At 45.1% G+C, this 50886-nt stretch overlaps 1 protein-coding gene across 1 annotated transcript; it reads right to left on the reverse strand.

The window, feature by feature from the left end:
- Positions 1–3806: 3806 nt before the first annotated feature.
- Scgb1d2 (secretoglobin family 1D member 2) lies at positions 3807–6799 on the reverse strand. Its single transcript, XM_026407583.2, has 3 exons — positions 6745–6799; positions 4748–4935; positions 3807–3839 (listed from the first exon to the last, which is right to left on the reverse strand). Exons 1-3 carry the CDS (start codon positions 6797–6799, stop codon positions 3807–3809), a joined length of 276 nt encoding a protein of 91 aa, XP_026263368.1.
- Between the last annotated feature and the right edge of the window lie 44087 nt (positions 6800–50886).

A 50886-nucleotide genomic window follows, 5' to 3' on the forward strand; every position in this document is an offset into this window, starting at 1 on the left:
CCGGGTGATCCCTCTCAGGGGACTGATGCACTGATTAGATGAAGGTTCTCATACCCCATCATTGCACCTCTAAATCCTCTTGTTTTTTCTCACACACGAGCTTTGAGGAGACACCCCACATCCAACGCTAGCATTTTGCCCCTGAACCCAAAAGCTCATGCCCATCTCACAATGAAAAACACATGCAGCCTGTTTCCAAGAGTCCCCACGGTATTAACCCTTCCAGCAATGTCTAAAAGTCCAAGTCCAAGTCTCCTCTGAGACTCAAGACAAACTCAGCATGATTCCCTGTAAAAAATCAAAAGCAGTTACATGTGCCCAGTATGTAAAGGCACGTGGTGAACATCTCCATCCCACAAGGAGAAGCCAGGCTTGCAAAGAAGGGCTGGAATCCAGCACGGCCAGCAACTCCTGCCCTCCATGCAGAGCCCAGGCCCATGGCACATGCTGTTCTTTCCAGGGGGCTGCTGTGGCTCTGAGCCTGACTTTCCTGCTCAGCCCACGTGGCCAGCTCTCGGCCCGTCCCTGCTCGGTTCCTGCAGCTCTCCTCAGCTAGGCTCCGAGGCGCTGGCAGCTCTTCATCTTGGGGTCTCCACTGCGGCTCTGGCTTCCTGCTCACACCTCCAGGCATCACCCTATGGGCAGCCCCACGAGGACTCTGATCCTGCTGCGCTTTGCCCAGCCTTCAGGCCTCCCTTTGAAATTTTGCTGGAAGCCTCCATGAGCACCTAACTCCCCACCTGCTCTCCTGCAGAACCAGCCCCACCTGTTGCCTCCAACGTCTGCCACCTCTCAAGCAGCAGCCAAGCCCACGGGGACCCTGGCTGCAGCAGCCTCTGAGTGGCTGAGTGGATGAGCCTGGTGACCCCACTTCCTAGGACCCCCTGTGCAAGTGTTACCGCTGTTGACTGGTGACGAGTCCTTGCTTCCCCGATGTTGAAGAATAACACCAGAGAAGCACGCCGAGGCCAGGTCAGAGTGGAAAGTAGAGGCTTTATTAAAGGACAGCAGAAAAGACTTCTCCCGGAGGAAGAAGGGGACCCAAGAGGTGGAATCCATTGAAGGGCGAATGTGTTCCCTTTTTATAGTTCTTTCAGTGATGGGATGTAGGTGGGAAGGCCCAAAGGGTGGGACACAGGTGGGCCAAAGAAGTTACCTGGGCAGGAAGGACTTTTGAGTCAGCATCTTCAAGTTTGCTGGGAGCTGTTTCATTTACACTTCTTTGGGATGGGCTCTGGGCCTTGGGGACATTAACCTTCCATGAGTTGTCCTGCGTTTCCCAACTTCATTAACATTCCAAGAGTTGTCCTGCGTTCCCCGGAATTCATTCTCCACATGGCCTCCATTTTGGATCTTACTCCATATTAGACCTGATTTACCTAACTACACTGAATACCTAACTTTAAATCTGGCTTCACAAGTAGGTGACCCCTGAGATGGGTGTGATCTGCCAATTCCTGAGATGCCCTTGAAATGTCTGTCCTCTTGTCTCTGGGTAAAGTCTTTAGCATTCCTTTAGTGATCAGATGTCTTCAACGACCACACATTTCTCACATCCTGTTTTACTCACAGTTTTCTGGCCAACTGCCAATTTTTTTTTTCTTTATCTTTCTGCTCTGCTTTCTTCTCTTGATGATCACAATAAACTTGACTAAAGGCTGCAAACGGACCCATGCCACTGCCTGCCTACGTGCTCCCTAGAATTTTTTTCTGCCAGATTAAAAGTCCATCACCTTTAAATTCAGCCCCCACAGAAAGTCTCAAGACACAGGCAAAATGCAGGAAGCCACTTAGCTAGAGAACAACATGAATGGATTCTGGTCCGATGCCCATAGAGTCCTTCTCCTCCTCTGAAACCTCAGGAGCCTGCCTTTTATTTTACTTTATTTTCCCCAGCACTCTAGTCTTCTGAGCTCCCTCCAGAGTTTCCCATTTAGGTCCACTTATAACATTTCTCAATTTGCAATTCTGTTCACTCAACATCAAGGGCTCACCTTCTCTCATACCTCTGTTCACTTATGTGTTTTTTCCCCCTCCCGTTTGTCACTGCAGATAAACTTTATCAGTTGCTCTATTTTAATTTTCTTCCACCTCTTTTAATATTGTGGCCAGCTATCAAATTTTGCTTTCCCTAATGCTCTTTGTTTTTCTTTGATAAATGGCGAACCACAAAAAGAATTCAACATCTCAGGTGAACTTTCTGGAGAATTCTCTAAAGGGTCCCATGAGGCTGAGGCACCCACAGACCCAGAGGACCTGGGTCAGTGAAAAGCAGGAAGAGTCATTGAAGACCTTTCTCTTCTCTTTTTTCTCTTTCCTCTTTTTTCCTAGTCCCTAACTCAGTAGGACATCATGTCGATTAGCTAGAAAAGATGGAGAGAAAGAAAGGTGGGGGGCTGGGATTGTGGCTCAGCGGTAGAGCCTCGCCTAGCATGGGCGGACCCTAGTTAGGTTCGATCCTCGGCACCACATACAAATAAAGGCATTGTGTTGTGTCCATCTATATCTAAAAAAAAAATAAATAAATAAAAAGAAAGAAAGGGGGGAAAAGCCAGAAATCATATGATTTCTTAATGTTAAAAATTGAGCTCTATGTCCTGAAAACTGGGAGCCATTGAGGGTTTCCCATTATGAAGCTCATGAAACACTGGAGTTTTGCTTCCAAATGTTGTCCTTGAGAAACTAATGTGACTCCATTTTTGAGAAACCAGCTTCTACCTTAAGGCCTGTCCCAAGGAAGGGGGCGTGACCCTTGTCCTTGGAAAAACCCACAGAGCACTCCTAAGCACATACCCACCCTGCTGAGTTGTTTGTCTGTAAATAACAGGAGAGATCTGCCACGCCAGGTGTCCCTGACTCATTTAGGCTAGGTGAGGACCCATAGCAACCCCCCTAGCAACCACCAATCAGCATGAGACAGGGAAAATACCTGCGATGCCAGATGACCCCCCAGTAGTTTATGGTGGTTGCTAACGTGATGGGAAACCCTGTAGTTCAGCACGTACTCCCCTCGTGGCTTAAACCAATCAATTCAAAGGAACCCCCTCTTGTACTAACCAATCACCCCTACCCAACTTGTTCCCACCAGTGAGTGTGCTCATCAATGTTAAGAGTTGTTGTTTGATTTTCCCACGGTGTGGAATGATTTGCTGTGTGATGTTGTGACGCATAAAGTACCCCCAAAACCTATAACAAAGGACCAGGACTCACTCCCTGGGACTGCTGCGTCGGGAACGGTTGTGAGTCCAGGCTTAAGCTTTGCAATAAAGACTCTTGTGTGATGGCATCGGATTTGGCTCCTGGAGGTCTATTGGGGCCCCACGAATCTGGCATTACATCCTCATCACAGGTTTTATGATGGATTGGGTGTGGTGGTATTGGAGGACAGGAGCCTCCTCAGAGGTTGATGACATGTGACAGGTGAAAGTCATGAGCCTCTACTGAGCACAGTGGTCCCAGGAGAGTCATTCTTTGTGACCCTTCATTTAACTCATGGCCAAAGGAATAGGCAACGTGCACGGTAATACAGGATGTTTCCAGAACAAACATCTTCTTTAGTGATGCCCGATGCTCAGGCAGATGTTGGCCACAGGGATTGCATGTGAATGGATTATTACCAAAAGTAACACACAAGTTCTTTATTAAGACCCTCTCATACAAGACCCAAGGTTGAAGGGTAATAAAAAGACAAGTCGAGAAGTGCAGAGCTGGTGATTTATTGAAGCAAGACGTTGAAACCTCTACATTTTACAGCAAAGATCAGGGTATCCTTGAAAGACAGTGGAACCAGGAATATATTTTATGCTTCACAGAGTACACTTCTTGAGGAGAATTTCTCCCTGCAATTGAACCAAAGAGAGAAAAGGGAAAGGTGAGATCGTCTGTACTGCTCCTGAGGTGACATGTTAGCACACCAAGGGGAACCTGGAGGTTACCAGCCAAAACACTTTTCAAGGGCAGAAGGCAACCAGAGAGAGAGGGTTGGGGAGAACGAGGCCCACAGTTGTGGTGGACTTTCAACAACCTGTGCACAGTAGTCGATAACCTCTCAGAGTCAGACACATATACCCAGAGGTGACCCAAGAGTGTGGCTCAAGTCTCTGTGGAAGGTGGAAGGGAAGGGTGGGATTCTACTTTCCCTCCAACTTGGCTCCCATAACTGAGACCCAGAAAAGGGCTGGGTGGGCACGCAGGTCCACACTGCTGTCAGGTGACGCCAGGCCTGGCCCCAGGAGATCTGGCCAAGCGGACAAAGAAACCCAGTGGTCACTTCTAGCTTTGTCCCCGGCTCCTGTATATACCCAAACTCTCCATAGCACAGTCCATGTGACTGTGACCCAGGGGGTGATTAGAACTCTCCCTCAGAGGAGAGAAGCACCGAGACTTGACCCTGAAACTTCCTGCCTGGGAACCAGATGGTCCTAGATGGTCTTTCTCCTCAGGACACCCTGTGCCAGGTGAAAGTCATGAGCCTCTACTGGGCACAGTGGTCACAGGAGAGTCATTCTTTGTGACCCTTTGTGACAGGTATCCAGGAAGGAGGGAACTTCCCACAGTGCTGGGTGCAGGGGATCGTCATTCAGCAAGTGATCTGCTGGCATCTTTCCTGTGGCCCAGGAAACTTTCTCAACAAAAAGGCCGGCAAGGCGCGTGTACCCCCCAACTCCAGTGTCTCCTCCACGGAGGAGGGAATCATTCCTGGAAGCGTGAGGATGAAAAGCCTCTAGGCGTAAAAGAATGACCTTACCAGTACTATTTTAATTTGGTTTCTGTCCGAAGCGGACATCTGGTCGGTGCATTCCTTCACCTTCAACTTTGCATCCACGTTTTCGGAAGGTGGATTGAACTTCTGGAGCGAGAGCCTGAACAAAGCTGGTGCCAAATCCAAGAACTGTAAAGTTTCAGTAACAAGGCTGGGACATGCCAGTCCATTGGCTGGGGCACAAAAGAAAAAAAAAAAATTATGAAAGCACAATCAGGACTTTTCCCAGAACTCCCTGATGTTCATCAAGACATGATCCCTAGGGTTTGGAGTTTCCATCCCATAAATGTGTTGTTGACAGTGTTAAGACTTCCAAAATGATTTCCCCAAGATCACAGAGCAATAGCAGGGCCAAGACTAGACACCCAGCTGCCTGTCCACTCAATTTTATAGGTTTTTCTTAAGGCATACCCAGTCAACATAGTGTCTCTGCTTTGCTGAAATACCCTTTCTGGATGAAATGATTGAATGTCGTTGACCAGGTCAAGTGTCACATTATGACCCTTGGATATTGCACAAGGAGAGTTTTTGAATCATACAATTTGAGGTGCATGGGGAAGTCAGAATCTTATCAAAGATCAGAAAACTGGAGAAGAGTAATTAAAATTGTTAAAATGTGGGGCTGGGGATGTGGCTCAAGTGGTAGCGTGCTCGCCTGGCATGTGTGCGGCCCGGGTTCGATCCTCAGCACCACATACAAACAAAGATGTTGTGTCCGCCGAAAACTAAAAAATAAATATTAAAAAATTTAAAAAAAATAAAATTGTTAAAATGTGAAAGGTGATATTTGGAGATTGTGTTGGATGAATTTAATTGTGCTATTGGGCACGATTAATGTTAAAAAGCTGAAATCATAAGAGAGATCATCCATTTCATCTTAAAAAGCAAAAAACTAGTGATTGTCCCCAGTTCTGCAGTGATGTCCGGAATGCAGAGGGTGTGGGGGACTCTTGGAAGTCTGGAGGAACCTGTTTTTCTGGTCTGAGTTCCACATACCCCCAAGGATTTTTGCAACCACCTTGTACTCAGGAGGTGCTCTGCCAGGCTTCTTGTGACCCCCTATCAGACAGCACAATATGGGGAGAATTTGGCGAGGGTAGGATCTGAGACAAGGCAAAGAAACAAGAGGAGGATCAGCAGGTGACAGAAAAGAGAAGGATGGAGAGAGCCTGCCTCAGCACTCCGGGGAGGAGTCGATGGGAAGTGCCACTGGCAGAATGGCTACAGGTACCTCTGCATCCCAGGAACCATAGCTGAGTGACGGCTCCAGTGCTGCCACACTGCGGGCTGGACCCCGAGAAAGCTAGAGGTGCTCCTGGTCACGTTAAGCACCGTTTGATCTCAGAGCCCATTTTTAGGCTTATTATTCAGAGGTTGAGAGAGCAGTGGCTCTTTCTTCTTGGACTGGGATTCCTCCACACATCTGTCTACCAGGGACATTTCATGCATCTGCATTCAGGGGCTAAGCTGTGGGCTCAAGTGGCACCTAAAAGCCTCTGAGGAGCAGACCTAATGATTACAGACTTGGCTATATAGGGGCACTATAGGGGCACTCTTGACGTGGAGTATCTCAGCCCATCTTCCTAGCTATTCAGGTTGGTTTCTATAAACACACCTACATTTTGGAGAGGGTGGGCACTGGCCGGGGGTCGAAGGCTGGTAAGTGACAGGGCCTAAATTCCCACTCAGATCTCTCATGATATTCTGCAGTGTTCCGAGTACAGATCACAGGGAAAGGGGGAGTGTCTGCCTCTAATTCCTAACATTTGCCTGGAGTAACTTTCTCTAGAAGTTTCTAGGTGTTGAGGAGTTAATGAAAGGAGCCCTGAGTTTTGAACGGTCAATTCACAAACAGAAGAACTCTGCACATTGCTGTGGTTCAGATCTCCTCCTTACCCCACCTACTCCAATAGCTGTATCTAGTGTTCAGAGACAGGTGCTCACCAGGGGCTGGTGCTAGCCTGACCACCATGGAGACTCACCTTGTTTGCAGCAAAGGGCCAGAGTGACCAGCAGGACACACACAGACAGTCTCATGGTGCTTTCTTTGCTTTGAGCTTTAACAAAGGATGAGAGATTTGTATTCACCCCAGGAGCCTGTGCAGCCTGTGGAGTCCGGGGCTATTTATACCTAGTCAATCACACAGGTCCTGCCCACAGAAGCATGTGGCAGGTCACAAAGCCTGGCTTGCAGCCCTCCTTCCTGTTGAGGGTTGATACCATCCATCAGTGTCAATCCCAACGCCTGCCTCCATTCCAACTGGGATAGAGCCCAAGACAACAACCCTCGGCAACTCTGCCCTGCCTTCCATATGGACCATAAGGTGTCTCTGCAAATGAGTCACAGTTTGGCTCTGTGCTTCTCTATGTTTATGTCTTTGTCCTTTGTCTTGGTTCAGAGGCCCAGGTGTGTTCTGACATTGGGAGGATAGACTAGGGTACCTGGGATGCAAAGTATCGGGCTTTGACCACGGGGGAGCAGGTGCACAAGAAGACTCCTCTTCAATCCCCTCTGCATGTGTGTACCCACCTCTTTCCATTGCTCCTTCTGAACAAGACATTTCCTCTCTCTCTCAACCTCTTTTATCCCACCTTCTTCACCACATAAAGAACTTAAAACATAGTTTAATAAATACCTCCATGGTTGGAGAATTTTCTTGGGGGAAACAACTGCTCCACCACTTCTTTAGCTGGTCTTACTGTGAACAGTCTTTCTTTGGAGGTGCAATTTACCACAGAGAAAAGTTTCCAACATTCTTGCAGTAAGTGGAAGCCTTGCAGTAAGTATCAGCTGGGGGCTTTATACCACAATGAGGCCAAGAAGATGATGAAAGGACCCCAGCTAGATCCTGGAAGTCAGGAGGCAGTGAGCGTCAGAGATGTTGACAGCTCCTGTGACTGTTCTGCTCATGGCCCCTCCTGGAGAAGACAATGGGAATGAGCTGACAGGTGGACAGAGAAGACACCCACTGCCTGCCTGCCTCCTGGGTTGGCCAATCCCCACCCCTCCACCCAAGCTTGTCTCACTTGGGCCGATCGCAATGGAAGGTAAGGACAACTGCTAGCCACAGGATCACACTCCTTACCTGCTGTGCAATACTGGTCCACCATGCTCCATGTGAGTAGAAGAATTTTCTGTCTTAGCTCTACAATCCAATCCCCTGGGAGTCCTTGAAAGACATTTGGCTCTGTGGGCGATGATATTAGCATGGGTGGTGAGGTGATGCTTTGAGAGACTTTTCTCAGAGTTTTCTTGCTGCATTTTATATACCAACTCACAGAGGCCTTTCACACTTATCAGCATGGCTACTACCAAAACAACAGAATTACACATTTTGGCTACAAAATATGGAGAAAGAGGAAAACTGTGCATTGTTGATGTGAATTTAAAATGTCGTAGTTAAAGAAGAGAGTGAGGAAGTTCCTCCAAAGTTGATTATAGAATTTTAATATGATCCAGCAGTTCAATTTCCTGGTATATTTCCCAAAGAATTGAATAAAATACTTGAAAAGCCCCAGGCATAGAGGAACAATTCACAATAGACAGGAAGCAGAAACCACCTAAATGTCCACTAACAGAGAATCACAAAATAAAACGGGGTCTGTCCATATGATGTATTATTATTGGGCCTTAGAAGCAAAGAAATCCTGTCTAAGGCTACAGTGTGGATGAATCTGGAGGTCATCTTTCAAAGTGCAATAAGCTAGTTACAATGAGGAAAATACAGTTTGATTTCACAGAGAAAATGTATCTATAATAATCAAATTGATAGGAACAGAAAGCAAAAAGCAATTTCCAGGAAGAAGGAAAAGCATGAGATACACAATAAAAAATCAAGTCCTCCAAATAACGGAGTGTGCTGCTGAGAGAGGCCACATGGGCTGACTCCCACCGACTTTGGGACAGGTAAGGACACCTCTTGGGGAACTGGAACCCAGAAGTGGAATCGTGGATCTTAAAAGTAGAAGAATAGACGACATGGTTCTAATTTTTACTCTTGAAAATAAACCCAGGTGACATTGAAAAACTTCTCATTGAAAAAATAAAAAGCTGGTTATATCTGGAAACATACAGCTATCAAAATGCCGCAATCTGGCTGGGCACAATTCAGGAGCCACTTGTCAAAAGAAACTAACTTTATTTTTAGAACTACACACGCCAAACAAAACAGCTCCTCAGGAAAAACCCTCAGAGCCCAACTGCCACCACCGGCTTCCCACAAGCCTCTCCCCCCAACACAAGCCTCATCACCTCCCAATATCCTCCTGCTCTTGAGGCCGATTGGCTGGGTTGTGTGGGCGGAGCCAAAGAAGTCCCCCAATGAGCAGCTCCGTGGTCTGAAAGGGCAGGGAAACAGCCCAATGAGCATCACCGCAGAGGAGCCAATCAGCTAGATGTTGCTGGGGCCACTGTGAGCCAATCATCAGCTGGCAGCTGGAAGTTTGCTGGGGCCCCTTTGGCTGTGGCTCTCAACAATACTTATATAGTTTCAGTGGGATGCAAAACTTTCTTTTAGCTAATGATAGTGGCATCATAAAGAGTAAAAACTCAACCCCCCAGAAAACAAACAACCCAATCAATAGATGGGCCAAGGAACTGAACAGACACTTCGCAGAAGAAATACAATCATCAACAGATATGTGAAAAAATGTTCAACATCTCTAGCAATTAGAGAAATGCCAATCAAAACTACTCTAAGATTTCATCTTACTCCAGTCAGAATGGCAATTATCAAGAATACAAGAAACAATAAATGTTGTCAAGGATTTTGGGGAAAAGGCACTCATACATTGCTGGTGAGAATGAGAATTGGTGCAACCGTTACGGAAAGCAGTGTGGAGATTCCTAAGAAAACTTGGAATGGAACTACCATTTGACCCAGCTATCCCACTCCTCATTATATACCCAAAGGACTTCAAATCAGCATGTCGATGTCTTGGGGGGCACCAGGATCAGGAGGCACCACCGCTTTGTAGGTTCAAACAGCAATTCTTTATTCCGGATCTCACACCAGCCTCCACACGCGTTCAGGGGCAATTCCCAATATGTCCGTTCCCAAATCCTACTCCACGAGGCTTTTTCCAAATCCCGTTTTAATCTCACGAGAACTCAACGGGAACAAACAGCAGGAACACCCTAATCCCAGCAGCCATAATCTTCAACCTCAACTTCCCTAAAACCCATATTCTTAAACCGGGAAACGCCTTAAACGGGGAACACCCTAAACCAAGGACTGGGATACTTCCTCAAACCTGCAGGATACTTCCTCAAACCTGGATCCACCCTCGATCACCTTGAGCAGGGTCATCTTACTAAAGCATACATGCAATGTCCCATCGAATGTCCTAAGCAGCATGGGGTACGCTGGCAAGGAGATTTTGATGCGTCATACCTACTTGGTAATGGCCCTCAGCATCAGCATACTATAGTGACACAGCCACATCAATGTTTATAGCAGCTCAATTCATAATGGCTAAACTATGGAACCAATCCCCCCCAAAACAAAGACCAAATGTTTTCTCTGATATGCAGATGCTAATTCACAACAAGGTGGGGGCTAGGGAAAAATAGAGGGACTTTGGATTAGGTAGTGGGGAGTGAAGGAAGGAGAGGGACATGGAGGTAGGAAGGGTAGTAGAATGATGCAGACATTATTACCCTGGAACCTATATGAGTACACCACCAGTGTGATTCTTCTACATCATGTACAACCAGATGAATGAGAAGTTACACTCCATTGATGTATGACATGTCAAAATGCATTCTACTGTCTTGTATAACTAATTAGAACAAACAAAAATGATAACATATGAACAGATCAGTCACTATTTATAACTATTTAATTATCAGAGAATTCTGTAACAATTTATTGAGAAAATTATTAAGACAGATAGGAGTCCATCAGGTTAGCTGAATACAAGATCTCCATATGAAAATAAACTTCTTAGTGGGTGACAAATTGCTAAGAAGGACTTTGAGTCATAGATCACTATGTCATTATTGGCCTGTAGCTCAGAGGAGTTCAAAGTACAAAAAGACATTGCTCCCTCAAGAGTCATTCTTTACTATCTTTCCCTTCACATGACATTTTCATGATTTAAAAATTTTTTTAAACAATTTTTTTGTAGTTGTAGATGGACAGAATGCTTTTATTTTATTTGTTTATTTTTATGCTGTGCTGAAGATCAAACCTAGGGCCTCATGCATGCTAGGCAACTGCTCTACAACTTAGCTACAGCCTCAACCCTCATTATTTAATCTAGAAAGATAAAAGGGGAATAAAATTCCCTTGTTTTAGCAATAATGATAATAATGATATTATGTCACCACTCATGGATATAAAAATACTTGGCTAAGTTCCTGAAAACACGCATTAGCTTTTTGTTGTATACATTAAATATTTTAAAATAAATTTTTAAAATGTATTTATTTTTTAGTTGTAGATGGACACAATATCTTTATTTTATTTATTTATTTTTATGTGGTACTGAGGATAAAACCCAGGGCCTCACATGTGCAAGGTAAGTGCTTTACCCCTGAGCTACAACTTCAGCCCACATTTAATATTTTTTTGAATATTAAAATATGTAGATCGGGTAGTGTAGATCCATGGTAAAGAGTTGACCTAGCATGAGCAAAGTCCTGGGGTCCAATTCCCAGAAGCAGGAAAAAAGAAAAAAAAACCACAATGATATCAGGTTTTTAGTCAAAGCTCTAAGAACTTCTGCTAGTCCCCAAATCACCAACATACCCTAGGTTAGAGACTCCATGGAGACACTCTCTTATCCTTCCCTTGATCCTGCTTATCTGGTGCCATTCTTGCCCTTAGGGGTCTTCAGGGTAGTGAGCAAGCTGGTGCAGCCACCACTCACATGCCACAGACCCCTGCCATAGACCTAGCGCACCCAAAGCCCACTCAGACTCTGGCTGCAAGCCCTCATGTACCCAGGGAGGCCCACTGTACAGGTCATTGGACATCTGAACTTGTTTCCTTCCCTTTATGCACCTAATCATGCCATCCAGATGGACCTCTTTGTCCAAATCCATCTTCTCTTTCACACCCAGGAACAAGAAGGAAGGGGAAAGCGGGAAGGCTTTCTTACCAACAGTTTCCAAAGCTAACAGGTTCTCATGTTGTGTGCTGCCCTATTTGTGCTGTTCCTAAAAGTGGAGAGAGCACCGACATAATCCCGGACACAGTTGACCATGGAGACCTTTCATTCACCTGCAAGTTGACTCATACGTCACCTCCCACCAGCGGGATCATCACACGATCCACCGACTACACGCACGCTCCGCACTCTCTGCTTGGACAAAGGACTTCTTTCCAGGGAAGGCAGAAGTTTCTTCACATGATACGTTCTTAGCTCTATTTGAAATTCACTTCAAAATCACAGAAACAGACCAAGGACATGTAGGGTCCGGGGACACCTGTACACCCTACCCAGCTCTACTCACTGTTGATCTTCCACTCCTCCGGCTTCAGTTATAAACCTCCGTGGTTCACTTCTACTAAAAAATGACAGATATTTCAATATGTATTCATGATTTGACGGCCAGATTGCATCCATATATCCCACACCAGACCCAGGCATTGACAAGATCAATACATAGATGTAGTGCCAAAGCAAGAATGGACCCACCAAGGACCAGCAGAGTCTAAGTGCTGGAAACCCTCATGGTCCCATGCCACACACAGGCCACATTCCAGTGAGCGGTGGGACTCTGCTCCTATGCACTTCCACAGGGAAATGAGAGATCCAGTGTGGGAGACCAACCTTACATGTGACTGGGTCACACTCCCCGGCTGGGTGCTGGGGCGCTCAGTCACAGAAATGTGCAGAGCTTTCCCCACCCTTCTTGGGTGCCAGGGTCGATGTCTCGTGCATGGGTGTGTCTTGCTACAGCCCCGTGGGTGAAGCTACGCTCACCTGTTCCTTTGTGATATTACCCCTTGCCCTGTTCAGGATAGAATCTTCCATGGAAGTGCCTTGTGTATGTCCCCTCCTCTTACTGTGCCCTTGGGTGTGGCCTACCCAGGTGTCAGTCAACCTGCTGACAGTGGACATCATGAAGACAGACTCAGCCCCTGAAACCTGACCCCTTGCCTTATTTGAATAGCTTCTCCTCAATAAAAGGGGTCAGCGCGTGCTCTCCCTCTCTCTCTTTCTGCAGACCCTTAAGGTCAGAGGAGCTGTCACAGTGACCCCAAAGAAAAAGGTATTTGTGTCTCTTGTGTGGTTATTTGCACAGCCCAGTTAGCCCCGTTCAACTGGAGTGACCCCTGAGCCTTTTAGTCGCTAACCGACACCCGGCAGTCCAGACTGTTCCCCAGCAGTTTCCCTGAACATCGAGGGTTCCCGTTCCCTCGGCTCAGGACTGCTGGCCTCCTGTGAGGCTCTGTTCTGATACATCTGGTCTACCCAGGGTACCATACGACATAAAGGAACCCACAAGGAGAATGGCCACGAGGGAGGTGGCCCAGGCCTGTCATGTCTCCTTGACCGTCCGCCCACTCAGTAGGGTGCTGGACCTCGCTGGAAGAACATGAAGGTGATTCTAAATCTGCCCCGTGCTGGGAAGGAGAGCACGGAGGACAGGAAGCCACAAACATCCCGGGGAACAAGAGCGCTCTGCCCAATCGGGCCACTTAGGAAGGGGAACGTACACAGATAATTATGTCCAGCAAGTGAAAGGAGGGGCACTGTGGCTCCCAGGAGGAGTTGAATGAAGCTTTAAATATTTGTTGTTGTTGTTGTTCTTCTTCTTCTTCCAGGAGAAGTAGGCCAAATAATCTCAGGATTCATAAAATGGAGCAAGAAATCCATCAACAGAGACACTTCGGGTTACTGACGCCATTTTTTCTGCTTTGCTTCACAGTTTTCTGTCATTGACCAGAGAGACATGGCACCCCAGCATCCCTCCCTTGCACTGAGGAGGACAGTGAAAGTGTGTGCGGAGAACACTTATGGAGGAAGGGCAGAGGAGACAGGAAGCTGCCCGTGTCTGGTTGGGTTTCTATCTCATCCTTCCCAGTTTGCAATCCCCCAAATTATCCAGGTGCTCCCCCAGCCCTCGTGTCTTCTTCTCCCCTCTGGCTCTTGGCTCTGACCTTTCTCCAGGACGTGCCGTCACCCTGTCCTCTGCTCTTGATTCTCCACGGATTTCCTTCTCTCTGCTCTCCCTCCGTCAGGACCCCCATCAACATCTGTAACCAAATGTTGGCAGTTTCTTTTTCCACCACACTGTTCGGTTGATGACTTTGTTCCTTTTTTTTTTTTTTTTTTGGTTAAATTTCATGTTTGTTATTTTTGGAGTAGTCATAAGAAGGATGGAAAGAGATTAACCTCGGCTCAACATGTGCTCCTGATGCAATCTCAGGTGATGTGTACCATGTGCTGATTGTCACTGTGGTCAGGTGTGTTGACAGAGAGAAATGTGATGAGAATAGCCCTGTCGTGGTAAAGGGCAGGAGTTTTTTTTTTTTCCTTTTAAAACAAATATTACTCTCTCTAAATCTCCTTTTGACATTTCCTTCTGTTAGATAGAAACGCTAATCTTCCTAGATTTTTCTGAAGACAGGGAACATAAATCCAAAGCAGTTATTGCAACAGCAAGGAAAGATGTTTCAGCTGTGTTCACAGAAAAAAAGATTAGCTAAGGCTTACATAATCCATTGTAGAATTTATCTGTCTGAAGGACACTGCTAGTTGGACGTCCCAATGTCCTCCCAAGTCAATAGGGAAGAGGCAGAAAGGCCAAAGAGGACAATTAAGTATTTGACGTTCCCTCTCTGGGTTCTAAGGACTGTATGCCCTTGGAAAAGCCATCAGTACATCTGTAGCTCAGTAAATGTCGACAACACTTTCTTCATATGAAAGGCCCAGGATCACAGAATGACTCATGTCAGTACACTCAGACCTGTGCAGGGTTCAGATGGACCACTCAGGCAGCCTCGTTCCTCTCCAAACAAGGCAGCCCCCTCTCCAATTCCACCCTCCCTTCTTCCTTTACCTTCCCTAAACACGGATACGACCACATCTTTCCCCTTCTGCCCCCCACCCACAATATCCCACCCTAAAGTAGTTTCCTCAGATTCTGTCTCACAGTTTCACCAGCTCCGTGGCCCTGGGTCTCTTCTCTCCTACTTTATGTGCATGAAACTGGAAAAGACAGCCCTTGTGTTTACAGGCCATGAGGACGCAGAGCCCTCTTTTGTCAAAAAAAAAAGAAAGGCCCCGTTGCTTGTTTTCAACTAACGTGGACATGAGAGAAACTCGTTACAGTTTGGTCGCTTTGAGTATTCATCCAGGAGTGAAACCTAAGCCCTTCACTCCGGCAGTGACTGAAGTTCCATGGCAACGGCCATCAAGACTCTGGATGCTACATGAAATGGCACTACCATGAGCTCGAGCCTTATACTTACATTCAAGTTAAGAAGTAAATAAGAAGAATGAACTGGTACCGTTTTCTGGTAAATGGATGGAACTGGAGAATTTCAGGCTAAGAGATACGAAACAGACTCAGAGAGTCCCAGGTCAAATGTTTCTGCTAACATGCAGGAGCAAGAATCCAACAAGGAATGTAAAAGTCGTATCTCACAAACATAGAATGGAGACCAGTAGAATAGAAAATGGGGGCCCAGGGAGAGAAAAGAGGAGAGAAAGAGGAATGACTAGGGAATCAAATGGAGCAAATTATATCATGTGCACTTATGAATATGTCTCAGTGGAACCCCTCTTTAATGGAAAAGTATGATTCACTAACAAAAAGACACATTTAGTTTAGTTTCAAATATTTAAAAAAAAACATTAAGAGGATTGTAAAACATGATCAAGTTTGTTTAATTCCAGAGACACAGGATTGGTTCAATATATACAAACCCATAAGTGTAATTGACCACACGAATACGATGAAGTACAATGACATGAACGCATCAGTAGGTGGCAGAATTTGACAAAATTCAACACTACCTCATGATAAAGGGGCTGAGGCTGTAGCTCAGTGGTAGAGAGCTTGCCTAGCATGTATGAGGCACTGGGTTCGATCCTCAGCACCACATAAAAATATATACAGGTAGTGTGTCCATGTATAACTAAAAATAAAAAAATAAAAAACACAAAGAGCTGGGCGTGGTGGCGCACACCTGTAATCCCAGGGGCACGGGAGGTTGAGGCAGGAGGGTTGTGAATCGGAAGCCAGCCTCAGCAATGGCGAGGCGCTAAGCAGCTCAGTGAGACCCTGTCTCTAAATAAAATAGAAAATAAGTCTGGGGATGTGGCTCAGTGGTCGAGTGCCCCTGAGTTCAATCCCTGGTACTAAAAACAAAACTACAAAGAAATATTTGGAGAGCAATTGCAAGATTGGGGCAGATTAGTCCAAGCACTACCCTAGGAGCTCAATCTTTCTATCTGCCCTGATGGGTTTGAGGGGGTCCTGTGGCCACAGCAGAGCAATAAGTGAGTTCCTTTAGGATCCTTGTCACAGCTGTGGAAGGGGACAAGGACATGGAAAGACACTGGAAACAACTGCCGCATTAGGAAGTGAGTATGCATCATGTGGCAGCACGCAGCCTTGCTCTTCTGCCAGGTGACCAGGAAGCAGGTGACCCAAGTGAAGGTAGATGGCTGGAAGAGGAGCTGTCTAACGCGTGACTCGGCTGCACAGAAGGCAGGTCACAGGGGAGAAAATCTCCGTGGCCAACGGCAAACTATGGGAGCTCCCACCAAGTCATCATTGTCTGTGGCTCTTACCCTGTCTGTCCCATAGAGCAGCAGTGGCCAGAGCCTCGGGTGATGGAGCAGGTAGCTCTGGGGAGGCTACCTGCACAGCCGTGGCAGGGAACCTCACAGGATCCTCGCTCCCATCAGAAGACTGCAAGGCGGCTCTAACATGAACAGGCACACTCATGCACGGGGCTATTACAGGCTTATGCTTGCACTAGCGCCACACAGAAGGCAGCCAGCCATGGCTTTCAAATGCCTGACGCCACCCCCACAGACATGGACCGTGACAAGGAAGCATCCTGCTGCCCGCAGTAGTAAGCTGACGTGGGCTGAGCATTTGAATACACCTTGGCATTTCCATGATCTTATAACCCACCTACAGCAGTATTAATCTCATGAATGAGTGACCCCCTCAAACAGCAGCTAAACGTGGGAGACCTTGTCACTGTGGACAAACAAGTATGAGCATCCTCAGGACAATTAATGACCATGACCTGTTGGACGTCAATCAAGAATCCTGTGGAATGAATCTGACCTGACTTTCCTACATACATATATGAAAATACCGCAGTGAATATCACCATCTATACACCCCCAAAACACTAACTAGGGAAAGAAGAAAGAAAAACAAAAGACAAACAAACAAAAAACTAAAAATAAGTAGCAGAAAGATCAATAGAGTGGAGGAAAGGAATAGGGGCAGGAGACAGAGTTAGTGGGAAGCACCAGGGACCAGATTAGAGCAAACTGTACTCCACAAGCGGGAACACAGGGTGACTTGCTGTTCCTTTGTCATATAGCCTGCCAGAGGGGACCCATAAAGGCTAGTGGACATGGGATGAAGACTAAGCCCTCCGGGGTGCACACTCCCAGGCCCATGAGCGAGGGGGATACACGATGTGGTTTGAGAAAAGATCATTAGCCGAAGATCCTTAGCCACTACAAAAAGAAAATCTCCGGTCATTACGGGCTTCCCCCATCAAAGTCACAGGGACCAACTGGGTTAAGAAATATGGCATTGTTACTGGGAATGGGCCACATGCCAGCACTACGCTCACTCACAGGGACCAGGTTGCCTGTAGTAACTCCTGTTAAAAATACCTTAGGTTTCCTCTTTGAACTTTTCTGTTTGAAGAACGAGCAAGTGCCATTGCTGAGGACCAGAACACAACAGACTGCAGGACGTTCAGGGAGCTGCCTCGGTCCTCCACTGGCTCCACAGGGAGAGGGAACGGGAAGCATGTCTTGTCTGTGGAGGGGTTTTAAATAAAAACCAAGTCGACTAAGTCATGGTCTGCTTCCCCTTGTCACAATGGACCGGCTTTTCTTAAAAAAATAAAATTTAAAAAAAAAAAACCACCAGTGCTAAGTTCTGAATGATGGTACAGTGATCATCACCTGGAGCAGGTCACTCCTAGCCCCGGTCCTGATTCCTCCTTGGGGCAGTGTGGTCATTCTGGGACTCAGGTCTTCCAACAAGTGGCACCAGATTCTGAGGGCCTGATATCCTCCCAGGCAGGGCCAGATGTGGGAAGGGGCCCATAGTGAGGCTGCTCGATGGTCCACATCTGGACGAGATGTTGTCACCTCCCCACATTTCTTTGGCCAGAATGCAGCACATGACCACATTACCTGGAGACCGTGATGTCCTTGTGAGTCCTGGAGGAAAGGAAAATGCATCAGTGAATAGCTCTCTAGTTTCTTGTTGTTGCTGTTGTTCTTTTTAGATAAACCTGACTCTAGTATCTTTGACATATTGTATATACATGGGGTATAACTTAATCTAATTAGGATCCCATTCTTGTGGCTGGACAGGATGTGGAGTTTCACTGGTTGTGCATTCACATATGAACATAGGAAAATTATGTCTGACTTCATTCTACTGCCTTTCCTATTCCCATCCCCATCCTTCCATTCCCCTTTGTCTAATCCAATGAGCTTCTACTCTCTGCCCTCCTTCGTATGTGTCAGCATCTGCAGATCAGAGGGAACAGTCAGCCTTTGGTTTTCTGGGATTGGCTTATTTCACTTAGCCTGGTAGTCTCCAGTTCCATTCGTTTACCAGCAAATGTCATAACTTTATTCTTCTTTGTTACAATGACCCTTCCCAGGTGATTGCCAGCCTTTTCCTTTATTCTGGGAAAGGCAGTTTAATTCAGGAGTCACTTCTACGTCCACAAGATGCAGCATTTGAAAAAATTGAAAAAAAAAAAAAAGATGCAGCATTTGCCTAATCCACGCACGTGTGTTAAACTGGAGGCAGAAGGCTGCTTTCCTGCCTGGTCACAGACCACCATCCCTCTTCCACCCCAGCTGGCCCCTCCTCTTCCTGTGGCTGTTCCTGAGCTCTGTGTGGGAGGGAGCAGCACCCTCTCCACGGAGTCCTTCCTGTCCTCCTCTTTCTGAACCATAAGCCATGAGAAGCAGGGCTCCAGGTGGACGTGAGGACAGTGGTGGCTGCGGGAGTCTGAGCAGGAGCTGAGCTCAGAATCCAGCAGCCTGAGGCCTCAGAAGGTTGTGTGCTGAGGTGGTGGCCACAGGCAGGGAGAGCCCGTCTCCCATCACCCAGGAGAGCACCCCTGCTTGGGGACAGGCAGTGAGGAGGCAAGTGCTGTTCAGAGGCCTCAATCCCACAGCCAGGAGGTCTCCAGTGAACAAGTGTGTGTGTGTGTGTGTGTGTGTGTGTGTGTGTGTGTGTGTGAATGGGTACACAGTCCCTGGAACTGTTTCTCCTTCTTTTGCCGTGTTAGTTTATCACTCACTGAAGATGGTCCAAGTAAGGTGGTAAAATAGTCTTGGGACCTTGGTGGGTTTCTTGAAGAAAAAGTCATGGACACCACACAGGAAACCACATGATATTTTTTTACAAGCGTGTGCACTGATTGCTTTGACACGACTAGTGAGAAGCTCAGAGCCTTCTTGTTCCTGGTCAGTGATCTGCCAAAACACTACATGGAACAACCTTGGGGAATAGGTACCTGGGGGTTCATCACGGGATCCCAGGCTGATGGGAGTTCCAAGAGGGGTCCAGCAGTTTCCCTCCAGGACGTAAGGTGCACCTGGATATCGAGATTCTAGTACAAGGCTAACTTCCTTCTCGGCGGAGTTGGGGCCAGTGGGACTTACATGAGGCTCTCCTCCAGTGCATCCGTTCCACCAGAGGAAGGATCTGAACTAAAGGGATTCACCGGGAGGAGGGCCTTGCAGTGTGGCAGCTGGGGCCCCTCTCTGCTGACCATCGCCACTCTCAATAGATGGGCCTTGCTGGAGGAACGTGCCACTGAGTGAAAGTCTGTCCCAGGCTGCGAACCAGAGACTAGGGGGCAGCCAGCCACAAGCAACAAGAGAACTTAAAAGACAGGAGAACTTGGGTTCCCTGCAAAAACAGAAGCCACTTAAGATGATGGAAATGGTAATGACACGTTTAGCCCCAAGTGAGACAAGAGTTACATTTGGCCACCACAAAAAGTTGATTGAAGCTTTTCAAAAAAAGAAAAGAAAATCTGTGGGCACTCTATGGAACAGCAGGCCAAGTGATATCAGGATTTATGAGATGGACCAGGAGAGTGCTGATCTGAGACTGGCTGGCTTCCCTGATACCATTCACCTTGCTTAACTTCCGAGTTTTCTGCAGCTGGTCAGAAAAAAAAAACCTCTCATCCCTCCAGGTCACTTGCATTAAGGAGACAATGGAAGTGTTAGGTGGAAAACCCATTGTTGCAGAAGCACAAGGGAGTGAAGGTACGTGTCCACACCTGTTGTGAGTTTCTACCCTCATCCTTTCTGGTTTGCAGCTTCAGGTACTATCCCACTCCTACTCTAAACCTCTTTTCTCCTTTTCTGCAAAAACTCCTGTCTCTGAACCAATTTTTTCTCCAATACATATTTGGATCTTGGTTTCTTCTCCTCTTATTTCTCTGTAGATTTCATTCTATCTTCTCTGCATCTCTCAGGAAATCTTCAAAACCTATAATCAAATAATGGCAATTTAGCCTTCAACCACACTGTTGAGCAGACACAGGCCACCATCTCTCTTCCACCCCAGCTGAATGTGTTGTGCTTTTGCTTTTTAAATTTCATGTTTGTTATTTTTTTTTTTGAGTTTCCAGAAGGAGATGAACAGAGATTAACCTCATGCCACAGTGTTCTTGATGCAAAAGTCATGCACTTAATATTTTGATGTGTATTCAAGTCATGCACTTAATATTTTGATGTGTATTCAAGTCATGCACTTAATATTTTGATGTGTATTCAAGTCATGCACTTAATATTTTGATGTGTATTGTGGTCGCCTGTTTGATTGATTGACAGATAACAATGATGATCATAAGTTGTGTTGGCAAACGGAAGTTTTTTTTTTCTTTTTAACCAAATGTCATTCACTCTAAATCTCCTTTTGCCATTGACTTGTGCACACAGAAACACTAATCTCCCTAAAGTTTAGTCAAGACAGAAAGATAATTTGATGGAAGGCAGATGTATTCACAGAAACGAAAGATGTTTTGGTTTTATTTTATTTACAGGAGGGAACTAGCCCAGCTTTGTAAATGCAGTTTAGAATTTGTCTCTATGGAGGACACCACTAGTTGGATTTCTGACTCCCTCTCAAATCAATAAGGAAGAGGTGGCAAGCCCATCTGGGGATGGTGGCAAACTCTATTGTTGAGTCTGGAAAAAAAAAATCATAAAAGTTTTAGGAATTACAGACTCCACCATCAGTTAGGCAGTTTGAGCAGAAGGGACATTTAAATGCAGGGGGAAAAAAACCCTGCATCCCTCAAGGGCAGACATGCGCTTCATACTGCTTTGGTGACAACTGGGAAGGGGGTGGGTCTTAAGAAATGCCATCCTCTGGGCTCTTTGCAGCGAGGCTCAGGTGTCTTCACACTCTGTAATATCATCTCCCTTTTTAAAAATTCCATTTTTCTTTCTTTTTTTTTGACTCTTTTTATTTATACATAACATTAGGATTCATTTTGAAAGAATTCTAAAAAAGCAGGAACATGATTTGCTCTAATCACATCCCCAGTGCTTCCCCTGTTCTTCCCTTCCTCCCTCCCCCATTCCATTCCTCAGTCCTACGGATCTTTCTGTTGTTTACCTAGACTTTTTCCTTAATTAGTGCCATTGTGGATATCCATAATGGGGAGACCCACTGTGCTATATTTGTGGATGTCCCTACAAAAGGGAGGTCAGATTCACTCCACGGCTCTCTCCTTATCCCATCCTTCCTCCTGCTCAGTCCAACAAGTGACCTCTACTTCACTGATCTTTCTCAATTTTAAGAAAGTTCTCACCCCCTTTTCTTTTCTTGGCCTTTTTATCTTTTTTTTTTCTAGTTTCTGCATATAAGGGAAAACATTTACCTTTGGGGTCTGGTTTATTTCACTTTTCATGTTTGTCTCCAATTTCATCCATTTACCAGCAAATGCCATCATTTAATTCTTATTTATGGCTGAGTAATCATCTTTTGTGTATCTATAGCACATTTTCTTTAGCCATTCATCTGTTCTATAGATTGGCTCTTGGGAATTGTGCTGCTGTAAATAGTGATGGGGCCATGTCCCTACACTATGGTGATTTTAAATCTTTTGGATATCCCCACAAGGAGTGGGGTAGCCGGGTTATGTGGTGGCTCCATTCCTGCTTTTCTGAAGTGTCTCCATGCTGCTTTACAAAGTGGTGACACTAATTTAAAGTTCCATCAACAATCTAGGAGTGTATCTTTTTTCCCACATCATTGCCAATAAATATAGGGAAAAAATGTTCACTATCTCTACTGATTAGGGACATGCAAACTAAAATTACATTAAGGTTTCCTTTCACCCTAGTCAGGATGACAATTCACATTCTACATTCAACATCTCTAAGACCCAAAGTCCTCCATTTCGTTTTTTAGAATTAATAAAAATGATGTTATTGAATAATTTATTTTTATTTTATTTAAAGAATACATAGAATTTGGGCTCATTCTGACAAAATAATACAGGCAAGGGATTTTATTTTACTTTTACTTTTAAAATTTTATTTTAAAAAAATTTTATTTTTACTCCCTCTTTCCCTTCCCTCCTCCCTCCCCTTACTCTCTCTCCTTCCCTCTATTCCTTACATTCCTTTATTTATTTATTTTTATTGGTATTTCCACATACATATGCAGGTGAAATTATTTTTGATAACATTTATATATGTATACAACATTTTAAAATTTATTTCACATTTCTACCTTTTCCTTTTTCTTCCCTCCCTCTCATTCACCTTCTTCTAATCAACTCATCAACCCTATATCTTTATGATGTCCTATCCCCTCCCCGTCACCACTTTTTGTCTTATTTTGCTCTATATTTCACATATAAGAGAAAACATTTGGCTTTTGATTTTATGAGTCTGGTTTATTTTACTTAGCATGATTTTCTTCATTTCCATTCATTTACCAGCAAATGCCATTATTCCATTCTTCTTTATGGCTGACTAGAACTCCATTATGTGTGTGTGTGTGTGTGTGTGTGTGTGTGTGTGTGTGTGTGTGTATCACATTCTCTTGATCTATGCATCTGTTGATGGGCATGTGAGTTGATTCCATAATTTGTCTATTTTGGATTGTGCTGCTATAAACATTAAATATATCAGTACACATGATAGTGTACTGATTTTAATTCTTCTGAATAGATACTGAGGAGGGATAGCTGGGTCATATTTTGGTTTCTCTATTAGTTATTTGAGGAGTTTCCACATTGCTTTCTATAGTGGTTGCACTAATTTGAAGTCCCACCAACAATCCTTGAGTGCACCCCCACATCATTTATTGTTTCCTGCAAATGACATCATTTCATTTTTCTTAGTGGCTGAAAAAAACTCAATTGTGCTTTATGAACATGGGGGGTCTTTCCGTATTCTGAGGTCTTCTTACATTTCTTTTTTCGGTGTTCTATATTTTCATTGTAGAGTGCTTTCAGTTCCTTGGTTAGATTAGTTCCCAGACATTTAATTTGGGGGTTTTCTAGCTATAGAATCATGTCATCAGCAAACAGTGATAGTTTGTTTTTTTCTTTTTTTATCTGTATCCGAGAATGGAGAATAGATGCAGAAAAGGCTTTTGATAAAATACAGCAACCAGTATGCTAAAAACACTGGAGAAACTGGACATTAACTCAACATTTAGAGGCAACATGCAACAAACCAAAGCCAGCATCTTTGGGTGAATGGATGAAACCAGAAAGTTTTTCATCTAAAAAACAGGGGACCAGACAAGGATGTCACCAAACCAGTATGAAGCAAGAGAAAGAAATTAAAGGATACAAATAAAAAAATAAAAACCATCACTGTTTGCTGATGACATGATTCTATAGCTAGGAAAACCCCCAAATTCTACCAGAAGACTTTAAAGCTAATTAATGAATTCCGCAAAGTAGCAGTATACAAGACCAACATCATAAATCAATAGCTTTCCTATTGCTGCTGAGAAGGAATCGGAAAACCATCCTTCTCACAATAACCTTAAAAATTAAATGCAGCACCTAGTGATGGCCGCACCTGCCTCATGACTGGATCGACCAATGTCATTAGGAGAGAGCTTGTACCCACGCCTGCAGGCTCCCCTGTGTTTATGACCCCTGCTAACCGGGCACTGGGACCAGGGAGACAGAGTAACTCGAACTCCCTGTGCACTTTACCCCATTGCTGTATTTTCTCTTCAAACTGGAAGTATCAAGCTCCAGGTCGAGACCTTAGCTAAGAAACTTCCGCTGCCTTCTATAATACAGGGCCAGGGCTTCGGTTAACCAAGAGACCTCCCAAAGGTGGAAGGTGGCACTTGAGAGTAGAAAGGTGCTGGACACGCTGACCGCAGGGCAGGGAGGTGGCGGGCCCTCGAGAAGACAGAACCATGGGTCTATCCCCCTGATAATTCCCACGATGTGCTGTGCGGGGTGCTGCAGAACTGGGGGCACTGTAGGCACACCCGTGCCATCCGTCCTCCAGGCCAGGGAGGGGAGGCACCACCTACGGAGGCCTGCTGAGGGACTGAGGGGACCTGTTCAGTCTGTCGTCACCGAGCACTGCTGGGAACCATCATCCATCTCGTGTCAGCTTTCACCAATAAGTCACGTGTCTCACACACCGACTCCAGCCACTGTCTTTGGCCTTCGGCGGCTCACCCCTCTGCCTGGGCACAGGTGGGCTGTGGACCTGACAGCTCGCATCTGTTGGTCCTCATGCTTATTGTCATGCTCCCTCAGTGGATCCCACAATGATGATTTATTATTATTACTTCTCCACCCAACAGTTTTCTGGGACACTGGGAACCCCACAATATACACAGGAATGCTGGGTCCGGGGCACTCGGTAAGTTCCCCAGGGTGCAGAGAGTGCAGAAGATGCACCGTCTGTGGAGAATTGTAAAATAAAAGCATATTGGAATAAATTCCCTCTAGTTTTCCTTGACACCAGGGGATGAATGTCCTAACACAGGTGAAACAAGTCCACTCTGAAGATTTTTTGGTCTAAGTTTAAATAAGTGTTTACAATGATTGTGACCTGGAGCAGATCACACCCAGCCCCGTCTCCGGGTCCACTCTTGGGTCCATGCAGTCATTTGGGGACTCAGGATCTTGCAGGAAGGGGCTCCAGATGTCTGAGGACCTGAGATCTCTGCTGGCTCTCTTGCATGTGGTGGTGGATGATAGAAGGGACAAATGGGGAGGTAGCTCTCTGGGCCACATCTGGACAAGTTTGTCACTCCTCCACATTCCATTGTCCAGAACTCACAAACCACATGGCCACAACCCCTGGACACTGTGGCTCTCCCGTGTGTCCAGGGGGAAAGGGAAATAGCTCTCTAGATTTTGTCTTTATTATCATTGGGACTACAGCACACACTGTTTAAAACTGCTGACCTGCGTGAGCTCACACTTCATTTCATTTCTCAGGATGTCCTCAGCAGGAACCTGAAAACACCTTGGTGACAATGACCCTTCCCAGGCGATTGCCAGCCTATTCCCTTATTCTGGGAAAAGTGGCTGAATTCAGGTGTCACTTCTACCTCCACCAGATGGAAAGTTTGCCTAGATCCATCCATGCATGTGTGTTAAAGTGGAGGCAGAAGGATACTTTCCGGCTAGACCCGGGTCACCATCCCTCTTCCACCCCAGCTGGCCCCTCCTCGTCCTGCAGCTGTTCCTGAGCTCTGTGTGGGAGGAGCAGCACCCTCTCCAAGTCTTTCCTGCCCTCCTCTTTCCTTAACCATAAGCCATGAGAAGCAGGGCTCCAGGTGGATGTGAGGACAGTGGTGGCTGCGGGAGTCTGAGCAGGAGCTGAGCTCAGAATCCAGCAGCCTGAGGCCTCAGAAGGTTGTGTGATGAGGTGGTGGCCACAGGCAGGGAGAGCCCGTCTCCCATCACCCAGGAGAACACCCCTGCACTGGGGACAGGCAGTGAGGACAAAAGTGTTGTTCAGAGGCCTCAATTCCATGGCCAGGAGACCTTTAATAACTGTGTGTGTGTGTGTGTGTGTGTGTGTGAGAGAGAGAGAGAGAGAGAGAGAGAGAGAGAGAGAGAGAGAGAGCTCACCCAGGCGTGTGTGCAGAAGTCTTCCTAAACCTCCAATTTCCCAGAAAAATGAAAAGGAGCTTTAGTGATTGCAGGTGATTTATTGAAATTGCTTTTGAGGTTTCAACAATTGTCTTGCAATTTATAGGTAAAAGAACAAAATTGGGAAAGAGCAGGACAGCATCCGTAGTCAGTTTCTGAACATGTTTTGCAGTTGAGTCAAGTTCTTGTGGAAACTTAGAAAGGTACACAGTAAATGCTGTTGTATATGATGTTCTGGAAAAGAAAGGCAGGGACGTCACTGAGATTTTCAACTCTGTCCTGCCATGTCAAATACTCAAAACCAAAAATATCTGCTCCTTGTCTTCTTGTGTTTTTTAGTGAACATCAAGTCTCCCAAGAATTCAGAAAGCAAGATCGGTTACCAACTTCTGTGTTCTATTGTTAGAAGACTTTTATTAATTGCAAAGAATGGCTGATATTTCTGAATCATTTCTCCAAGGACTACCCCCTGACTACTGTTCTTTAAAATAAATAACTTTTCATTAAACGTGCTACAGGTCATATGTGTTGAAGATAGAATTTGGTCCGTTTTGATACCACTCTTCCACCCTGAATTGTTAAAATCTCTGCTCAAGTAAATGGATGTGATCTTTCTGAATTCCTCTGTGGCCTGAAAAGTGAGAAACTACTGAAAAGAACCTGTGGCCCTCCACCCTTCTCACGTGTTCTATGCAATACTGGAGTTTCTCACTGCGAATGGTGAGTCTAACCCGAAATGCAGGCACTCTATGTCTCAAAGAGAATATTGATATATTAAGTATATTCCCAAAGAGATAAGCAAGTATCTGTCATTAGAAAGAAATACTCATTGTTTTATTTGAAATACTCCATCACCTATGCTATTGTGTAACTCTTCTCCCTGGGTTTTCATGGCTGCTAAATGAAAGGGTCCACAATTTCCACACATGTACGCTGACAAAGTAGGTTGAATAGAAGTGCATCTGAAATGCTTTCATTCAGGAACAAAGAATGTGACTCAGTGGTACGTTTGGGACCCCTCCAAAAGTGTCTACAAAATGGCCTCTTGATGTTTGGTGTTTTGCAATAGGGGACCTGGCTTTAATATCATTAAAGGTGAGGGCATCCTAAGAATCAAGGATTTTCTTTTTGTAGAAAATGTGTGTGTGTGTGTGTGTGTGTGTGTGTGTGTGTAACTCCGCCTTCTCCAAGGGGTGTATGGAGAGATGAGTATGTGCACACGTGTATGATCTGAGGAGCTGGGAGGTGGGGATCAACCTCTGGGACTGCTTTCCCTTCTTTTGTCTTCGGCCGCCATTCACTGAAGAGTGTCAAAGTGAGATAGAAAACCAACCCTGGGGCCTTGGGTGGCTTTGTTGAAGAAAAAGTCATTAACACCCTACCACTAAATCATATGATTTTTTAAAAAACACGTGCACCCATTTCTTTGACATTAGGACTCAAAAATCTCAGAGCCTGCTTGTTTCCAATCACTGATCTTACACGAGAAGAACCCCAAATTACCATCATCCCTTGAACATTGGCCAGAGTTTCGTTGGACTGGTTCAGGAAACATTGTTTAAATTCCTCCACGGCTGTCTGAGTGGAATCATCATGCACAAACTCCTTAATGAAACTTAGGAACTCTTCTATGGATATTTCTGGATCAATTGCCTGTGCGATAACGTCCTCGAGAAATTGGCAGCCAGAACCTGGGAAGAAGCGTCAGAATGTGGCTCAGGACTGGCGGTGGGAACCCATGGGGGGAGCACCTGTGGTGTCACTCATCCGTGAACATCTCAGGAGGGCATGGCTAGAGATCCCAATTCTAGAAGAGGAAGTTCAGGCTCTGAGGTTCCCTATAGCCCTGCACTTGCTGTACCCAACACAGCAACCCATCTTGATTACCCTTACATAAGAAATGAGATAGTCCAATGCATAGGACTTACTGAACAGCGGTTCTTCTGTCTTTGTTCAAAGCCATGCCACACTACTCTGTCATCATTCAGAACATCAGGTAAGATTTTCAGGGACCCTAGAATTACTGGATTCAAAACACTGTGAATCAGCTCTGTTGACTCAAACTAAGCATCAACATTCAGCACAAAGAGGAACGTCTAGGCAGGCACAGTGATGCGCGTCTCTAATCCCAGCTGTTTGGGAGGCCACGGCAGGAGGATCACAAGTTCAAAGTCAGCCTCAGCAATTTAACAAGACCCTGAGCAACTGAGCAAGACCCTGTCTCAAAATAAAATATTTTAAAAAGCACGGCTGGGGATGCGACTCCATGGTTAAGCACCACTGGATTCAGTATTTGGTACCCAAAAAGAAAAAGGGAAAAGTTCTAGTGCCTGAAGTGATCTCCTGGACCAACCTGCAAGGAGAAAGCTCAGGACTTGAGTTCACACGAGCTGATGTCACTCTTGTTTCTGGAATTTTCTATCTAGTTCTTGAGCACATCGCCTTTTTTCCCCTACATGAGGAACAAGTGAGGTAGGCCCTATAAAAAGCTTTGTAAAGTGTACGAATCAGGTCACACACGTCATGTACCCTGGCGGGGCCTCCTTCTCCTCCACTGCTGAGTGTGGGCCCCACAGAGGGTGAGGTCTCCCCTCCAGCAGCGTGAACATGGAGGCACTGGAGCTCAAGGGCCGCCTGGAAGGGCTCAGATTAACCCTGCAGATGTCTGTGGAGTGGCCGAGTCCCAGGCTGTAGCCCAGGCCTTCACCTCCACAGGCTGCCATCTCCTTCCACATATAAGGAGACGCATGATGCTTCTTTTAGGAAACACATCTGGGCCCAAAGCCATATCCCCTCGTCCAGTATTCCATAGTGAGACTCACTCTGGTCTTCAAGGTAGACGGGACCACGGTGGGTCACCTTGAAGACAATGACACAGTCAATGCAGTTCCAAAGTAGGAGACCAGGCCATAAGGGGGCTGCTTCTTTGATGATTTGTAATTAATGGTGACTGTGGGGGTTTCCTACTCGGAAATTTGGAAACAGGACTGAACCATACTGCGGCTTGGGAACTGGGACTCCTCCCCAGGGCCCTGGCTCCCCTGCCAGCCCACAGGCGGCCCTCCCTGCACAGAGCTCACCTGCAGAGCAGTAAAGGGGGAGGGCAGCCAGCAGGAAGACTGCGAGCAGCTTCATGGCGAGGTGGCTCCTGGTGGCTGTTCAGAGGGGGGGCAGGATCAAGGAGTTCACTGTGGGCTGAGTGGCCACAGCTCCTCTCTTTATTCCCCAGGGAGCTGCCTTAGTCCCTCCCAAGAACGAGGGAGGGAGGGACAGGATCCACCGGGGATTGGACCAGGGAACCGCAGCCTGTGCCAAGGGGAAGCAGCCAGGCTCCGATGGCTTTGCACAAACCAGCGGGCAGTGAATTTGGAGCCAAGGCCATCTTGAGACTGCAGTGACGACATGTGGCCATAGGCAAGAGGGAGGAGGATGTTTTCTAAATGACAAGCACATCCCCACTGTGAGCTTGTGCCGTCATCACCCTTATTACTACTATTGGGTCGGCCTGGGTTCCTCCATCACTTTTCCTCCTGCTTTGTCTCCTCTTTTTTCACACCGTCACCTGTGTCTGCTTCACCTCGTGCTTCTTCTTCAAGGCGAGAGCAGTTTCACAACCTGTGTGCTGGACCCTGCTCTAATCAGCCTGCTAGGACAGCGACAGCCCTGATTGACCTTTAATGGTATAACATTGGCAGTGAGCAATCGTCCAGCACTTCCTGGATGGCAGGGCCTCTCCTAAGCCTCTTTAACCATTACCATGGCAACCCTCTGTAGGGGAGCCATGGACGTTACTCCCCACCCCGGGCAATTTAGCTGTGGATGGGATGCCAGGACTGAAGAGGAGCCTGGACCATCCTGGGCAATCTGGGAGTGTCCCCACCTGCCTTAGGAGGTGGGCGGGTCATTCATTGCCTCTCAGCCTCCGAGAATGATGCACAAAGATCTGAGTAAGACTTCCTCAGGGCTCGATTCGTAATGAGCACAACCAGGACATGAATCTGAACTCTCAGCTTCAGAGAAGGCTCTGGGTTCTATTTTCCTGCTTCCCTGGACCCCCAGGGACATCCCAGCACGGCTCAGGTGTTCCCCCGAGGCCCTGACTCCACAGCTGCATCAGTGAACTCTGGGTTGATTTCTGGGCAAGCCCCACAGTTTCCTGCTTGAGGCCTCTGCTCCCTGTGGGCTCCCCTCTGCTCCCTGTGGGCTCACCTCTGCTCCCTGTGGGCTCCCCTCTGCTGCCTGTGGGCTCACCTCTGCTCCCTGTGGGCTCCCCTCTGCTGCCTGTGGGCTCCCCTCTGCTCCCTGTGGGCTCCCCTCTGCTCCCTGTGGGCTCTTCTCTGCTGCCTCAGTCACTCAGGGTTGAAGCACCTCATTCACTGCCTTGGCCACAGGGAGGACAGCCCACGTCTGTGCCCTATCTTGTCTCTGCATCTCTAGGGCCATCCTGGTTCTAGGACCCCTGGCTGTTCATGAGCAGCTCTCCTCCAACACCCCCAGAGCCTCATCCTGACCACTTCCTCCCTGCTCTTTCTCCTTGAGGACATGGCCCATGCCCTTGTCTCCTTGGTTGACTGGCGTAGATGATGTCCTTAAGAAGTTATGGTGGGGTCGATCTCAGAAACACAATTTATCATTTTAACAAACATTTCACTGGTTGCGTACTTCATTACTATGTTTATTTACAAACAGGAGCTCCTTACCGATACATTTTTCCTGAAGCCTGGCATCCAGTTCCAATTCTAAATAACAGATTGGTGTCAATTGCTGGTGTCAGTTGAATCTACCATTTTGATTTCATGAATGAAGACTTTGGGGTCAGACGAGAAGAAGCAGGAAAGGGGAGCATGTGGCTGAACCTCTATCATCCTATGTCACCTCAGTGTCTCTTTTCCCTCAGAGGTACCCTTGCCATGTGATCTAACCTGAATCCATCTTGTGCTTTGGGACTGGGAGCTACATCTGGAAGCAGAGCCAGAGTGAGTTGCCAGCCACTGACTAATTCTCCTGGACTTCTTCCCCCAAGTCCTAGATTTAACACAATTTCATATTAGCTGATATATGTCGCTAAATATTTAATCACCGTACCCATGTGATGTTTATTTGATTCATTAGTTTTGTCCACCAACATCTCCTGCAGTGGTTGGTGGTCTGTGCTTCCAATGCAACTCCAGCATTTCCCTGCTACCGTGTGACCTTCCATATTTCTGAGCCTCTTCTGCATATGGGCATCAGAAGAGGTGAAGTTTCTGTAAATATTTCCTCTGCTAATGTAGGGATTCAAAGGTAGGGGTAATTTTATTTCCACATCTGCTCAAGGAGAAAGTGATATTAGGTCCCAGAAATACGTAACTGCAATAATGATACACGCTTTCAGGAAAAATAGATCCAAAATGTTTTCCGAGTTATAAAATGTTGTGATCTCCTATCATCATCTACTCTAGGTAAAGCCTCTATCACATGCTGTGAAATAAGATAGTCATGAGTAAATGATCATGGACAGCTGGAGTTTTCTCCTTCTGTCCGTCCAGTCCTGGCTCCCGCACTGGATGCGGGCTTCGTGAGTGTCCTTCCCTGTGCCCCGGGCCTTGGGCTGTGGGCTGCAGGTTCAGTTGCAGGAACAAGTTAGTCCAGGTTCTTGCTTTGGAGGAGGTTTGCTACAGAGGAATACAATGAACAGATGGAAAAAGTGGTCCTTGGAGAAAAGAATACAGGGCACTAGAGAGTAGAATGAGGCTACAGATGGGCAGATCAGGGGGCAGTGTCTCATATGCCATTCAGGGCAGCTTGAGGGAGGAGAGGCCACTTTAGCTGAGACTCAGATGAGTGGACACGACATCCAAGGGCGAATTGGGGGAGTGACCTACACAGAGGGAAGAGCAACTCCAGAGACCTGAAGGCAGGGAGGGGGTCATTTGCCCAGCTCAAGACCACTAGGGGCCAAGAGAAAGGTAAGGCAGAATCAGGTGATAGAAAGGCCAACCAAGGTCAATTAGGAACAAGGAAAACAAACTTAACTCAGGTGCTAGAAATCAATCCATAAATGAAAGTGCCAGAGTGATGAGCCAAATGACCCATGAACGCTTTATTTGCTCTCTGGATTACGGGCGACATGGTGTTTTTCATCATTCCGCTGAGGCATAAGATGCCAAGAACAAAACTGGCTTAGGAGACGACAGAAAGCGGAAGCAGGTGTTCTCTGCAACTTCAGCAGCTGCCAGTTCTGAAGTCCTGAAGTACAAAGTCAAGTCAAAGTCATTGACGAGAAATGGGACATTGTCCCCTTGCCCAGGACTTCATGGGACTCTTCCTGATTCCCCAGTCTTTGTGCACCTTCCCTGTCACCTGCTGAGCCAGAGACGCCCTCCGAGGTTTCATTCATCTAATGAATGAAACCCCACTAGAGACTGATTTATCTTCAGGGGTTACCTAGACATCTCCTTGTGATCAAATGATTCTAGTGAATCAAATAGCAGTAACTTATCCCAGAAAAGAATCAGTGGAAAACCAGTGCTTAGAGGGAAGAGAAGCAGACCCACAAGTTCAGAATACCTTGCATTCTCTCTCTCCACAGGGACTTTGAGGTTCCGAAGTTCAGAAACTGGAGATGTTTCCTATCCTTCAGAACCTCCCGTGTGTGACAGGTATTTATAGAGGACCTGCTGTGGTCATCTGCAGACATACATCACTCACAGATTCCATCCAGTGATCTGGTGTCTTTGCTGAGAAACAAACCACGTGGTGATGAAGAGTAGCATTTGACCTGATTTCAGGTTTCTAGAAGACCTCAGACATGACAAATTTGGGGCATTGGAAAGCTCTTGCCACACTGATGGAAGTAGCTTCTTTGAGAGCCTGTCTTTTTCAGTGATTAGTGAACTGGCACAAAATCCTGTTAAAGAAGGTTTTTGAAAATTATATGAACATTAAGTTCATTTTTAATTTTTTTATTTGTTCTAATGAGCTCTGCATGACAGTAGGATGCATTTTGACACATCATACATAAATGGAGTATAACATCTGATTCTTCTGGTTGTACATGATGTAGTGACACAGGTCCTGTAATCACATATGCACATGGGGTAATAATGTCTGTTTCATTCTACTATCAATCTTACCCCCATTCCTCTTCCCCTCCCTTCACTCCCCTCTGTCTAGTCCAAAGTATGTCTATTCATCCTTCACCCCTTATTATTCTTATTATGAATTAGCATCCACATATCAGAGAAAACATTTGGCCTTTGGTTTTGGGGGATTGGCTTATTTCTCTTAGCATGATATTCTCTAGTTCCATCCACTTACCAGCAAATGCCATAATTTCATTTTTCTTTATGGTTGCGTGATATTCCACTGTGTATATGTACCACATTTTCTTTATCCATTCATGTGTTGAAGGGCACATAGGTTGGTTCCATAGTCTAGCTACTGTGAATTGAGCTGCTGTAAACATTAATGTGGATACATCACTGTAGCATGCTCCAGTTCATTTTTACATTCTATGTTTCAGGTATGCATCTGTTCCACACTATTTTGGGGAAAAATATCCCCCATTCCTTTTTTCACGATGTCTCTTTCCACTATCGGGGGAATTTAAACTCCGGTGTCTTCCCCTCGGTAAACTCTTGTCTCCTTGAGCAAGATCACAAGACTAGAAGTGGGGCTGGGAGACAGATGCCTACCCCAGACATAAATTTGGGGAGAAGCCCCTGCTATTGAAGACATCTTGGTTGACCACGAGATATCATTATTCAAATCACTGAGTTCTTTCTTAAATCAGGGGTTGCCCTTGCCTGGCATCTAACCTGGTCCTGGGATTTTAAGACCGTGTTTCTGAGTGTTCAGTCCACATCCCAAGACTCCAGTGCATTCCTGCTCAGCGCCTGGGACCTGTGAGAATCCTGCAAAAGACTGAAATTCCCCTCTTTGCAAGAGTGCGTGTGAAGAGATAACACTTGAGATTAGATGAAGGGAAGTCTGTAATCACCCCCTGATTTAGCCAGCTTTTTTTCTGCTGTGACAAAAAGACCTGACAAGAACAATTTTCAGGAAGAAAAGTTTATTTGGGGGCTCATGGTTGCAGAGGCCTCAGTCCACACATAGCTACCTCCATTCCTCAGTGCTGGGGACGAGCAGGACATCCAGGTGGAAGTGTGTGGCTGGCAAAACCAGCTGGAAACCTGGTGACAGGAAGTAGAGAGAAACTCTCTTCCCCACACACAAAGGATACATCCCAAAGGCATGCCCCCCAAAGACCCAGCTTCTTCAGCCACATGCAGCCAGCTCAAGTTCCACCCAGGGAATCCCTCTCAGGGGACTGATGCGCTGATTAGATGAAGGTTCTTATACCCCATCATTGCACCTCTAAATCCTCTGGCATTGCTCACATATGAACTTCTGGGAGACACCCCACATCCAACACTAGCATTCTGCCCCTGAACCCAAAAGCTCATGCCCATCTCATGATGAAAAATCTATGCAGTCTGTTTCCAAGAGTCCCCACGGTATTAACCCTTCCAGCAATGTCCAAAAGTCCAAGTCCAAGTCTCCTCTGAGACTCAAGACAAACTCAGCATGATTCTCTGTAAAAAATCAAAAGCAGTTACATGTGCCCAGTATGTAAAGGCACGTGGTGAACATCTCCATCCCACAAGGAGAAGCCAGGCTTGCAAAGAAGGGCTGGAATCCAGCAAGGCCAGCAACTCCTGCCCTCCATGCAGAGCCCAGGCCCATGGCACATGCTGTTCTTTCCAAGGGGCTGCTGTAGCTCTGAGCCTGACCTTCCTGCTCAGCCCACGTGGCCAGCTCTCAGCCCGTCCCTGCTCGGTTCCTGCAGCTCTCCTCAGCTAGGCTCCGAGGCGCTGGCAGCTCTTCATCTTGGGGTCTCCACTGCGGCTCTGGCTTCCTGCTCACACCTCCAGGCATCACCCTATGGGCAGCCCCACGAGGACTCTGACCCTGCTGCGCTTTGCCCAGCCTCCAGGCCTCCCTTTGAAATCTTGCTGGAAGCCTCCATGAGCACCTAACTCCCCACCTGCTCTCCTGCAGAACCAGCCCCACCTGTTGCCTCCAACGTCTGCCACCTCTCAAGCAGCAGCCAAGCCCACGGGGACCCTGGCTGCAACAGCCTCTGAGTGGCTGAATGGATGAGCCTGGTGACCCCACTTCCTAGGACCCCCTGTGCCAGTAGGTGCCCCCTGGTCTCTTCTTGAAAGAAGTCTCACTTTTACACCCCGGAGCCTGAGATGGGTGTGACCTGCCAATGAAGAGCTCACCCTGCATTTTTTTGTTTTCCACTAGCTCCATTTGGAAAGAGAAGCCGATTTAATCTGAGACTGCAGTGAAGGCAGAGACCAAAGCTAACACCCAAACTGGACAGCAATGTGACATCCTGGGCACCAACCCCACTTTGCACTTTCCTGAGTGAGGACTTGGGCTGGGGTCCAGGGAATCAGGTGAGGAGAAGAGGTGGCTGGAGATCAGCCAAGAGGGCCTCAGTCTCTCTTTTCTCCATAAATGATGGTTTCACATAGGATCTAATCTCGATCCATCTAATGAAGTAGGCCTGGGAATCAGATTTATAAGCAGAGCAAGAGGTAAGCCTCACTCCCTGACTGATGTCTCTAAACTCTATTCAACTCGACGTTTTCCCTACAATGTGGTTAAATCCTTCATTCTCTACCCATGTGACATTGGATGGTTCCATCAGATCTACACCAATAGCTTCTCCATTAAGTGAGTAATTTTTTTATTCTTCTAAAAGCCCACTTTTTCCTGTAGTGATCCCACAGCTGTGCACATCTTGCCCTAGTGGCATAAGAAGACTTATTTAGGATAAACACATGATAGCAAATTTTTCCACCAGTAGAACAGTGATTCCCAACAGGAACAGATTTACTCCTCACTTCCATCTGCCCCTATAGACATTAGTCACTGGCCTGTGGTCAGGTAAAGCAGATTTTTGCTCAGATATAAGCCTCATCACAGAGGGATGGGTGCCAGGCTACTAGTCAATGACTTGTAGCCTACTACAAGTGGCACTACTACTTGTAGCCTACTACTGTGGCACGGACATGGCTGTACTCTAATGCTGTGATGTGGGTCACACCTGAGCCCTCACCCCACTGAGACCACAGCAACACAGGGGCAAAATCATCAGTCATTTGCTATGGGCAGCCTGCTGTGGGGTGGGCTCGTGGCCAACACCATGACAACAGGCCACAGGTTACCCTGGCTAGAATACAGTTCTGGGGCTCTGCTGCTGCAGATCTAGACCTGGCCCTTGTCTGAGTCCTGAGGCTCTGTTAGTGGGCACTAGCCTGAAAAAATTTAAGATCAGCTCAGTTTGGTTTCATTAGCTGCACTGACTTCCAAAGCAAAGTTCTGTGCTCACTGTCTCCCCTACCCTCTACCTGGTAGAGACTTGCTCTTTTGTGCTTGATCAAGTTTCGGGGAGGAGTGTTGGAGGCACCAAGGCTGACTATAAACTGTTTCATGTGAATCTGAGGGTGCACCTGAGGCCTATCCCATGGCTGCCAGTAATATGGGCCAAAACACAGGCATGTCCCTGGAGGGGGTGGTCCCAGGTCTCCCCTTCGTGCCCAGTTGAGATCTAGAGGCTCAGTCTGTAAGCACTGCTTTAGGGCTCTTCCTGGTGGGAGATCTGGCAGTGTTGAGCTGAGCCCTGACCTTCAAGACAAAGCCCTGGGCTCACTTTCCTACATTCCCCTCAGCAGTTTAATTTTCACCTTGCTGGGCTGTCTGAGGTTAGAGAAGGGATGGAGGAGGCAATTTCTTGGCTACCTGGCTAAGATAGGGCTAGATTCTCAGTCCTGGGGCCTGGCCTAAGGGCAGAATTGTGGGGCTCTTCCGGGTGCTGGGCTTCATCTTGGCTGGCTTGGGACTAGCTCTGAAGTCTCAGGCCTGGTCTTAATTCCCTTTCCCTGGTGCAAAAGGGAGGTGTATCTCTCCATGCTGCACTTCAAGTTCAGGAGAGCATGATATGAGCAACTCTTTTATTCCTGCCATCTTCAGTGTGAATTTCCTGATATTCCTCTAATAATGGGTACTGTGGTTTCTCACCTGGACTTCCTACCTCCAGTGAAAGTAGTCCTAATTAGAATAAGATATATTTCACATTGTATAATTTTGTCAAAATGATTCTACTGTCATGTATAACTAAGAACCAATTTTTTAAAAAGTAGCTTGGTAATGTGAGTTATTGGTCAAATGGTGTCTCTGTGAAGATGAGTCAAGGAAAGAAAACTATACAACAATATCCCTGATGAACATGGATGTGAAATAAAATATTAGCAAACCACATTCAAAAACACATCAAGAAGATAATACACAATGATCAAGCTGTTCGATCTCAAGAGCACAAAATTGGTTCAACGTATATGCAAGTCAATAATGCAATCCACCACATAAATACAATTAAGCACAAGAATCATAAGATCATTTCAATAGATGCAGAAAAAGCCTTTAATAAAATTCATCACCCATTCATGTTAAAAACACTGGAGGAACTACAAAAAGCAACAGGATACAGGATCAACATTCATGAATCAATAGCTTCCCTATACTCTGACAATGATTCTGCTGAGAATGGAATCCGGAGAACTATCCCATTCAAAATAACCTCCGGGGGAAAAAAAAACCTTGAGAATTAATCTAACCAAGCATGGAAGATCTCTGTGATAAAAATTAAAGAACACTGAAGAAAAAAAATTGAAGACCTTAGAAAAAAGAAAGATCTCCCCTGTTCTTGGATAGGCAGCATTAATATTGCCAAAATAGCCCTACTACCAAAAGCACTATACAGATTCAATTCAATTCCCGTCAAAATACCAAATGCAGTCTTCATGGAGCTAGAAAAAAAATAGTCCTTAAATTCATTTGGAAGAATAAGAGACCCAGAATAGCCAAAGCAATCCTGAGCAAGAAGAGTGAGGCTGGAGATATCACTGTACCTGACTTCAAACTACACCACGGAGCCACAGTAACAAAAACAGCATGTGTTGGCATCAAAAGAGACATAAAGAGCAATGAAAGAATAGAAGACACACAGACACACCCATATACTTTCAGTCATCTGATGCTTAACAAAGGTGCTAAAAGTATATGTTGGAGAAAAGATAGCCTCTCTAACAAATGGTGCTGGGAAAATGGCATATTTGTATGTAGCAGAATGAAACTAGATCCTCATCTCTCACCCTACACAGAAGTTAAATCAAAGTGGATCAAAACTTAGAATTAGATTGGAAAATTTTCAACTTCTAGAATAAAACATAGAGCCAACGCTCCATCGTATAGATGCAGACCCTGACTTCCTAAAGAAGACCCTTGAAAGTTCAAGAAATAAAACTAAGAATCAATAAGTAGGACAGCATCAGATTTAAAAACTTTTGCACAGCAAAGGAAACAAGAGCAAAAGAGAGAGCCTACAAATTGGGAGAAAATCTTTGCCAGTCACTCCTCTGACAGGGGGATTAATATCCAGAATATACAAAAAACTAAAAAAAAAAAAAAACCCACAAGTAGCCTAATCAGTAAGTGGGCAAAAACACTAAACAGCACTTCTCAAAAGAAGAAACACAACAGCCAACAAATATATAGAAAAAATGTTCAACATCTCTAGCAATTAGGAAACTTCAAATCAAAACGACACTAAGATTTAATATCACTCCAGTCAGAATGGCAATTATCAAGAATACAAATAATAATAATTTCTGGCAAAGATGTGGGAGGAAAGGTTAATTACATTGTTGGTGGGACTGCAAATGAGTATGACACTATGGAAAGCAGCATAAGTATTCCTAAAAAAAAAAAACAAAACTAGGAGTGGAACCACCATATGATCCAGCTATTCCACTCCTTGGTATTTATAAAACAAAACAAAACAAAAACCTAAAATTTGCACATTATAGTGATAAACCACATCAACATTTTGTGTGTGTGTGTGTGTGTGGTGCTGGGGATTGAACCCATGGCCTTGTGCATGGGAGACAAACACTTTGCCAACTGAGCTATGTCCCCAGCCCCCATGTCAACATTTATAGAAGCACAATTCACAATAATCAACAAGAGATGAATGGATAAAGAAAATGTGGTATATATATATATATATATATACACACACACACACACACACACACACACACACACACATACAAAGGAATATTACTTAGCCATAAAGAAAAATGAAATTACGGCATTTGCCAGTAAATGGATGGAAATAGAGAACATCATGCTCGGTGAAATACATCAGACTCAGAAAATCGAGGGTCAAATGTTTGCTCTCGTATGTGAAAGAAAGCCAGAGCAAAATAAAGAGAAAGCTGGAAGGGGAAATAGATATCAGAAAGATATAAGGAAGATCAATGGAGGAGAAGGAGACTGAGAGGGAGGGACCAGGGATGGGAAAGGAGAGGGACTGTGGAATGAATTTTTAAAAATCACCTTATGTGCATATATAAATATACCACAGTGATTTCCACCTTTATGTATATGTATAAGGCACCCATTAAACAGATGAGTGAAAAGAAGATCAATAAAGAAAGGAGAATATGGGAGGGACGCCGGATGGGAAGGGGCCAGAACAGGGACTGAAATGGAGTAGACCAAATTCCACACATGCATGATTCTGTCAAAATGAACCAAAATACTATGCATAACTATCATGTCCTAATAAAATAAAAACAGAGGATATATCAAAATATCTAGAAGAGTAGATTTTTAATGTTTTCACCACAAAACAATGATCAATATGAGATGATGAACTGGATAATTAGCCTGATTAAACCAGTTCACACTGGAAGGATATAGCAAAACGTCAAATAGTACACCATAAATAATTATGTATATATAACTATTATTTGCCAATTAAAAATAAATATTCCATAAATGGAGGGGAATATATTAACACTGTTTTCTTCAAGTGAAAAAAATCCCTATTTTTAAAAATAAATCAATGAATCAGTCACTATTTACAAATATTCATTCAACTTCCAGAGATCTAAATAAAGCAGTATACACCTTCTTCTGAGGCAAATATGAGAAAATTGAAACTATTCTCAAGAGTATTCTACCAATTAAAGCAGCCCCACCATAATCCTAACAGAGCAGTCCTGTACTTCCTTTGAATTCTGAATTCCTGTTTAGATCTCCCCAAATCAGCTTGTATTCATAGATTGAGGAACAGGGAGGAGCCCAACCTCAGGCAGCACAACCTGGGGTCAAGCTCAATTCAGGCAAATGTTCTGATTGTGGGGGCTCCAGCAGGCTGAATCTCACAGTCTCACTTTGCTGATCTCTCAAACCAAGGGGACAATAATAGGGCCTATGCATGGGATCTGTGAGAGGAGTCAATGAACTAGTAAAGGAAAAATTCTCAGCAAAATGCCTGTCTATAAATGTCAATTATTTGATTTAGAAAAGGGAAATAGTCAAACGAAATAAATGACCTTGACCCCAAGGTAAAATATCAAACTCAATCTAACTGAATCCGTCAACAAGAAATGTTAATGCTAAACGCTAACAAAAATGTCCTTCAGACCTGGCTCTGTTTGCACTGTCACCTCTCACTCTCCTGTTAGTAAGTCCATGTGTTCCCTATGGTCAGGAGGAAGCAACTGTTTTTTCATATTAACATCCTTAACAGTGAAATTGGAACAGAGGCTATAGGAGGGGGTGTTGGTTGGAATAGTTAGCATTCTTTCTGAAGGGAAAGTCCCTGGACTCACATCCTCATCTAGATGAGGTCAAATTTGTCCTTTGGACTAGGGATAAAAAAAATCCAGGAATTCTCTAGAGAGTTGGTGTTTGAACTGGTGGGCACAAACCTAGGGGTCAGAAGAGGTCCTAGTACCCTCATAGACGTTAGCATGAAGGAACCGTGTGCTCACACTGGTTCCCATCTCTGCCTCCCTTTCCACATTCACTCAAGTTCCGGTGTGTTTGACAGAAGACCTGCCTGTCTTCGCTGAATGTTAATACTTGGCATTGATGGTGAACGTAGATATTTCTAGACTTCAAAGAAAAATTTTGAAGTATTATTTTGTCACACACAATGTTTTTTCCTCTATCAAATGGTATCTGATTTCTTGTCTTGAATAAAATCAATCCAGCCATGGGCACTATATCACTAAAAAGAATTTTGAGTAATACATCTCCCTATTCTTTTTAGCCCATAGCACACAGGAATTCAAAGAATCAAGTGATATTTCTCCCCCAAAACTAATTGTTCCCACACGTCCATTCATCTGAAAAGTATTTTCAGAGTTATAAAAATTTTAAAAAATTCAGAGTTAGAAAAATGAAAAATGCCCTATAGATGCAAGGAGTGTGGAAAAGCATTCAGTCGGTTCAGTCAGGTTCTCAGACATCAAAGAACTCACACTGCATAGAAACCCCATGTATGTGAGCAATGTAGAGAAGCCTTTAGTTCTTCCAGCTGTATTAAATACATGAGATACTGCATACTGGACAGAAACCTCATGTGCATAAGCAACGTGGGAAAGCCTTCATCCAATCCAGCCATGTTCTCATAGATGAGAGAACTCATATGGGAAAGTAACCATGACCAAAGACGTGGTAGGACTTCTTTCTTGAACTTTCTATCAACTATGAACAGTGGAGAGAACCCATATTAAGGTCAAGCGTGTGGGAATGCCTTCGGTCATTGTGTTCAATATGCACATATAAATGAACAGAGCATGGAGAGAGATATGGAATAGAAGTGACGTACAAGAGCCTTCAGCTGACCCGTGTATAAGTATTGGCACTGAATCTAAAGGCTGGGAATGAGAAAAACACAAGAGAGTTGTCATTTAAAAGAAACAGTTGCAGCATCCTCTGAAAAGTTCTGGACTGGAATCCTAGATATAATTAATATAAAGACCTTGTTGCAAAATAATTGTGATTAGAATGCTCCAGAAAACACACTGCCGGAAGGAAACGTATTAGTTATAAATCAGTTGTGCTTATCAGTGGCTTTTTTTTCCATTGTTTTATACTTATAGGGTTTGTTTTCCCTGCTGGATGCAAGCTTTAAAGGGCATGGGTATGTTTTACAAATACTCCACCACCTCAGCTCAAAAGCCCAGGGAGGGACCCCTTGTGGAGGGATGAGAATGTACAACTCTGAACCAGGCCCTAGGACTCTGGGTCTCGGTCGTCTCTGCCTCTGATGACTGTAGCACCCACTAAGTCTCCTCGGGCCTCACATGAAGTAGGGGTGAGGCTTCGTCCCACCAATCTCTCTTAACCACAGGATGGATAAGAAAAGCTCTGCAGGTTTTGAGGCAAGCTGCAAAATGAGAGGGGTTCTCTTATTCACCAGGCAGAGGCGGTTCTACAGGGTTGGAATGCTCTCAGTGGAAAACGAATGTCTACTCTACTGAATGTAGACATTCAGACTTGAACCAAAGAGACTCCTGTGTGATTCAGAAAATATCCTGAATTTCTCATTTTGTTTCAGTAGTCTCCCCACCTAGGCTTGACTCCATTTAGGCCTGGTGTAAAGTTACTTTTTAAATCTCTGGTTTAGTTTATAAGCAAATCAAGCACACAGATTTGAACCCTCAATAAATAAAAATGGAAAATGAAAAAAATTCTCTTTTTTAGCAATAATATTTTATGATGCATGGACATATAAACACAAAAAAACTGCATTCAACTTATGAAAAAATGTATTAAAATTTTGCTTCATGTACTTAATACTTTTTCAAAATTGAAACATATGGGTCTGGGGGTGTAGCTCTGTGACAAAGCGCTTGCCTGGCATATATAAAACCCAGGATTTAACACGCAGAACCAGGAAAAATGTTTGGAAATACATGGCAGGTCCTCTGTCAAAATGAATCTCTGCTGGTACCCAAATCATCAATGTGCCTTATGCTACAAATTCCATGGAGACATTTTCTTATTTCCTTGTTCCTGGTGAGCCTGTGTGGTTCTTGCCTCAAGCTCTTCATGACAGTGAATGAGTGCTGTAGCCACCACTCCCATGCCCTCAGACCCAGGCCATACCTGTAGCACACCCAATGCACCTGCAGACTTTTTGCTGCCACCTCTGATTTGCACAGTGAGGCTCACTGAATGGAAAGGTCATTCATTAGACATCCGAGACAGTGACCATCCATTTGTGCACCAAATCATGCCAAATGAATGGTCCTGTGGTGTCTAAATCCCTTTTCTGTGATATATCCCAGGAAGAAGAAAGGAAAAATCTTAAATGCTTGACTTACCATGGAATTATCAAAGTGACTGCCCTACTTGGGCTGTTTTTAATGACAGAAACCAGTCCCAGTACCATCTGAGATACAGCCTACAGTTGGGGACCCTTTAACACCTATATGTTGACTTCACACGTCATCTCCATGGTCCAGGTATTACGCGTGCCCTCTCCTGCTTGGCCTGAGGCCTTCTCTCCAGGTAAGACCAAAGCCTTTTCAGCATGAAAGTTTTGTCTTGGTGATAGAATTCACTTCCTCTTTGAAAATCCCTTCCAAATCACAGAAACATTGCAATGACAGGTGGAATAGAGATCACCTCTACAAGCCCGTCCAATGGCAGTTCTTTTGCTTTGATAATACCATCTCCTTGATTCCACTGTGCTTAGCATGAATTCAGGATAAGGGTCACCATTTGTGGGACAGACGTTCCATCAGGTATTCAAGCTTTGAAAATCAAATGACAACCAGACTCCCCCACCCCAGCCCTAGAGTTCTGGCAATATCATGTGTTAAACGCTCGGTACCGCGTAGTACTCAGACGGCCCTTCCACCTGAGCCAGGTGGACACTTTCATCCTCTCTGAATAAGGCAGCTCTATTCTTCCATTCTCACTTCCTTTACCTTCCAAGACACTAATACAGCAGCGTCTTTCCTCTTTATTCCCCTTTATTAAGGTCGACCCTCAGTACAGTCTCTACTCAGTCTTGACCTCAGTTTCTTCAGCCCTGTTGCCCTCCATTCCTCATCCCCTTCTTTGTAGCTATGAAATATAAAATGACAGGCATAATAAGCAACTGCCATGGGGACTCAGAGCTCTCTTTGGTCAAAAAAAGAAAAATTGGTCAGCTGTTTTGAACTAAAGTAAAAAAAATAAAATGAAACTCATTTCCTTTGGTTCACTTTGAGTGTGAACTTCATCACCTCCCACACACAGGGACTGTTGGCAGACTGTAAATGTTCCATGAAGTTCCAGATTCTACAGGAGATGGTGCCACCTTGAGGTTCAATCTGTACACTTACATTCAGTTTTAGAAAAATACTCCACAGACACTTCCTATTACATGCCAGTCCCTACGCATCACTTTGGTGATTAGAACAACAAACTCATTTGAGACCCTAGGATGTTGCATCCTGTGCAGGAAGGTAGACACCTAAATATGACACTGCAAAACAAGGAACATGGTCTTTGGGAGACATGTGCTTAGGAAATTGTGGAAATATAGAAAACGGCCATGTAAACCAATCCGGGCATTCAAAGGAGGCTTTGTGAGGGGCAAGATTAGGAGAGAAGTAGAATTATTTTGTCAAAATGAACCTGAATATTATATATAGTCATAATGCTCTAATAAAATGAGAGAGGAATAAATAAATGTCTGACCCGGAGTATCAGTCAACATTCACTTAACCTGCACAGGGACACTGCAGAGGAAGACCTGATTGAGCTGGATGCTGGGACTTAGATTGGACTCCTGGGAGGAGGATGGGTGCTGAGAGCCACAGCCGAGTAGGGATGGTGCCAGAAGGAGTGGTTAAGAGGTGACGGCAGGGACAGGGAGCCATTAAGATGATGATAATTAAGTTATAATTGCTGTGACTGGATGATGCTGGATTGGGACAGGCTGTGTATTGAGTTGTATATGGACCCGGCTGTCCAGCAATAGGGTGGCTCGGGAATAGGGTGGTTCCTGCTGCTTTGGGCGCCTGCCACTTTGGAGTTCCCATGGAGTTCTCTCAGGGGAGAGAGAGAGAGAGAGAGAGAGAGAGAGAGAGAGAGCCAGCCCAGTGGAGAGCTGGGAGAGTTCCCGGGGACAGTTTCGGGAAGTGTGCGTGGAGTGGCAGCTCGGATATTTTGTGCCCAGCCAGGCTGCGGCACTGGCTCTCAGCAGATGGGGTTTACAAAGAAGTGAATCAAGAATTGGAAAATCACCTCCAAGTTGGCACAGATGATCAATTCAACCCTCATGGCAGGTTGGGTGACAATAACTCTGCAAAATCCAAGTGACCCACGTACATTGAGGACAGGAAGGATGATAATCCTGGCAGAAACATATCCAGACAGCCATCCTTGTGGATGAAGACAATATAGCTGCAGTTGAGGGAAGACGACAGCTTAGGGGAAGCATGAAATCCTCTGTGGTTTGTCATTTGGTCTTTAAGAAGTCATCAGAGTGCTGAGGAGTTGATAATGGTCAAATTATATTGTTACATTATGTGCATATATGAATATCTCACAACAAATTCCAACATCATGTACAATTAAAATACACAATTAAAAAATGTGTGAAGAAGGCTGGGGTTATGGCTCAGAGGTAGAGCGTTTGCCTAGCACATGTGAGGCCCTGGGTTCGGTCCTCAGCACCACATTAAAAATAAATAAATAAAATAAAGGTATTGTGTTATCTATAACTAAAAAAACTAATTTAAAAAATATGTAAAGAGAGGAGATAAAAGGAAGTCATCAGAAATTCATGGAAGTCAAATTGTTGGCTTGCTCACCACCTGTAAAGAAGAGTACTATTGACTGGGGATTAATAGATACCATCATAGCTGTAAGACATTTATCAGGGAGGAGTACACATCTACTTCCCCACCTCCAAGGGTGGAGGTAAACCTTGCACTCTCTTAAAGTACTGCTGTTTCTTTTAACCATATTTGGTATAGCCACCATCTTTCCACATACAAATATACTCTTGGTTTTTGTTTTTGTTTTGTTTTTGCAGTGCTGGGGATTGAACTGAGAGTCTTGAGGAGGCTAGGTAAGTGCCTACCACTGAAGTACGCCCCCAGGCCCCAAACACTCCCGAAAGACCCCACTCATTTGGACAATGCACAGAACAGAACCATTTTTAACATCCTAAGGACCAGAGTACTTCCTCAAGTTTAGGTCCTGAAGACTCCAATGATACAGAAGAAGATCCTCATCTGCGAATGAGATTCATTTTTCTCCCAGCATTAGAGGGTGAGGGAGGAAAAAAGTCTACAAAAGATATGAAGAAAAAAATTAAGAGAATATGACAATGTTTGTCATCAATTTTTGAGGAATGTTATACTAAAACAAAAAGATAGCAAAAGTAACTCAAAAAGTTATCCAAAACCCCACCAGAAGGCATTTCTAATTACTGAGAAATAGGAGAGCCCTACCCAATGTCAGGAATTGAAAAATGAAAAGAACGTCCTATACCTAAACAAATAATATCTAAAAACAGACTCTCCTTCAACTTGAGGTGGGTCCAGAGGCATTACATCAATTCGTCCACATTCCCTCTGAACCACCGTCTCATTCAGAGGACGTTGTCGGTGTCTCAATGTTGCAGTCACCAAAAAATTCAATATAACGTTTGTTTGTGGCAGATGCTCATTATATATTTGTTAAACAAATGATCGTCATTGAAGTTCACGTCTTTCTCTTTGCCTGGAGTCTAGCTATTAGGTCCTGAGCTTAGTGAGACTTCTAAGTTAGTTTCCATAAAGAGATGAATGTCTCAAGGACATGAATGTTCTAATCTTCTTGACTCTTCTTTTCACATGATTTAGTTAAAATGCTGGGTACATGTCATTCTCTTTGGGGCCTCAGAATTGTGATGCAACCTAACCCAGTAACCACTACCAAGGTAATGAGTAAGGTAAGGATCATGTCAAGAGTCAGAGGTACACGAATTCAGCGAAATACCATGGAATATATAACTTCCAAAATCAGTTAACACAAAGCCATGTAATGGAAGGTAGAATGTGCCTTCTGTTCAGGATGCACATGGGTCAGGAAGGAGTTTACCTAAAGTAACTCGGATTCCAGGATGTCACCTGAGAGGCCACAGAACATGCCATAGCAAATGGACACCCAGGCTGCACAGCTATCTTACCTGCCTGGTCCAAAGAAGGTCTGCCTGGTCCAAAGAAGGACTAAAATGACAACAGAAATTATTAGTTGCATGAATGGACGCTCATGGACACATTTGTTCCTTACCACTTCTGGAGTCAATATCCCTTTGTAAACTTATTTGAAATTGAAGTAAAAAATGGGAATATAAAAGAATATTTAAATAAAAATATTGGAAAAAGTCTTAGAGGAGGCAATAATGACAGTGGATCATATGCTACGCAGTGGTATTAACCCTGGAATTCAGAGTCAAAGAATAAAAACTAAACCGGGGGCGGTGGCGCATGCCTGTAATCCCAGCAGCTCAGGAGGCTGAGACAGAAGGATCACGAGTTCAAAGTCAGCCTCAGCAACAGCGAGGAGCTAAGCAACTCAGTGAGACCGTCTCTAAATAAAACACAAAATTGGGCTGTGGATGTGGCTCAATGGTTGAGTGCCCCTGAGTTCAATCCCTGGAATCCCACCCTTGAAACAGGATAAAAAATAATTATAAGAAAAAGAAAAATAACAATGATATCTATGCATGAATGTATCAAGAACAGTGTTAAGATTTAGCCTAGGGGAGAACCGATAGATGAAATAAAATCCTAGTCAGCTCTAAAGGAAGACAAATAGGGAGAAATAGCATGACAGATGCACTGAGTCCCCCTCATTAGGAAACTAGATAAAGCAGACAGACACAATGGTGAAACAACCAGGAGCACGGTCCAGGACACAAGGCGCTACCAAGAGCATGAGGAAATACTAGTGCTAGATCTAGGCAGGACCCAGGCACAGGAAAATGACCCACACTAGGCACTGGTTGCTCTGCAAGAGGGCGTGATAGGTCAATTAATAGTGGAGTTCAAGACCTACCTAAGAGATTGCTCATTTCTTTTCCCCTCAGGTTGAGTCAAGAGAAAAACCTAGGAAAAAAAGTTAAATAGAAGCAGAAAGGCCCTTGAAGGGACAGCAGCCCATGAAAACAGGATTAAGCTGATTCTGAAATCTGTGTCTCCGGGCATTCTGATGTGTCAAGTTCTGGCAGGAAGAAGGTAATATAATCAGAAGATGACACCATCCCAAGTCTTAAATTACTTTCACAATGTTTTTGCCAAAACATTATGCAGAACACAATTTTAGAAAGCAGAAAAAGAGCCGGGCATGGTGGTGCAAGCCTGTAATCCTAGCGAGGCTGAGACTAAGACAGGAGGATCACAAATTCAAAGCCAGCCTCAGCAATTTACCAAGGCCCTAAGCAACTCACTGAGACCCTGTCTCTAAATAAAATATAAAAAAGGGCTAGAGATGAGTTCAATTCCCAGTACAAAAAAAAAAAAAAAAAAAAAAAAGCAGGAAAAGAAGGAAATATAAGATTAAATATGTGTCTGGTGCCGGGAGAGCCACACTGAATGACCACGCCTTCCAGTCCTGATGCACCAGGCTCTGACCAACCACTGCATTCATTGTGGCTTGGGCAGTGACCCACTAGATAGCAAGGAGGTCTTCTTTATGGGCGTAACCCTAGGGTTGAGTTACGCCTACCTGTTCCCTTGTAGTCCTGCCCCTTCTGCCCTTTTATGGATAGAACTTTGTAAGAACAGTGCCCCCCCCAATAAAAGGTGACTTCCAAACGTGTTCTCTCTCACACACACACACACATCAGCCTCTCCTGACTTTCTCTTGCTCTCTCTTTGGGGAGCCTGAGGTCAAGAGCTAGGGAAGCCATCCTGAAGCTTGTGTAAAGGTAAATTGTGTCTGTGTTTTATTTTGTGTCCCTGAAAATTCACACGAGCCACCTTAGTTCAGCTGCCTACATTGGTCATAGACAGTATGTGTGTGCGCGTGCATGTGTGCATGTGTTTTGTGTATTCATGAGAAATAAAAGTTTTAAAAAGATCTGTAGGGGTTCCAGACGGTTGTTTAATCAGAGAGTTTGGGGTTTTTTTGTTTGTTTGTTTGTTTGTTATTTCAACAGCGTCTCACTAAGTTGTCCAAGCTGACTGGTCCCCAACTTGCCATCCCCCTGCCTCAGCCTCCCATTTCCTCTTTACAAGCATGTGCCACCATGCCTGGCGAGGGAAATTTTCTTTTTTCTTTTTTTTACATAATTATGATAAATATATTTGGTGAAATAAAAAAGACAAGATTCAGAATTCTGGAAGATAACTGAAAATAATAAAAATCAAAATATCAAATTGAAAATATATCTGCAATGAAGAACACAATGTTAGGTTTCCACACCTTTTGCTACCTTGACATGGGATGTTGCAGTAAGAAATGTCTAAATGTGGGAGTGAGTTTGGAACCAGCATGTATCCTGGGAAGAAATACATGCCAGGTACAGTGGCACACGCCTGTGATCCCAGTGGCTCAGGAGGCTGAGGCAGGAGGATCACAAGTTCAAAGCCAGCCTCAGCAACAGCGAGGCACTAAGCAACTTAGTGAGACCCTGTCTCTAAATAAAATACAAAATAGGGCTGGGCATGTGGCTCAGTGGTTGAGTACCCCTGAGTTCAATTCCTGGTACCAAAAGAAAAAAAAAAAAAAAAAGAAATACAGGCTCATGTTAGAGTCCAAATTGCCCTGGACAGACTCAGCGGAAGTTGGAACTTTTATGACACTCCTGTTGAACACTCACAGGAAAGAGGAACGTGTTATCAGAGAGCAAAGGGGAAGGGCTATTTACGATGCAGTGGCAGAAAGTTATCAAAATTGTTTGTCTGCTGACCAGGTCAAGATACCACCATGCCTGGGTTCTTGGTTACCCACATCATTCCAAACCAATCCTTCTCCTTTTCCAAGGCACTGCTCACTCAGTTTAGAGTAATGTGGTCACAAACATGCAGACAACACACCCTAAGTAACTGAAGCAGGAGTCCACTAAGATGTCACAGTGTCCCTGCCACTCCTGCAGTGGTGGTTTCTGCCATGCGACCAGCGCTACCTTCATGAAAGAAGTTTCGGTTCATAAGTAATTGCTAGGGAATTTTAAAGAGACTCTCATGACCTTTAATACCAGCTCCTAGATGGCCTCTCCTAGCTCCCGCCTCCAGCCACCTAATGCAGTGGCGGTGGGAGAGAGAGAGAGAGAGAGAGAGAGAGAGAGAGAGAGAGAGAGAACGTCAGGGAGTGAGCTTTTATTGGAGAACAAAAAATTCCAAGGAAAATCCCATCCAATGAAGGTTAAGGGGGGGCAGCATCCCAAGGTCAGGGGTGATGACTGGGTCTTCAGGGCAGTGGCCAGGCACGCCTCTGCACGGACCAGCCCTCGGACCTGGAAAAGGAAGGCTCTGACACAGCTGTGTCTAAGCGCCTCTCACCCCGCCAGGGAAGTAACTCAAATCACGTTGAGGATGGCCTCCCACAGTGGCTGCCCCCCCAACACCTTTACAAGGTTTCTGAGGCCAAGCAGTTCATTCTAGGAGCCCACATTGGGGGTAACCCCATAGTTATTTTGTTAAAGAATCCCAGCACAGGGACCACAGGGGACACTCAGTGGGCTCCTTTCTTGGCTATTCTCTAATCACAATTGAGACACTAAATACACTCTTGAAGTTCCCCTCCTCTGCTTCCCTGGAACCAATTCTCCACTGCCACGGACCCCTCCAGACTAGAGGCAGAGCAGACAGAGCAAATAGAGATCCAAACAAATGTCATAGCATGCATGAGTTATGGCCTCCTCTTCTTTTAGCTCCAAATTAAGCTGAAATGAACCTCTATTAC

This window comes from Urocitellus parryii, chromosome 4 (genome assembly GCF_045843805.1).
Source record: "Urocitellus parryii isolate mUroPar1 chromosome 4, mUroPar1.hap1, whole genome shotgun sequence".
Taxonomy (NCBI): Eukaryota; Metazoa; Chordata; class Mammalia; order Rodentia; family Sciuridae; genus Urocitellus; species Urocitellus parryii.

Bases quoted from the DNA above. Each gene is read 5' to 3' on its own strand.
- Scgb1d2 (XM_026407583.2), bottom strand. From the start codon at position 6,799: ATGAGACTGTCTGTGTGTGTCCTGCTGGTCACTCTGGCCCTTTGCTGC. The intron at 4,936-6,744 runs GTGAGTCTCCAT...TTTGTGCCCCAG, and splicing joins GGCCCTTTGCTGCAAACAAG to CCAATGGACTGGCATGTCCC. The intron at 3,840-4,747 runs GTAAGGTCATTC...GTTCAATTGCAG, and splicing joins ACCAAATTAAAATAGTACTG to GGAGAAATTCTCCTCAAGAA.